The sequence below is a fragment of the Pempheris klunzingeri genome, chromosome 20, assembly GCF_042242105.1.
Source record: "Pempheris klunzingeri isolate RE-2024b chromosome 20, fPemKlu1.hap1, whole genome shotgun sequence".
Classification (NCBI taxonomy): Eukaryota; Metazoa; Chordata; class Actinopteri; order Acropomatiformes; family Pempheridae; genus Pempheris; species Pempheris klunzingeri.
In genome coordinates, this window is record NC_092031.1 from 20,614,418 (window position 1) to 20,686,506 (window position 72,089).

General features: G+C 42.8%; 3 protein-coding genes across 4 annotated transcripts in view; all 3 read right to left on the minus strand.

Annotated features, from left to right (window-relative positions):
- ryr2a (ryanodine receptor 2a (cardiac)) overlaps positions 1–4,721 on the minus strand; it is a 154,758-nt gene extending 150,037 nt beyond the window's left edge. Inside the window, exon 1 of the mRNA XM_070852298.1 lies at positions 4,674–4,721. Within this exon, the coding sequence (XP_070708399.1) occupies positions 4,674–4,721 (48 nt within the window). The remainder of the gene's footprint in view (positions 1–4,673) is intronic.
- Positions 4,722–10,857: 6,136 nt separating this feature from the next.
- mtr (5-methyltetrahydrofolate-homocysteine methyltransferase) lies at positions 10,858–41,359 on the minus strand. 2 transcript variants are annotated; one of them, XM_070851622.1, is made up of 32 exons: positions 41,156–41,359; positions 39,581–39,670; positions 37,458–37,527; positions 37,070–37,162; positions 35,910–36,016; positions 35,369–35,428; positions 35,004–35,098; positions 34,795–34,895; positions 33,563–33,624; positions 32,604–32,671; positions 32,434–32,513; positions 31,939–32,051; positions 31,654–31,794; positions 31,200–31,385; positions 30,907–31,086; positions 30,515–30,631; positions 30,190–30,330; positions 29,889–29,978; positions 28,275–28,427; positions 27,559–27,666; positions 24,784–24,884; positions 24,008–24,075; positions 22,169–22,289; positions 21,797–21,878; positions 19,501–19,599; positions 18,937–19,012; positions 18,588–18,743; positions 18,078–18,277; positions 17,025–17,225; positions 16,330–16,522; positions 11,794–11,906; positions 10,858–10,974 (listed from the first exon to the last, which is right to left on the minus strand). In XM_070851622.1, exons 1-32 carry the CDS (start codon positions 41,312–41,314, stop codon positions 10,885–10,887), a joined length of 3,714 nt encoding a protein of 1,237 aa, XP_070707723.1. In that variant the 5' UTR covers positions 41,315–41,359; the 3' UTR covers positions 10,858–10,884. The 2 variants fall into 2 exon arrangements, with proteins under 2 accessions (XP_070707723.1, XP_070707724.1); XM_070851623.1 differs by lacking the exons at positions 35,910–36,016; positions 41,156–41,359 and having other exon boundaries at positions 39,581–39,658.
- A 3,366-nt stretch (positions 41,360–44,725) lies between these two features.
- On the minus strand, positions 44,726–56,364 carry bms1 (BMS1 ribosome biogenesis factor). The gene is made up of 23 exons (XM_070852506.1): positions 56,286–56,364; positions 55,666–55,846; positions 55,340–55,530; positions 54,919–54,998; positions 54,427–54,615; positions 54,162–54,304; positions 53,861–53,982; positions 53,570–53,763; positions 53,320–53,462; positions 52,220–52,800; positions 50,585–50,686; positions 50,139–50,290; positions 49,919–50,000; positions 49,547–49,626; positions 48,826–49,017; positions 47,961–48,149; positions 47,547–47,727; positions 47,088–47,146; positions 46,721–46,843; positions 45,892–46,039; positions 45,554–45,729; positions 45,302–45,463; positions 44,726–45,139 (listed from the first exon to the last, which is right to left on the minus strand). The coding sequence occupies exons 2-23, from the start codon at positions 55,836–55,838 to the stop codon at positions 44,912–44,914; spliced, it is 3,690 nt and encodes a 1,229-aa protein (XP_070708607.1). The 5' UTR covers positions 55,839–55,846; positions 56,286–56,364; the 3' UTR covers positions 44,726–44,911.
- Positions 56,365–72,089: the final 15,725 nt, after the last annotated feature.

The window sequence follows — 72,089 nt, forward strand, 5'->3', positions numbered from 1 at the left end:
TTTTGGAAGAAGAAAGAAGTTGTCCTTTTTTCTGGCTGCTCCCTTCCAGGGTCGCCACAGTGGATGATCCGCTTGTAGATTTTGGCGTTTTTACACCGGATGCCCTTCCTGACGCAACCCTCACCCATTTTTGGTAGCCGGGACTCACAGGGAGTCGAACCCGGGTTCCCCAAGCCGATGGCATGCGCAATTATCCACTGCGCTACCGGTGGAAGAACAAAGAAGTTCCCACTGTTAAACGATGGTTCTATACTATACACTATAAACTATCCGGTAGCGCTCTTGGGGAGGGCTGAGGGTTGGGTTGAGGTTACGCTCGTTCATTGTGTCCTCTGTGGTATGAGGACTAGTTCTTATGTTAAGTAGTGTATTTCACAGCCACTGTAAACTGTGTTGTCTAGTTCCTAACTGTACGTTTGCCTGCATCAAACAAGGACCTGTGTGGCATACAAAGACGGCAAAACTCTTAAATACTCGAAACAAAAACTCAAACCAACAAACTTAACCAAACTGCTATTGGGGGAAAAAGATAATATTAAAGAGGAGGTTTGAGAACAAACTGGCTTCATTTCTCTACAGCCACTGCCCTGACTTTGTGGTTAAACATAGCACTCATCAGCTGTGTTATTAGAGAGTTAGATCCGAGATCACTTCATTTGGGACTTATTGATCGTGTTGCCTTGTTGAAGCCATAACATGTTAAAGTGCAATACAGAGGCACACGTATTTAGCTCACATTCATGCACTACTACAATTTCTGCTTTAACCTGCAGATTATTGTCCAGATTAGGACTTGATTATGATGGTATAGATTGCGTAACGCTAGAAAAACGTGTTCACCGGCAAATACCGTTTACACCACAGGAGCTGTTCTTGCACGATCTTACTTCATCTCAAATCCCACGCGCATCGTCTCAGAAATCCAGCTGCCTGGCCAGGTAACACGGCTGGAGGAGGAGTCAAAAGTGCGGTGTGGTTATTTAAAACCATCCCGATCGGCAGTTTCGAGGAAAGCTCCCTCGAGCTCAACACTGAATTAAGTAAAGACCTGTGCTGTGGGAGCAGAGGAACAGTGGACTCAAAACAGTCTCCACTCTTTCAGCCCCTCAACATCAATGGCCAGCCGGTGGAACGGGTCGTGTCATTCGAATACCTGGGGACTGAGATTGATACAGCCTTATCTTTCAACACACATACGGACTCCATCTACAGAAAAAGCTCAGCAGCGCTTCCACCTGCTGAGAAAGCTCCGGTCCTTCAACGTCAGTACAAACATTGTGATCGTGGTTTACAAATCACTGATGAAATAAAACAAAACTGTCCCGCATTACAAAACAGGCTGGGAAAATAATTGGACCCCCCCCCCCACACACCCCCCTCACAGAACTTTACACCCAGGCAGTTACCAGGAAAGCCACCACTATCACACAGGACCCCACCCACCCTCTGCACCAATCTTTCCAACTGTTACCATCAGGTCGCCGCTATAAGGTCCCACTTTCAGCACGTACAAAAAAAATCTTTTATTCCCACTGCCATCGCCACCCTCAACAGTCTGAAATAACAAGTCCCGCCCAGATACACTGCACTGTCATATCTCACATAATGTTTGTCTTTGTACTGTGTGTTGTGTGTTTTTATCTTTTTTTGGAGCCTGTCAAAGATGAATTTGTGTCACCTGAACAAAGTAAAGGTTTATCTTATCTTCTCAACTGAACGTATGGAGCAAATATTGTATCATGATACTGTTACTGTGATATAAAATCACATATGGATTGAATTTGGCCATATTGCCCAGCCGTAGTCTAGACTGATCATTTAATTCATTAAGTGTCAGAAAATGGCAAGAAATGCAAGTTATTACTGTTTTCCAGAGCCCGAGATGACATACTTATATATGCTGGTTAGTACTGACTACCTGTTGCTGCAAAAAAAAAAAGACTGATTATCAAAATTGTTGCCAGTTCTGGGAATCAACAAATAAATGAATCAGTTACTTGTTTCAGCAAGTTACTTTATTTTATTCAGTTATTCTGTTGTAATTGTTTTAGACAACAAAATAAAAGCATTAAACTTTGTATGAAGCCTGATTTTTAACTGTTTTACCCTCATACAACATGCCTCCATCGTAACAACTGGACTATACTACAAATTTGTGTTTTTTTTTAATCAAATATTAAGGTGGTAAAATCAAAACACCAAACTCTATAGATTATAAATTCACCTGCCTGCCAGTGAGCAGGGTTAGGGGAAGCTTTAGGGCAACACTGAGTGATTTGCATATTTCTGGCATAAAGCAAGTTCTTCTTGTTATTCCAATATGACTGACCGTGTAGACGAGGACCGCGTGTCAACTGTAGTTTAGCTTGTGCTTTAGAAAGGGCTGGGTGTTAAGACGTTAACGGGACCCTTCAGTCAGGGTGTACAGGAGTTAGGCTCCGTGACAGGCTCTGCCAACAGTGCAGCACATCACACTGCAGGCCGTGGCTCAGAGGCTACAGCACGCTGGGATGACGACTGGTGACCTGTTGGGAGCCAGTCTGGATAGTAACAATGAACCCCCCCCCCTCCCCCTGCAGTAGTTCTGTCCTCACCTCAAAGTCATGTATATAAAACTGGATATTAATTTAAAGGGTGAGTTTTTGAAAACTCTGCTTTCCAAATATCTCCCATCCACATCCTATGTTTATCGAGGTCTGGGTCCCTGAAGGCAGCACACTAAGCAAAGAAGCCCAGACACCCTTTCCCACAGCCACATCAACAGCTCCTCCTGGCAGAATACAGAGAAGCTCCCAAGTCCTACCTAGCTATTCAAGCCCCCCCCCAGTGTGTTCTGAGTGTGCCCCTCAGGGTCGGACATACCCACAAGCAGGCATCTGAGATGCATCCTGATGAAACCAAACTACGCCAACGAATAAGAGAAGAGCAGAAGTAGTTCTCTGAAATCCCTCTGAATGTGAGCACAGTCACCCCGTGAAGGAGAGGGATCTGGCTAATCCGTCACTTCCCAGAGCTCCTGAACGCAACACGGGTTAGGATTGGAATGAAGAGCTTTGAGAGCTCTTGTTGCTGGTAGAGCTGTTCTATGGCAGTCAGGTGAAAAGTTTTTAGAGCCATCATACATGTAAACGTGAAACCATTTCTATTTACAAAGTTATATTCCACATGTCTTTCGGTGTTCCCGTGTGAACAGGTGAAAATGTTACATCAAACAAAGAAATTGTGGACTGCCCACGAAAAAAATATTTCAATCTAGCTTCTAAAGCATCTTGAGAAATACCAAACTGATCAAGAAAACCCAGAATTTTCTTTTACAGAATTATTTTCATCATTGATTCATTCGTCTCACTCACGTAAGCGATGTGTTCACAGCTATCAAGCACACACAGAGCACATTATCAGTTAGGGGCTGTCTTTGTGCACACCCGATGAAGGAAGTGACTCTCCATTTAGCTCGAGTTTTGGTCTCCACCTACCCCTGACAAAGGTGTTTGACTCCTTTGTTGCCAAACGGCCCGCTATGTTCTCTGGGTGGTCTCTAACTTAGGGGATAGGCAACAGGTCGATTACAGCTGTGGACATGAAACCAAAACGATGAGCTGAAAGATACTAAAGTAGACAGTAAAGATAGTAAAGTTAGTGATGATTCTCACTACGAGTGACTCCTTCGTTTCTGACCCATTTAGAACAGACAGAATATTGACCGGTGCAGCTTTAAAATGCAGCGTGTCTGAACACATGCTCCAAAACGTGTTTGTGGTGGAACACTTTCATCTCTGGAGCATTTTCTAAAAAATCAAGTCTCGACCTCGTAGCAGCACTGCAGCAACATTCCATCTGCTGTCAAGAACCCAGGGAAGCTGCACAGGCAACAACGGGATCATCTGAGCCCCGCTGGGGGGGGGGGGGAGGCTTTCACTCGAAATGTCACATCAACTTCCACACAGAACGCTTGCATGTGAAGAGATTTTTTTTTTGTGCAGACTCGTGATCTGGAGCATCTCCTCTCTTAGAGAGCAAACAAAGAGGAGATGCTCAGGTGCGATTATTCATGTGTGACTTTTACAAAGCAACAGCTCCTCTTAAGTCCAGCACAAGCTGATTATGTGACAAACATTCAACAGCCACACACACACAGACACACAGACAGGCAGGCAGACACACAGACAGGCAGGCAGACAGACAGGGCTACCGTGGCATTGCTTCAGTGTAGGAGTTAATTGAAGTGAAGTGAAGCAGATGCGGCAGGCTTCATGCTGCCAGTCTGCACCGCACTGCGCCCCGTTTCCTTCCACCCAGCACCCTGCACCCTGCACCCAGCACCCTGCCTGCCTGCCGCTCCACTCCTCTGTGCGACACAATGACAGCTACACCGGCTGCAGCAACACCTTCCTCCATCTGTCCTCTCCTCCTTCTGTCTGTCAGACTGTTTTCACACGTCTCCTCTATCAGTATGATGCGGACTCACTGACCACTGACTAGTATCTGGAGGAGCTATCACCCTTAATGCGGTAAACTCCCTGCCCACACACCACACACACACGCACGCACGCACACACACACACGCACACACACACACACACACACACGCAGGCAGCCGAGCAGAACGCCGCAGTAACACCCCGCTCAGCATCGCTGCCGCTCGATGTCGGAGCACCGCAACATCCACTTACAGTTCGCAGGAACTGGATTTCGTCCTCGCCTTCCCCTCCTTCAGCCATGGTTAGCTTTCACGCGGAGATGCTCGTGCCGTGACTGTGTGCCGAGCGCAAGCTGGGTGCGCGCGTGAGGGAGATGGAAAGCGTGCGCGTTGGAGACGGAGCGAGCCAACGCGCCGCGGAGCAGGGCTGTGATTGGCCGGAGCGCGCTCACCGAGGGAGGAGCCGCACAGGTGTGAGCAGTGTGTGTGTGTGTGTGTGTGTGTGTGTGTGTGTGTGTGTGTGTGTGTACGGTTTGATGGGCGATGTGCCCCCCCTCTCGGCCGGGTTGCTCAATTGAAGCATTAATACACGTCGTGACTCCCTGAATGTCCCCCCCCCCCCCTCACACACACACACACACACACACACACACACACACACACTCCCAGGCACCAAACGTGTCTCTTAAACTTTCAGCCCATACATTTTATTTATTCTGGTCACTTTTATTTCCCAGCATGAAGGTCTACATCAGGGGTGTCCAAACTTTTTCCCCTGAGGGCCACATACAGAAAAACACCCAAAGGGCTGGGCCCCTCACTAGAAGTGAGCTATACTGCTAACTTTAATCCACTAGAGGTGATGTATATCTCCTCACCTCTAGTGGATTAAAGTTGGCAAAATCAATCAAATGGAGGTAAATTCTGCTTGATAACTGAATATGATTCAAGAAAAAAAACAGCCTTTCCAGTAGTGGCCTTTCATTTATTAGCTGTGGAACAAGCTGCTCTTTGCCTTGTAGGCTCTTGTTCAGTGTGTTCAGGTGATCAGTGAGATCCACTAAACATGCCAACCAGAGAGGATCACTGAGCTCATGAAGAGGTCCTTCTCTCTTCAAAACTGGTCCATTTCTGATCTCAGGGAATAAAACCGCTGCAGCACAGAGCCACGACTTAGCCAGCACCAGCACCAGCACCAGCACCAGCACCAGCACCAGCACCAGCACCAGCACCAGCACCAGCGAGGGAAGCTTGAAATAGTCTGTGCTAGAGCCCTGGTGCTCGAATCAACAGTCTTACCTCCACTTTCTTGCCCCTCGGCGGACACCGTAGATTCCTTTGCGCTCCTGTCCCACCTGGAGCTCCATCCCATCCTACCTCCACACAGCTCGTCCCATTTAAGTCCGATCATGCCAACTGCATCTGGCACAGCTTCAGAAACATCCTCACCCGTCGTGGTGCTCTTTAGACTGCTAACATCCAGCAGCTCCTCCGTAATGCAGAAGTGATCGTCATTAGTTATTAGCTGTGCTCTCATCTCACACCGTGTCTCAAACGTTCTACACTCACTTGCTCTATTACGTTTTCTTAATTCTGCCATGTTGGGTCACCTGTAGCACATTTCTTCTTCTATTACTCATTTTCTAGAGAAGCTGCCTCGTTCAAAGACAGTTACTCCACCTAGCGGTGAGACTAAGAAGTACAACACAGTCCAGAGCAGGTTCCATGTGTGGGCCGCCTTCCAATACATTTTTAGAATTTCCTGCGTAGTTTGGACACCCCTGGTCTAAATGCTGCATTACAATGTTAACTTCCCCTAAAATGAGGGGATGAAGACAAAATGATCTGAAGACAACCTAGAACTTTCAATCTTCTTGGCCAAGTTTTTTTTTATTTCTGAGGAGTTCTTGATGGCTCGCGTTCTTGGTGGTAATAAATCAACATGCAGCTCTTTTGCTGTAGGACAGTTAAGATGCTTTGGTTGTACAATCTGAGGGGGCGACAGTGAAAGCTTGTTTAATAAGGCAGCTTTGGCCCTGGGAAGAAAAGTGCATCCTCAGTATACACAATATGTAGACATACCATGATAATATCATCCCATAGAACACAACACACACCAAGCATGTTATTAGGAAGGAGCGTGATGGTGTGTGTCGCTGATGAAATGTCTCCAATGTATATTGAAGATGTAGTTTTCTAAATGAAGATATCTTCTCTTTGAGGCAGTGTGCAGGCGTTCCCTCCTTTGTCCACTGATGCCGTCTACCGAGAGCCTTGCACCTACGTGATGTGTGCTACTACTCTGCTTCAACATTTTGTATGTCTGTGGACAGTATCTTCTGATTTATGGACGGGTGAAAACATGTCTGTGTCAAAACCTTTGGCTCTTATATGTCAAATAAAATGAAACAAGATTTTTGAACCTGGCTTCATCCTGTTTAGATCTAGATTAGATTAGATTAGCCTTTATTTATCCCACGGTGGGGAAATTCACATTTGGCAGCAGTTCACACATATACACATACTGGTAAAAGTATAAATATATAAAAAAAATATAAAAAATAAGATAGAAAAAAAGGAAAATATATATATACACACACTATATTGCCAAAAGTATTGGCTCACCTGCCTTGACTCGCATATGAATTTAAGTGACATCCCATTCTTAAACCATAGGGTTTAATATGACGTCGGTCCACCCTTTGCAGCTATAACAGCTTCAACTCTTCTGGGAAGGCTTTCCACAAGGTTTAGGAGTGTGTTTATGGGAATTTTTGACCATTCCTCCAGAAGGGCATTTGTGAGGTCACACACTGATGCTGGACGAGAAGGTCTGGCTCTCAGTCTCTGCTCTAATTCATCCCAAAGGTGTTCCATCGGGTTGAGGTCAGGACTCTGTGCAGGCCAGTCAAGTTCATCCACACCAAACTCTCTCATCCATGTCTTTATGGACCTTGCTTTGTGCACTGGTGCACAGTCATGTTGGAACAGGAAGGGGTCATCCCCAAACTGTTCCCACAAAGTTGGGAGCATGAAATTGTCCAAAATCTCTTGGTATGCTGAAGCATTCAGAGTTCCTTTCACTGGAACTAAGGGGCCAAGCCCAGCTCCTGAAACACAACCCCACATCATAATCCCCCCTCCACCAAACTTTACACATGGCACAATGCAGTCAGACAAGTACCGTTCTCCTGGCAACCGCCAAACCCAGACTCGTCCATCAGATCGCCAGATGGTGAAGAGCGATTCGTCACTCCAGAGAACACGTCTCCACTGCTCTAGAGTCCAGTGGCGGCGGCTTTACACCACTGCATCCGATACTTTGCATTGCACTTGGTGATGTAAGGCTTGGATGCAGCTGCTCGGCCATGGAAACCCATTCCATGAAGCTCTCTACGCACTGTTCTTGAGCTAATCTGAAGGCCACATGAAGTTTGGAGGTCTGTAGCGATTGACTCTGCAGAAAGTTGCCGACCTCTGCGCACTATGCGCCTCAGCATCCGTTGACCCCGCTCCGTCATTTTACATGGCCTACCACTTCGTGGCTGAGTTGCTGTTGTTCCCAATCGCTTCCACTTTGTTATAATACCACTGACAGTTGACTGTGGAATATTTAGGAGCGAGGAAATTTCACGACTGGCATCCTATCACAGTACCACGCTGGAATTCATTGAGCTTCTTTCACAGATGTTTGTAGAAACAGTATGCATGCCTTGGTGCTTGATTTTATACACCTGTGGCCATGAAAGTGATTGGACACCTGATTTCAATCATTTGGATGGGTGAGTGAATACTTTTGGCAATAAAGTGTACATATACAGTATATACAAAAACAGTGTAGTTGTATGGTGAATATGAGAAAAAAAGGCTATTGCATGTGAATAGGTTATAACAATATAAAACATATATATGAAATATTGCACTTTTTATTATTATTATTTTTATCTGTTCTGGAAATGAATGCAAACGAGTGTATATTTCATTAGATAATGCACAATTGGTATGTTAGTTACAGTTGGTGGAGCGGAGATGTGAAATCAGATAAAGACAAACAGAAAATATGTTGAAATCATTTATTTTTCAACAAAGTAACACCGTTGCTCCTCTTTTACAGTGTTTGCAACGCCACCATAATCTGTCCACAAATTATTTTTTCAATGTAAGAAAATAAAATGGATTAAGAAACTATTTTCCTAGAGACTGAGGTCAGCCAGAGCAGCACATCAGGGCTTTTAATACACATGTGAAATGCACAAACCTGATTTCAGTTTGAACCTGGTTGATTGTGGACATTTAGTCCCATGTGGAGATTTTTCAGGATCATGGAATAAAGTACAAATGTTGCATAACACACACACACACACACACACACGCGCAGCAATGAACACTGATTTTACACATTTTCACTGGGAGTGAATTGAAATGCAGATTACAGCAGATGTTGCAAAGGTAAGGGGAGGTAAGATTTGAAGATGAGACCTTAGAACTCGTCTCTTTCTAACCAAGCTTGAAGCACATCACTTCATTATAACGGTTCTGCAATTACATGTAGTGAAAGAATCTGTAAAGGATTACTATTTGAGTTCTTATCATATCCACGAAGCTTGGTCTCTTGTTGGATCTCCGGATAAGCAGAAGATAACGGATGGATGGATGGATGTTCTCCAAGGTTTGATTTTGTTTAGTTGTCATTGCTAACACTTTGTTCTTCACTATACAAAAACAGCCCGTTGTAGCACACATATGATTGAAATCTTTTGAATACTGTTTGCAATTTAAGAAATAATACAATTATCATATTTATGTATAAACTGTCTCAATCTATAGATCCTCAGAATTCTTAAGTCACTACAGTGATATCTGATATCTACAGTGTCTTTCCCAAACACACCTTGACACGTGGACAGGAGGAGGCGGGGATCAAACGAGGGACCCTGTGCTCAGTGGACGAGCTGTGTTGAGTTACTTTTTCACTGGCTGAAAGACCAAAAACTGACCAATGAGAGCTTTTGTTGCTGCTGTGTGGATTTAACTACTTTTTTTATTAGGTATTATAAATAGTTTTTTAATAGCATCGTTTAATCAAAATGTTATCACTCTCTAAAGTACCTCTAGGTGTGGCTTTTAATCAGCATTAATGAACTACTGAACATGTGCTATCAAGCTAGTGCACTCCAGCCACAACTTTCATACAGGAACAATAAAATGGTCATTTAAGAAATTATTAAAAAATAAATATCTGTATGTAAACTTCCACTTACAAATCTAAAATGTATGTGAAGAGCATCTATAAATGACTGTGGTTATTATGACTGGTTATTATGACTGTGGTTATTATGACCGGTTATTATGACTGGTTATTATGACCGTGGTTATTATGACCGTGGTTATTATGACTGTGGTTATTATGACTGGTTATTATGACCGTGGTTATTATGACTGGTTATTATGACTGGTTATTATGACCGTGGTTATTATGACTGTGGTTATTATGACTGGTTATTATGACTGGTTATTATCACCGTGGTTATTATGAACGTGGTTATTATGACTGGTTATTATGACCGTGGTTATTATGAACGTGGTTATTATGACTGGTTATTATGACTGGTTATTATGACTGTGGTTATTATGACTGGTTATTATGACCGTGGTTATTATGACCGTGGTTATTATGACCGTGGTTATTATGACTGGTTATTATGACTGGTTATTATGACTGTGGTTATTATGACTGTGGTTATTATGACTGGTTATTATGACCGTGGTTATTATGACTGGTTATTATGACCGTGGTTATTATGACCGTGGTTATTATGACTGGTTATTATGACCGTGGTTATTATGACTGGTTATTATGACCGTGGTTATTATGACCGTGGTTATTATGACCGTGGTTATTATGACTGGTTATTATGACCGTGGTTATTATGACTGTGGTTATTGGTTTGAATGACAGATTCTAACATTTGAACTGTTATTCATGCTTTGGGCTGTTTGAGTGAATATATTGGTCTGTACCATCACATATAAAACTGTTACACATTCAAAGTCTGCACTGAATGCGTCTAAAGATTGATTGATTATTTTTTTTTTTTTATTACAATCATTTGTTTTTTTTTTCCTGGAGCAATTTTCAGCAGTTTGCATTAATAGAGTAGTTGAACATTTTGAGAAATACTTTTATCATTTAAGCACAATGTGTGTATGTAATAATAAAAATATATTTGTGCATAGTAACAGTAGGAAGGTGGTGATAACCTGTTAGCACAAAGGACTGCTAAAAAAAAATTCTGAAATACACAGTATAATAAAAATCTAAAAGACATGATGAAGTAAACAACTATGGGATGTGTATGAAACCCTGGGTGAGAGCCTGTGTGCGCTACAGTGAGTGGTTGGACTGTAAACCTGATTCTGGGTTAGGGTTGTGTCCTTCAGGTTACTGCTGGAGACGTCACACACTACGCCTCACTGTCATAGCCCAGTATGGGAGCCAGCCATCGCTCCCCTTCCTCCACGCTCATCTGTTTCCTCCGAGAATAGTCCTCTACCTGAGGACGAGAAAATACAAGCTCAGTCCTGAGATTTTTTTGCTTTAAAGGGTTATTCCAGTATTTTTCAATCAGGGTCCTACTTTTACATATTTTGGTATCTAAATGACTAATGGCTCCAAATAGTTTCAGGACCTGGTCCAATAGATCGCCTGAGCTGACAATATTGTTTTCTTCAAAGCCACTAGACTCCACTGGCAAAACCATTATTTTACACTGCAGAACATGGGAGCTGCTCGTCTACCACTGCTTCAGTTATTTTTTAGTTTGATATTGTGAACGAACCCTTTAAAACACCAAAGTTACACAAAGACCAATGTTCTGCGAGCTAACATTTCTGTTTTTGTCGGTGAAGTCTGGTGGCTTTGAAGACGGCGACACAACGACCATTTGTGGTTAAACTGAAAGGATCTTAGACGTCTCTCTCATCCTTTCCATAATGTTGTCAGACACTTAAAATAGCAATCTGTGCCCGTCACTGGCAAAAAAAAGGATTATGTTGCAGCCATTGCAGCACATTTCGTTCAAAAAAAAGTTTGTAATTTCGACAACAAAATATGTAAAAAATAGGGCCCATATCATTTACATACTGTTTTTACAGTGCACTTAAAAATAACCTGCGTTGCTTTGTCAGTACAGAATTTATACTCTGTCTCATTATTATAATTTATCCGTAGATAGACCGCTTCTGTGTCATAATTTGTTTACATATACAACATATATATACTACATTTCATAAAACACCAACATCTAGAACATCCAAAGTGATGGTACAGTGATAGATCCATGGCAGTTTGAGATGTAGACAGTTAGCAGAACCTGCTCCTTGGTGATCTTTCCGACGGCAAAGTATGAGGCCTGAGGGTTGGAGAAGTAAAGTCCGGACACTGAGGCAGCAGGTGTCATGGCCAAGGACTCTGTCAGACAAATACCTACACACACACACACACACACACACACACAAATGTACCCATTACCGCCAGGATTACACACACACGCACAGAAAATGTACATGTGCAGCAAAATGAGATAAAAGCAGATGGTCAGCGTTTCATGTTAACACTTGACATTGATTAGTTTTAACAGACACAAACACTTACAAACTGTCTAACTTTAGTTTCGCAACTTTGATGAGCCTTATTTAATTTAACTGGACTAGATGTGCTCTAAATTAATTTGCTCTCCTGCTGCTGAATACTTCCACAGAAGTATTGTTAGCACTCACTGATACAGCGTAACTTGCTTAGTGTAAAACATGAATTCATTGTTCACATGGGTTCGGGATTAAGCCGCCAACGTCCCTGTTCGAGGCTGGGTCTGGAGTCTAACCTCTCCACTACTGTTAATAAAAGGAAAACACCTTTAGCCTCTAAGCAGTGGGCCTAATGTTAACGTGTATGGCTCATAAGCTAAGGGCAGGCAGTGTTTTGTTGGCAGTTGTGTTGGAGAATCAAGGCCACAGCATTCATCATTTAAGCTGAGTGATGGTGGCCTTTCCACAGGAGTGTACTACAAAGCAAGTTGGACATAGTCAGGCTTTCTTTGTATTAGCTAGCTTGACAACCTCCACGGCTCTGTGCGCCTTCCCATAAAAGGGGGCATGTGACTCATCGCTTGGCTCTTCTTCCACACAAAATAGAGTGACTGCGTGCTGCCTACTTCAGGTCATTATAATGGAGCACTATGAAGAATATAGAGAAACTGTGATTGCAAATGAGGCAAGCACGGAATGCTGGCAGAATAAGTTTATATTCATTTTAACAGTGCACTCTCAATGACTACTGTTTATTTCGAATGTGGCAGCTGCACATTTTATAGCTCTTAAACTTGATACAGCGTAATTAAACTGTCCCATAATGAAGGACAGCCCCAAATAGTTTGTTTTGGGTCAAATCAAAGTGAAATGAATTTTATGACTTAATATTACCTATTTTTATTTAAGATCATAGATGGTGTGTGATTAACCAGTTATACCAAACAGGTGCTCATAATCATTAATTTCATATGTAGGTTTAAACACAGTCACTAACTGAAACAGAAACAGCTGTAGGTGAGGAACAGCCAAACTCTGCTACCAAGGTGAGGCTGTGAAGACAGTTTGATGTCTCAGGTCATCATGATCAGACTGAGCACAGCAACAAGACACAAGGTGGTTCTACTGCATCAGCAAGGTCTCCCCCAGGCAAACATTTCAGAGCAGACTGGGGTTTCAAGATGTTCAAGCTCTTCTGAAGAAGCACAAAGAAACGGACAACGTTGAGGAGCGTAGACGCAGCGATCGGTCGAGGAAACTTAGTGCAGCAGATGAAAATCAGAGAATGTCCATCAGTGCCATCAGCTCAGAACCAGCAGAAACCAGTGGGACCCTGGTCCACCATCTACTGTCCAGAGAAGTCTGGCCACAAGTGGTCTTCATGGGAGAATTGTGACCAAAAAGCCTCCGATGTGGAAACATGACCAAGAGACTCAACCCTACATGAAAACATCAGAACTAGGGTGCAGAACAATGGCAGCAGGAGCTCTGGACTGATGAGTCAATATCTGAAATATTTGTAGCAGAAGGCAGTTTGTTCTCTGAAGGGCTGGAGAGCAGAACAACACTGAGGGTCTGCAGGTGGAGGTTCCTTGTAAGTTTGGGGCTGCATTTCTGCAAATGGAGTTGTGGATTTGTTCAGGATCAATGGTGTCCTCAGTGCTGAGAAATACAGGCAGATAATCATCCATCATCAGCACCATCAGGGAGGCTGATCGTCTGATTGGCCCCACATTTATTCTGCAGCAGGACAACGACCCCAAACACACAGCCAATGTCATTAGGAGCTATCTTCAGAGGAAAGAACAACAAGGAGTCCTGCCGAGTTCCTTCAAAAACTGCGTGCAAGTGTACCTGGAAGCACTGATGCTGTTTTGAAGGCAAATTTTTCTTCTGTTTGCTCACTTTGTGTTTTGTAAATCAATAAACAATAAAATTTTATATTTTTGAAAGCATTCTTACTTTCTGCATTTTTTCACGCCTAAAACTTTTGCACAGTACTGTATAGATCATTAAGCAGTAGTTTCCATATCTTTTACGTCTTTCAGATCAACACACCTCGCGAACCTATTAATCTCACTTCACATTACACCCCTCAGGTAGGTTTTGAAGCTGCGCTACAGCTGCAATGACTAGAAAATTAAAGAAGTGGATGTAGCGTCCAAGTATGAAAAGTGAAAATGAAACAGATTATGTGGAAGTCCCGCCCGAAAAGTATGCTTTAGGGTGGGACTACCTCGTGACTAACAAATCAGAGCAGTCTTTGTGGGATGAACATCACTTCTGGCATCCAGAAAAACCAAGATGGCAACACCCGTAAAGCCAAACTGGCAGTCCGTAATCCAATGGGCAGCATCATGGCAGCCACGACCACTTCTTACATACAGTGTATGTACAGCTGACCAGCCAATTAGCCAGCTAGCCTGCAAATGGTTACTAGCAGTGTACTTTCACCAAGAGGATCTGTGTCTGGTCGCTCATTCAACACCACAAGGTGTGGGTCTCTACCGAGTAGCTAGAAACCCAGTGCAGGTTGTCGTTTTGTTGTCTGTTGTCATTTTCAGCATTGGTCTTATAATGCAGTAATAATTATGCATAAACATTTACAGTGAAATTATTTCTGCACTGGGAAGTGGTCCAACACATCCTGACGCGCCCCCCCCCCCCTGGAATTCGTCAGTGCTGCGATGACAACGCTACATCTAATGTTCACTTGAAACAGTATGAAGAATTGTCAGTGTCAGCTTGACTGACAAGGTGTGACGATCAGAGGACAGCTGAACAGACAGAAATAATGAGGAGCCCATATGCCTATAGTATACTGTAAACCCCCCCCACCGCCATCAAAACAATGTATGTGTCAACCATAATACATCCCTTCTTGTTAATGCCGAGCCAAGCAGACAGACAAACGTTCTATCAGAAACTAAAGAATTCCGGTTTGTGCACTCACATCAGCTGTAAATGTACTGTGATATTTTTTTGGTCACATAACAATAGGTGACCACACAAGCTATTTTAACTACGTCAACATTTCCAAAGCAGTTGGAGGACCACATCCCCATTGTTTTTGTGTTTGTACTCCAAGACCTGGGAACGATCAATTTTGAGGGAAGCTCCAACTTCACCGTCGGTAACACTTCCAGCACAAGAGGAACCTGTGGTGGTGGAAGTGTGCTGTGATTGGTTGAGCACGTGAGCCAATGCAGTACCAGCAACTGCCATTTAAAAAACCATGTAAAATGTTAGCCGTGTAAACAGCAGACAACACAAACAACAGCTTGTAAGGAAACAGACACATGGACTGGCAGAGAAGTCCAGGCTTGACTCAGTGTGTATGTGATGGAGCTACAGAGTTGAGTACAGCTTATGTCACTTCAGTGTCATAAGCCAATGCAAACAGAAAAAAAAAGCCTGTTTGTTTGTTTCAAAAGTCGCTTTCCAGTTTGTATCAGTGAATTTTTACACCGGAATACCAACAATTAACACAAGAAAGAATCACTTTCCTTCTTCGGTCTTAAAATTGTGAATTAATGGTTTTTGTCATTTATTTATACATTCCATCTCACCATGTGTTTTTCTCCACCTTTAACATTTATAGTTCTCAGTTTATGATGACATGATGACATGTGGCCAGTGTACCACTGAAACCCACCGAGCAGCAGCAGTTTAAGATAAGCAAGCCATGGTTCCAAACTGAGGTTGAGGGAGGGGGGAAAACATATGATCACTGAGCTGCTGCATGTATACGTGAATTTACAGTAACCTGGTCACTATAGTGCATATAAACGTGTTCCCAATTACATGTGAAACCTTATTTCTGAGTAATGTGGTTACTTAAGTGTAAAGTGTACAAACACACTGATTGTAAAGATAGAGAAAACCAATTCATCCATCCATCATCTATACCGCTTATCCGTCAGGGTCGTGGGGGAGCTGGAGCCAATCCCAGCTGACTTTGGGCGAAGTGTCCTGTCCAAAAAGTGAACCCCAACTTGCTCCTGAAGCAGCTTCAGTGTGTGAATGCGTGTGACAGAACAGAACAACTTAGATTCCTCCTGAATGAATGATGTGTGAATGAGGGTGTGATGTGAAAGCGCTTTGGAGTAATCGAAATGACTAGAAGGTGCTGTACAAATACAGAGCATTTACCATAGAGACAGACGACCACTACGGGCAATCTACCCACCTACGAGTCGTAAATTGTCGAAGCCAGAGTACCCGGAGAAAACCCACACAAGCACGGGGAGAACATGCAAACCACCGCTGCCTGAAAATCACTTCAGTAACTCAAAATAGCTATTCAGTTTTGTTGCTCTCACCAGTCTTCTCCTGGATTCCAGCCAGGCTCCACATGGTGGTCTTCTCTGTGTGGTCAGGCTGGCTAGGGTAGCCAGCTGCAGGTCTGATGCCCTGGTATCGAACTCTGTGTAGGTCTGAGGCCTGCAGAGCCTCATCAGAACTGTAGCCCCACAGCTCCCTGCGCACACGAGCGTGGAGCTCCTCGGCAAAGGCCTGGAGGTCAGACAGAGAGGTTGAAGCAGAAACCATTCCACTGACTAAAACAGACATTTTATCTCACAGAACACAGGGCTTTGTGACCTTGTTGCTTTAAAGGGAAAGAGTGTGAGAGTTGCTGTTTTTTGTTAGTTTTGTTTAGTGTGGTGGTTTTAAAGAGACATAACAGCTGATCCAAGGGGATCTTTCCCTTGAGCAAAAGGCTCTCTCTCTGTAGGGATCCTTTGTGACACTTCATCAACACTTAAAGTGATTAGTGCAGTTGCCCCAAATAATTACTTTGCAGCCATTGCATTTTATGGCGGCTGCCTGAGGCAATCTGCTCGACCAGCTCCAAAACATTTGATGCCTACAAGTCATTTCCAACCCAAAGTATGTAAAACAAGGGCCCACATATAAAAAACCCTTTAACATGTCACTCGAACACAGTGACTCACTAGCCCATGCCACACCAGCAGTAAAGGAGCCCTGGTGTCCTAGGAGGTTGTCCATACTGTACCTCAGCCAGTCGGTCGGCCAGAGCTTTGATCATGATGCTACTGTAGTCATCTCCGTCAGCCTGGAACTGCTGACTCAGCTCCTCAGCCCCAAACACGCCCACAGCAAACACACCGACGTAGTCTGCCACACCGCTGTCTACAGGGGCAACGAAGTCAGACACACACAGGTAGGGCTCTGAACTGGAGCCGTCCTTCTCCACCTGCAGCACACACAGACGTTTGCCACTGTTACTTTTAGGTCACATTCAGAATGTGTGCATCAGAACCTGCCCCCCCCCCCGGTAGCAGGATGGAGCCAACGCTGGTGGTTTAAGTTTACTTCAACTATATATTTTATTTAATCTACTGTACATGTACATTTTATTTGCCACGTTTGTAGGCTGTATAGCATGAATGTTTTGAATGAATGTGTTAAAAAAGTTAACAAAAATCACAATTAATCATAGTATCGAATCGAAATACATGCAGAACTGCAAGAATTTAAAATTGCAATACGCATTGAATCAGCGCCCAAGTATCATGACAGCTGAATCGGGACGAAAGCGTACTGTCCCAGTAATGATGGTTAGTATAACCTACAAAAACTACAGTTCTTTTAATAGTTTCAGTTTTTAATCGTCATGAAATCGTAATGTTTTGAGAGCTCACAGTAAATGCTGTGCAGTGTCAACCAAAGGTAGCAATAGTTTGCTAGATGCTGGCACAGCCTGCTTCAATGACAATGTGGCGGAGGGCACAGAGTGTTGGCACATCACATGTGCTCCTGGCTACACCTGCAGCATACGGTGTAGGGTTGTGTCAGCCAGGTGTTCTAACAAGACGTAAGCTTTCATTTTGGGATTGTGCTCTTGGACCCAGCTCAAGGTTAAGGCAAGTTAACATCTACAGACTAAAGTACACAATGGCAAAATGAATGCATGGTGCTGCTACTTTTATTTGTGGTTTTCAATATAAAACCAGAATTGATTTCACTGTGTGTATCAGAGCCTTTTACAACACTGACAACTGTGGTCATTCTGGTCACTGTTCCTGACCATTTCATCACTACTCACCTGTTGCCGTAAGCCATGGAACGTGGCAGTGGGCGTGGCGTTTCGGGGCACTGTGACATCATCTTTGTATACATTGATGTCATCGCCATCACTCTGAGCACGCCAGAAGCCCACCAAGCCCTGCCCGGTCAGACTGCGGCTGTCAATCACCTGGTTGAGCAGTCGCTGGGCTTCATCGAAGACTCGCCGAGCCTCCACACCTGAAGGAAGCAAAATGTTACTAAGATGAGACACTGATATTTAACAAGGCTGGAGGTCATTGCACTGACTCACTAATACTGACTCACTTACTTTGTTACAATAAATTGGATGGATTGTCAATTGAGTATAGCACTGAATTGAAATGATTGAAGTTTTATTCTTCTAATTTAGATTTTATAGAACTGAATATTGAATTGTTTTTCCCCCCAAAATATAATGCAGCAGCAACATTTGAGTGGAATATCATGTAGCGTGAAGAATGTTTGTCTTAAGGATTCTGATGAACCCTGACAGATGTCCAGCCCGTACCAATAGTCTTGTCCTTGAAGATCTTGGGGTAACCTCTGTTGGGGTATTTTCCTCTCAGCTGCCACACATCAAAGAAAGGCTTCCAGTCTATGAAGTCCACCAGACTGTTTAGGTCATACCACTGAAACACGCGTGTGCCCAGGAACTGAGGATGCACTGACACACAAAAACAAAGAAAGAGGCTTTTAAGGTCCACACAGTTCCACGTGTTCCACATTATTGTGTTACATACAATACATCCTCTGTACCTGTGTGATGTATGAAGTACTGTGTTACTGTGTGTACTGAAGCTAGATGATGTTTAGATTGTAGCGGTAGAACATTAGTGGATTCCTTCATGCTAACTTACCAGGCTTGGGCAGAGAGAGCCAGTCTATACGTAAAGCCTTCTCTCTGGCCTGAGAAAGAGACAGATACTGACGGTCCTGAGGCAGCGGAGTCACAAGGGATGAAAAGGAAGGCAAAACTATTTTAATTATGTCGCACAAAATGTAGATTTGTAGATTATAAATAAACCCAATATGCTTAACATTAAAATGCATGTGCAAACAAGTATCCATCCAACTGTAAAAATTTGGACATTCAAGTAAATGATGTTAATACCAGCTGCTACTAGGACAGGGAAATTAGTAGAGGAGAGGCGAAATGTACGGCTATGTGGGATTCACTAAGAATGATGAAAGATAGATTTATACTCAAAATGTACACTCTTGACAGGGACACATACACAGTTGAACTCAAAATTATTCAACCCCCCTGCAAATTAGGTGTACTGGCAAAATGTACAAATTTTCAGCTGTGTTCAATGAACAGCTCCTGTGTTTAAATGGGATAACAATTCAAGAGACCAGGATGTAATGCTGGTCACAGAGTGCTGTCTGCCTTATTGGGTGTCAGAACCAGCCATTCTTACCTTCAGGGAGTCGTAATGCTCCTGCCTGATCTCCTCATATTCCTCCTTCAGGTCCTCAAAGTACTCCTCCCTCACCGTCTCATCCAGGAGCTGGGAGCACTGACAGACAGGAGAACAGGATTCAAACATCTGTCAAACCTGTGGCCACATCAACTCTGATCATCAAATGCAAGCCAGAATGTTTTTGCTGGAGTTGACTGGATGAAGGAAATCTGCCCCATCATTGTCTTTTTAAAAATGATTAAAGCAAATATAAGGGGCCTTCGCTCATCTCTGTTTTCTACCAAGCAGAGTTAAAGGGTCAAATAACAGAGGGAGAATAGTATCAGATGTGAGACATAATGTACATCCATAAACTCATTGGTAGAGAGGAAAAGTATTCCTTCTACCCTTTGAGAGTCAAAAATAACACATTTAAGAAGAACTGGAAAAATTTAACATTTATATGAGACATAACAGGGACTAAATCAATGCCTAACTGAATTAAAGCTGCAAACAGCACTGAAGGGCCCTCGCACATCCGCGTGCGTCGGGAAGCGTTTACAGCTGTGAGTTTACTGCTGACATGACCTGAATTTTTGGGACCGCTGCAGCGAGCCTTAACGGAACGGAGATGTACATCACATGTATGTTTCATATAAATCAGATGATCTTTGTCACAAGAGACTTGTAAAATTGGGCATCAGCAGAGAAAGGGGATAAGAGTGCTTCAATGGGCATTTATGAGGCTGAGAGCTCTTCCACAGAGGTTTACATCCATTAGAGAGCCAGTACTGCCCTCTGGTGGCCGATGAAGTAAGTGCAGAATAAATGTAGGGCTTTTATAAGCAATATGATTTATAATCTCACCTCCCACAACCACACCGTTACACTGAAACAAAAAAGATTCAAAAGGCAGCATTGTGAAGGATTTAAAGGTTAAAATAACCATTATTGAGGTCGGTGTAGTTGATCTGCTTGGAGGATTTCAGACACGGATACTCTTTTTAGACAATTCAAAATTGGGTGTAGGACATGGCTCCAAGAGCTCCAAGAGCTCCAAGAGCCATGTCCTACACCCAATTTTGAATTTTAGGTCTCACCATGGGCCATATACATAGTGAACTTCATACATGTGGGCCAAACGTAGCACTGGGCTGCTTCATTGAAATCTTACTAAAAGTTTTAATGGGGCACTGTTGAGCATAAACCACATCAGATTACACATTGTAGGCCTCTGGATGTGTTTGCCAAGTTTGGTGAACTTTAAACCATGCCTGGCCATTCTACTTCCTGTTTGGGAAATTTGACGCAGTGCCACGGCCATTGAGTTTTGCACAGATCTCAGATCATTAAGGTTTAATCATTAAGGTGTCGGCCGCACTCCGACCAAGTTTGAGGTGGATCTGATTAACACCCTTGGAGGAGTTTGACAATACGACCCCTTCAAATGGCCAAAAAGCCATCAAATTCTCTAAGGTCTGAAGGCTAATTTGATGGCATTTTTAAGTGGATCTGGTCATTTGTCTTGTCTGTGGATGTCACAGAGTAAAACATGATATTTCCTATTGCCACTAGGAGGCGCTACGAGTATCAGTGAATATTATCATATAGATCTGTTCAGGGCAGGACTCCCATCAAAGTTTGGGGCAGATTTTATCATCTACAGCAGATTTACAGCATACTTCCTGTTTCCCGGCGAGACATCGACATACGAGGCCCCGCCACGTCCTCACCATTTGAGTTTTGCACAGACATTTACTAACTTTTCATCATTAGGTCCTCGACCACAGGCTGGCCAAGTTTGAGGTGGATTGGATGATCGCCCTTGGACTAGTCTGACTGTTTATGACCCAGACAAAAGGCCCAAAATCCATACAAATCCAAAATGGCCAACTTCCTGTCAGGTTTACATCTTCGCACCCACAGACTTCTTTGTAGGTCTTGGAGAGATGTATAAACCTACCAAATTTGTTTCAGGTCAGTCATACACGGTGATCCCAAAATAGGTGGTGCTATAGTTTCGCCATGCCCATGTCCATAACCCATAAAAGCTGAGTGCCTTTAATGATTCAGAGACGCTTGCAAAGTTTTCGAGCACCGTAGGCCCCTCAAAAACACGAAAACATTGCAGAATAATTCTTTGATTTACAATTGGGTCCTCACACTCTGTGCTCGGGCCCTAATTATATATGTATGAACATGGGAGACTGACAATTCATTGTTATTTTCATTTTCAATATGTGTATTGCATTTATTTTTTCTTGTGTGTTATGCAGATATGCTGCTCTGTAAATTAAAAAAAGAAGGTTCTTACCACCACCACACTCCTGGAGGCATCCAGAACATGGACAGCAGGAAAAGTGTAGCGAGGGGCAATCTTCACTGCTGTATGTGTCCTATCAAACACAAAACACACACATTACCAAAGAGGACACTGCCTCTACACACAGGTGCTCTAACCAAGCAGTGGGATAATCAACGGCCCATCTGTATACTCCGTCACTGGTGACTGGTGCAATGTTGGGAATCCCTGAAGTCAGACTGTGACCAGCAGCGGTGAGCAAGTTCTCTGTTCATCCTGAATGCAAGGTTGGAAATTTTTTGCTGCAGCATGTATAGCATTTCTTCGCATCCATGGTGGTCAAGTACAATGTGCAACGTACGTATGTGTGTGTGTGTGAGTTACTTTGATGTGGTGGCTCCTCCAATCAGCAGTGGTATTGTCATACCCAGTCTCTCCATCTCTTTGGCCACATGGATCATTTCATCCAGAGAGGGGGTGATGAGACCAGACAACCCAATGATATCTGCAGGAGCAAAGCAGACAAACACTCACATTACTGCTGCTGCTAATATAAAAGAATATTAATAAGAATAATTTGATCTGGCCATAATCCAAAGTTAATTGTCAGATAACTGGCTGGATAGGAAAAACAAAAAGGTGTATGCAAGATGGCAGGTTTAGTTTAGTGACAGACAACTTAACTACAACCAAAGTTACCACATTGACAGCTGAAGGACTTCAGAGCTCTTCACAGAGTAGAGGTTGGCACTATTCACTCTCGTACAATATTAAAGAAGACAGCATGTGGATTAAAACATTTATTAAAACATAGTCATACATACAAACAATCTAAGTGTGACTGGCTATCAAACAACATGTGTGTGTGTGTGTGCGTACATGTGAATAGGCAAAGGAATGTAACATGAAGGACTACAAAAGGTGGGAGAACCAAATGGTGACTCCCTACAAATGGCAGACAGGCAGACAAAGGACAGCTAAGTGCTGTAGCTGTTAGCTTAGCTTTGTCTCTCAGTCGAGGTCTATTGTAACACTGTGTGTGTGAGTGTGTAGGATAAAGGTACCAGGTTAGGAGAGGATGGTTAGTTCCATGCAGGACTCTGTGTCTGTGTGAGCAAACTAACATCAACTAAACTTTAATGCTGCACAGTAAACTACAACACATCACAATAATCAAACTCTGTGAACATTAAAGTAAATCAAAACCAACACATTAACAAGGTTAACCATTGCTTAGCCATGTATACAGTAATGCTATGCTACATATGCCCAGTCAGAGTTTGTTCCCAGTCCTCAAAGGGAAGAAGAAGGTCCTTCAGTGTGCTGCTTTCTCAGCCTGTTGATGAACCAGGCTGGAAGAAGGTTGTGGTTCTGTGTCCTTGCTGTCCTGGTTGCAGGCTGGAGGAATCTGGTCGCTCCCTTGTTCCTTGATAGTTAGCAGCTTGGTGTTAACTTGCTGGTGCTCCTGTTGCTCTGGAGATCAGCTGGCAGACTTCAGGTCATACCTGCTGGTGCTGATAAGCTTGGTTCAGACAGGGCTTCGTGTCGCTGCCATGAAACAGGTGGTCTGCTCTGGTACAGACCACACTGAGGCTGGGACTGGAGGAGAAAGCTGCAGGCCTGTAAATGGACTCTCAGGGGTCCATGGGAGATGAGGTGCAGCGCTGAACTGGTCTCCAGCAGAGCCCAAGGTGAAACAGAGCTGGACCCTCAGAGGTCCAGAGGAGAGGTGAGAGAGAGCCAAGCTGGACTCTCAGGGGTGAGAGAGAGCTCTGGGAGGAGAGCTGGACTCTCCACAGTCACTAGTCAATTGCTCAGTAATGTTTGAACTATAAAGCCTAAATGGGCATTTTAAAGAAGTAATGCACACCTAAGCATGTTGTTTGAGCTGCAAACTATTCGACATGACTGCACTGAGGAAACACTACGATACTGACATATCTTGAATATCTGCATTTCATGGGTTGTAAATGGCTCAATATCAAAATCAGTCCTGAACCTTGCAAAGATAGAGTCGACCATTTGGGACATTTCTAGGACATGATATGTAGATATAAAAAGGATGTTAACGTCCTTTAATCAGATTGAATGTCACTGAGCAAACTCCTGGCTCACACATCCACAAGGTGACATGGAGTGTCTTTCATTATGGGTAGGATCAGTGCACTTATTAGAAAACCCAGCACCGTGCATCACAGATGTAGTCTAAACTGAACACTGTACCTGCTTTTTGTTTGACGGCCTCCCTGAGGATCTTATCACAGGGAATCATCACACCCAGGTCGATCACTCTGAAAGACAATGAGCATCCTAAATCCAGTCAGAGAAATGCTCCGCTTTTCTTTTGGTGACCTACATTTCTTCCAAGTAATATCATGTCTTTGTACTTTCTGTATAATGTCACTTTCCATATGAAGAAATACTGAATAAGACAATAAGAGCGTCATGTATCAATATTGTAACTCACCATGCACAGACACACGACGTTACAGAATGTCAGGATGAATCTACACATGTAGGTAGCTAACAAACAAACGCAATCACAGGCAGGAAAGTAGGTGGCATTAAACAGCAGGAAGAGTGTTGGGATGGTGCCCAGAGCCAGGCAACACTGTCACTTCTCTCCCATAATGCAACACTGTGCCTTGCGGGGATCAAAAAGCAATATGAGGTGAGGTGGTTAATTCTCTGAACTGTTCAGTGAGCTGCCGTCAGTGCCACTGAGCTTAACATTTCACCTCAAACAGAGGTCGGCAGCAGAGGATATGCTGCTAGTGCCTGACAGTAGAAGGCTGGGCAGCTACACGGAGGATCCTGCTGTTCAATCACACACTGTAATAATGACAAAGTGTGCTTTCCGGCTGCTCGCTTTTAAATGTCTATTCCAGTCAATGAAAAACATATTCACTGCTATTTGAGACACACTGGCAAAAATAACCTAATGCTCAGTGCAGAATTGAAAATGGTACTAGAAGCCTTCAGCAGCAAACCAGTCTTACCTGAAGTTGTTGCAGCCAAGCACTACACCTACAATGTTCTTGCCAATGTCATGGACATCTCCCTTCACTGTAGCCAGAACTATGGTGCCTTTGTAGGGATCCTGCAGACCAGGGAGAAAACAGGATGAAATCCATCTTCATTCATAGCATTCCTTTTGATACCTCGCTATAGGATGTACCTCCCTGTGTATTTCTCTCAAGCATTTATGTCGTTATGCCAATCTTTGCTCCAATGCTGGTGATTGCAACGTTTGCATCACAAGCAGGTGGTACAGGGGACGAATGTGGCTGCATTAGTACCCTGTACTTGCTCCAGCTGGGGCTAATGGTTGTAGCTAATCAGGCCGTCTCTGCTGATGGGTCTGGATTATGAGGAGGAGGGTGACAACGAGGGTGCTTTAGAGATCCTCATATCAGAGGAGGATGAAGGCAAAATGTCCATCCTTTTCTGCCTAGGCTGCCAAGCCTTGTGCTATCACTGCCTCAGTGAGGATGACAGCATGTCTGCTTCCCCCGCTCCCAGCATGGATTTGCAGGACATGTGTGAACACGGGGCATCCAGGCTGAATATTCCCAGGCTTGCAGCAGTAATGCAGAGCGCCAGATCACATTTTGAGGGGAAGAAATTGCCTGAGGCTAAGTGGACTGCAAAACAGCTATTCTCAATTTTTCCTGAGCTGTTGACGGTGTTGTTCTCGTGGAAGAACCATCCGTTCAGCACCCAAAGTCCAAAGGAACTTCCTCCTTGGACTGTGCGGACATGGAGAAACATGACGTACTCCACTGACCCCCAATGGAACCATTGGTTGCAGCCGACCTCCACCCACGGCTGACAATGGTGTCTTCCAGTAACCTCACAAGAGGAAGAGACTTTTCTGCAGAGACAGCAGATTCTGACACCCCTTTAAGTCACAGAAGCACACACATGTATTCTCCACTGGGCTGCTGAGAATAAAAAAAAAAAAAAAAAAAAAACTCCTAGCCTGTCAGGAAATGGGCTGTTATCGATTTTGTCAGTGGTGGATTTTTTAGCATTATAAGTCAGCGGGCGGTGGTCCCAGATCCATCAGAGGCACCGTAAATCTGTTTTTCTAACTTCCAAATTTGTGGAACACAAATACACAGTGATTTCAGTAATGAGAAGTAATGTGTGACATGTAGTGATATAGTGAGGCAGCCATCTCTGTCCACCATAAAATGTAACGCTGGTGTGGAGTTGTATCACGCACTGTGAGACACGATACAAGCTGATAGGATCTTCTCACTTTCTGTTATGGTTGTGTCAAGTATCAATACTCCTGACCAATATTAGACAGGCAAACTCTCCAACCTGCAAGTTGCTCTTCAATGGATTTCTACATATTTGATGTATTACTTAAAATACTGCTGGATAGCTTGAGAATAAAGCCTTATGGACACATCAAGATCATTTATTTATGAATTATATTTTGTAGTGTTAATCAGATTCTGTAAAGTAACTAAAGCTGTCAGATAAACATAGTGGAGTACAAAGTACACTATTTGCCCTTGGGCCGGCTGTGGCTCAGGGGTAGAATGGGTCGTCCATCAATTGTATGAATGATGTGTGAATGGGGGAATGAGGATGTGATGTGAAAGTGCTTTGAGTAGTTGAAATAACTAAAAAGTAACGGGCATTACCTCTGAGATGTAGTTGAGTAGAAGTACAATGTAATGGATCAGAAAATAGAACCTCAAATTTGTACTTAAGAGCACTACTTGAGTAAATGTATTGCCAATGCAGTATCTGTGATTGCACTTTTCTCCTATAATAAATAGAGGATAAGCGTTTATATCAGCCTCTGTTCTTGACAGGAAACTTTATATTCAATCTTTACATCATCAGCATGCAAGGTCATTGATTAATACCACGCTGTACCAAAGTAAGCGTGCGACCAAATCATGTGCTGGTGTGACCAACTGAAAGAGCAACACCAGTGGAGAAGTGAGTGTGGAGCGCTGCATCACAACACTTATCTGTATCAAACAGACCAGGGACATCAACACAACATAACATATCAAACCAGACGTGTCTGCCCTGAGCGTGGCTCGTGCGGTACTGCGCTTAGTGCCCTTGCAGGGACTGACTGCTGCTTGTTGAGTGCTGGTGGTGGCAGAGGACAAGCATACCTGGCAAATACGGCAGTCGCACACCGAGACTGTGAAACTGATGCTATGAATGAATTAGAAGGTTACTTGCATAACCCCCGGTTCTCAGAGTAGCATGAGTGAGAGGTCGCATCAGACATTAGGTTACAACCATTTGGTTACGGCCTGTTTACGTCTGCTGGCTGAAGAGATCTACTGGACCAGTTCCAAAATGTAATTCCATTATTCATATCCTTTATCCTAGTTTCTGTCAACACAACATTTATAGGTATTTACAACCATGGACCTTTAAATATTATGTAAGCTCAGTCATCTGGGATACTGTGCTTACACTTCAAATATTTGATTCTAGCAACAGGATGTCTAATAGTTGACCTCTGAGCATGTAATGTTCAAAAAAAATCTGCACTCCTGCTTGCTAAAACAGGTCGATATCATTTTCCCCCATTTTCTCTACTAAAATGATTCTGGACTTAGTTGTAATAAAAGCTAGACAAATAAGTGGACTAGGGATTACCAGAGGTCCTACGTTAAATCTCATACTGGTCTCTAGTGAAAGTAATTCTTGATCTTTGTCGGGCTACCTTGGTCAAAATAAGAGTTGCATGAAAAGGCGACTAAATGCATCCACATTTAGTTCAAACTGACCACGTCCTCGATTGACCCTGCTGATGCCTTCATCTCCTCCCTCTCCTTCTCCATGAAAGGAATCAGGTAGCCCACTGCCTTCTTCATCACACGAGCTGACTTGATCACCTGCAGACACACAGAGACTTAGAGTTGTTTTTACTGTAGTTTACTGCTGTGACATCAACAGTGGTATGTGACATACCGTGTCTGACAGAGATGCACAGTAAGAAGTGTAGCTATATAATGTTATTATACAGCGCCAGTCAAACGTCTGTCTGTCAAGGTGTCATCAAAGCAAAAGTTAGCTACTCTGAAGAATATTCTGGTTTGTTTAACACTTTCTTGTTTACTACTATTATTCCACATGTGTTCCTTAATAGTTTTTATGTCTTTAATCTACACAAAACCAATAGGGAGTCATCACTTACTAATTCACTCCTGTTCTCCAGCATTGACAACAGATACCAAATATGACACGAGCACTGAGGCTCTTTCAGTCGTGTGTTTTAATAAAGCTGATAGGGAACATTTACTAAGTGAACACCCTGTCTGAATAGTAAAAAGCCATTAGTGCAACAGACAGATGAATTATAATCCTGGTTTAGTGTGAGTGGTGACAGCCAGGGTGGCTGAGCAGAAAGATAAGAAGAAGTTCTATTTCATTAAGAACAACCTCACTGTCCAGACCACACTAAACTACAGCTAACAAAATCCAAACTGAGCTGCCATCCTACCTGTGGCAGGAACATCTTCCCAGCTCCAAACAGATCTCCCACTACCTTCATGCCGTTCATCAGGGGGCCCTCGATGATGTGAAGGGGTCGAGTGTAGCGGTCGACTTGAGCGCGACACTCCTCCACATCCTCCACCACGTACTTGTCTATTCCCTGAGGGCCACAGCACAGGATGGAGTATTACAGAAGAAAGGAGTAGAAACAAAACGTGGAATAGACAACAGGCCAAATCGTTAATAGCGCAACTTCTGTTTGTTTTTTATAAATAAAAACTTTTTTTTAAACTTTCATCCATCCATCCATCTATCAGCATTTACCTTAAAGCAACAGGGTGAGGTGGAATGGGATGTAAATTATGTAATGTAATTATGTATTATTATGTAATAATAAAGTGGTGGTGGTTGTGGTTGGTGCAGCAGACTATAATGCAGCATTATAAAGTCTGACTGCAGTCGGGATGAAGGAGGAAAAGTGGAAATTGGATTAAAAAGTTAATATTATAACAATCTCTCATTTTTTTTGTGCCCATCATAAAACATTCACTTTTGGCTGCATGGGGACACAAAACCTGGCTGAAAAAAACAAGTTTAAACTGATTTGCTCCTATAAAAATAACAAACAAATCATTCATGGGTCGGAAACATTCTTCCAAGCTCCAAAATCACAGATGAAGTATCAGCATTTTACGCGTTATCAAGAATGTTAACGCGTTATTGTCATCTCTGTCTAATTTTGTTACAATAAATAAGTGAACAGTGTAGAAAGAGGCTGCAAGTAGCTTCTGTTTCTATGACAACATATCACCACTCTGACCACAGCCATCGTATGATAGTCTAGCATTGCCCCTTTGCTTTTTATTAACTAATTGTATCTTTGTTCGACATCGTTTTTGTCCCTATGCACACCAACCATGCACAGCCCAGTCTCCGTTGAGCAGTGCGGATGCATGACAGGATTGGTCGGGACAGTCGGAGACAGCAGTGCAGGGAAACTCCTCATCTTGTGAATCAAGTGTCTGTTTAGTGATCTGCTCAGTGCTGCCACAGAGGAGCTTCTCTGTCTCTGTTGTGATAGTTTCTGTCTTGACATGTCACAATCAAAGCTCCAGAAAGACAACCAGAACAATCTTCTCCCCCATCTATTAGTTGCCTGAAAAGGTGCTGTTGATCACACACCTCAAAGTTCTCTGAAAAGAGCTGCTGGGTGCAGCCTTTATCTATTCTCATTGGGAGCAACTGAAAAAAAGATGCTTGGGAAAAAAAAAGAAACACACTATGTGGAGAAGTCTGTTCAGTCTCCTCCTGCTTGCTGTAGTCACATAAACTGTGTTTAAATGCAGCCAAACTTACAATGTTGTTTCCAATCATACACACATTTTTCAATTTCTGGTGTCAAACAACTGAAAGACTGGAAACTTGCTGAAAAATGCTACCTCATGACAGGTGAAGAGATAAACCTGTACTGCTACTAAGCAAATCACTACTTTATGTCCACACTAAGTCAGCCACGTCTGATTCTAAAGTCAAGTTGAAAGCATTTTGATATCAAACCAGTGTGAAAATCCTCCCACAAACAGAACCTAATCTAATTTGATCTGCTCTTCAGACATCTTACCTTAATGAGAGCATACTCCAACCTGTCCTCCACGCTTCCTTCTCTCCACTTGTCTGTCTGAACCACCTTCTTCCCCCCGCTCAGTGTTTTCTGTGAACAAATCATCACCTGTTAACCACACTAAAGCAGCAATAACCTGCTGCATTATTTCAATCAATCAGTCTTTGTCTATATAGCACCGATTCATATCAGTGTTAACTCAAGACGCTTTCCATAACAGCAACTATAGTACTGACAATAGGAATATGACTAATAATGAGCAATATGATAACAGTGTGTATTTGTTTGCATGTGTTTGTACCTGTGCATAGGCCAGGAGTTTCTCAGTAGCATCAGCATCCCTGTTCCAGATGAGGTTTTCACACAGTAACAGCAGCTCTTTATCAATGTCATCATAGACTGGCAGGTTCCCAGCATTTACTATCCCCATATCCATACCATCCTGAGACAGGACAGAGCACACAGGACAGTTCTCACTGGACTGACGTGAATTTGCCCACGTCTGTCTTTTGTATGACGCATTTTCATGGGACAAACAAGCATGATTCACTCAAATTACTGCTTAAATGTGGCCAAAAGTATGTGGACATTCCTCCTAATTAGCTGATTAGATTTTCAGTGTTTACCTTGATAGCGTGGTAGAGAAATGCTCCATGCATAGCTTCTCTGATGGCCTCCATCCCTCTGAAGGAGAAGGACAGGTTGGACAGACCTCCACTCACCCTGGCTCTTGGTAATGTCTCCTACAAACAAAAAAAAAGGGGGGGGGGGGGGGGTGGCAATTGTTTAATACAGTTGTTTCACTCACTAATAATCACTCCTGTCCTTTGGGCATTACCACGTTTGCAAGGATGCTTGAGAACAGTAACAGTGGTTCTACATGTGACTATGTAATTCAGAAAAGGGCTGTGGATAGTATTGCCGGCTCCTGATCCATTAATGGGTAACCTCAGCACGTTCAAACCTGGACCATGATTTTACATTTACACACAGCATCCAATTCTGACAGGTGCATTACCTTGATAAGTTTTGTGGCTCTGACAAAGTTGACACCGTAGTTGTTGTGTTCCTCCATGCCTGTACCGATGGTGAGGATGTTAGGGTCAAAGATGATGTCATTGGGATCAAATCCCACTTTGCTGACCAGCAACTTGTAGGCTCGAGTGCAGATCTCCACTTTGCGGTCCGTGTCGGTGGCCTTGAGAGGACAGCAGACTTGTCAGCACATAACGAGGGCGTTTTCATGCAAGCTTGTGTGTGTGTGTGTGTGTGTGTGTGTTTGTGTGTGTGTGTGTGTGTGTCCTTCCTCACCTGTCCCTCCTCATCGAAGGCCATGACCACCACAGCAGCTCCGTAGCGCTTCACAGTGGCAGCTCTGAGCAGGAACTCCTCCTCTCCTTCCTTCAGACTGATGCTGTTCACTATGCACTTCCCCTGACAGCATTTCAATCCAGCCTCAATCACTGAGAAGTTAGAGGAGTCAATACACAGAGGAACCTGGGGAGAGGAGGGTGAGGCTCAATGCCTTTTTTTCTGATTTACTGAGCAGGTTCATGCAGCGGTTAGTTATTAACAGGTTAATACGCTCAGTTAGGCATGTTTAGCTGCTTTGTGGGGCTGTGCCGTAGACTGTAAGTAGTGGATGTGTCTGTAATGTTGTCTCCTACAATCATATTCTTTTAAATATTACAAAAAATACACAATATTAATTAGTAACATGGCCAAAAAAATCTAAATAGCATTTCTATGTCATTAACTCTCTCACCCGTGCAATGTCTGGCTCTGAAGACATGAAGTTACAAAATCGGGTCATAGCAGTTGGCCCATCCAGCATCCCTTCATCCATGTTTATATCAAGGACTTGGGCCCCCATCTCCACCTGGGCCTTAGCAATGCTCATAGCCTCCTGCACAACAGACAGAGAAGAGACGTACATATCAAATACACATTAGACGCAACCTAGATATTCACCTGTGCTCATTATCATCAGAGTTGGATTTCTGACAGCACTGACAGTAACAGTGATGTTGATAAGAACACTAACACTAACCTCGTAGTTTCCTGCCATGATCAACTTGGCAAACTTGCGTGACCCAGCCACGTTACAGCGCTCGCCAATGTTAACAAAGTTTGTGTAAGGGCCGATCCTGAAGGGCTCTAAACCTAGAGATGAGGAAGACATTGTATTACATTATAGATATAATAGCAAATAAAGCTCCACGTGTGGACATAGAGTTTAATTGGTTTATGTGTCTGAAACATGTTCACCCCAGTTTAGAAGGCAGTATTCAAATAATGGCTAAGTACTCAGATACCAGAGTCATGCACTAATAAAAGAAGGTTAATGAAAAAAATACTGAGGAAGGTAGAATCAAAGCAGAAAATCAAAAATAGATTAAAAAAATCAGCTATAAATTAAAGAAATGAAGGCCTGTCTTTAATATAAGCCTGTTTCTGTTACTGAAGTCTCACTAAAGATGAGATTCACTGTGTGAGAATGTTTTCTACAGCAGTCTTCACAGATGGTAAGAGGAGGCTTCAACACCTGACAACAGCAAGTAGTCTTGATAAATATCAGCAGCGGGAACTCTTGGCTGGCAGGGTTTGACGGCTTCAGATATGGCTCTGTGTGAGGAGGAAGCATATTTTAACCTGTTCAAAACTGCAATTATATCATATTACTTGTGGTATGTTTGCCAGAAACATGACAGTGACCTAATGTGCTCTGGAGTGGTCCCACAACAGCCTCCCACAATATTCACTAGTCCATCCATAGCAAACTCCTGCAGATAAAGGTTCAAAGAAAAGCTTAACCACAGCAGTGATGCAACCAGGAGCAGCTTCACTTAGCACACATTTCTTATTTTTAACTTTTATTAACCTGGATGCTCTCTTGACACCAGTGTCTCTTTTTCAAGAAAGTTTCAGTAAAAAAAAAAAGAATACCATGATATCTCCTTTAATATCAACATGGTCAACTTGGTCATTATTATGATGCACTGCATTTTTACACATTTCAGGTTTGAAATGACTAGTAGGCACAAACAGTTTTGGACTTGGTTCAATAGATTGCCTCAGGATGCAACATAATCCTTTGGGGCAACAGCACCTGATCACAGTACATCCACTAGAAGTGCTTGTTTTTGTGTTATTGTGCATTACATGAAAAAAACGAACTAACAAGTCGAGGCAGTGGTATCAGAATCAGAATCAGAATGCCTTTAATAATCCCCAGGGGAAATTCCTTTTTGTTACACACAGCTCCAAAAGAATAAGAATAAACTTCAAACATAAAAGTAAATCAGGTGAGTCCAGAGAGTAGACCAGCAACTTAATGTTTTTGTCAATGGAGTCTGGTGGCTGTGAAGAGAGCAATATAAAATCTGTTTCTTGTTTGACAAGAGGGTTCTTATAGGTTTATCTCTTTAGGGATCCTTTCTGTAATGTCAGAAACCTCGAACAACAGTCGGAGCCAGAAACAAGCACTTTTAGATGACGTATTTTGATAGGATACATTTCTCCAAGGGACTATATCATATAAAGCCACAGCGGCCTGTTTCACGGTGCTGCCATGATTCCAAAGCCAAAATATGTAAAAAAAACAAAATAGGGCCCTGGTTTTAAAGTTACCATTTCACATCTAAACATCATAAAGTAATAGAATAGAAGAGAACCTTTAAATTGGAGGCTGTTATTTGTGGAGTTTCGTCATAGCCTCCGAACGTGTTGGGAAGACCTTCACAGAAAAAAGACGAGACAGATTATGACATCATTACATCATCCTGGGGGAGTCACATCTTGCAACATAAATTAGGCCACAGGTCAAAGTGTATTATAAGACAAGCAAGACAATGATGGATTATGTTATGTTAATTGGTACTATTCTGTCCCTGCTATATGTAAATGTTTAAAAGGGTGTCCACATGTTAGCGTTGCATCATGTCGCAAATGCTTCTTTGCAGTGATGTGCCAGCCAATGGTATCATTCAGCAAATGATGAAGATCACAATGCATGAATAAACTGATGATAATTATGATAACCTCAGTCAGGATTTTTTTTTTTTTCAACCCAAATTTTATAGATATATATTTACATGTCCAGTAGTTGAAATATAGATAGTGACGCATGATGTACAATTCAGTGGACATGTGATTAATCATAATTTCCAATCAAATCAATACTTGGAAAATTTAGCAATTGCATGACTCCTTAGATGTTACTCGCTGTCCCCATATTTTTCTTACCTGCAAGGCTTTCTTTTGACAGAAGGAACAGAAAAAAATGAGCAACTTGGTGTTTCTGGCTGTCTATCGACCATCTTGGTTTCACTCTTTTTTTCACTTGCAATGGCTTCCCACTGTGCAGCAGTGTATGAGATGATGCAGTAGCATCCACTGTAGGGGCTGATGTGCCACTATGCCATCAAAACTCATGCATATACAAGAAAACAGCTTTTGAATAGCTGTACACTGTAGTGACCCCTATGCATGAAAGGGTTAAATGATACAACTGATGTGTCAAGTGTGCAAAACCTACGATTCTACAGCAAACCATCAAGTGATGTTCAGCCCACAGCAACAGGAGCTCTGATTGGTCGGCTGTCTCAGTCTCAGTAGCAAATACAATTCTCATTTCATCAGTTAAAAATCAGCATCATTTAAAACCAAAGGTAATGGATCTCCAATTTCTAATGGCTTTAAAAACAATGATTTGTTAGCTAAAAAGGTTTCTGCTCACCTGCTGTTATTATTCATTCTAATAAAGACTTCGAGCAGAAGAGCCAAAATGTTTGTATACAACTGTGTGTTTGTAAGGTTAGAAAATGTGGATTGAGGTGCTTTACAATAACATTTCAGACCTGTATTGTGTAGAACATATGTCGCTGCTGAGACCGAGCCGAGTTACCTGCATTGGGATAACAGATAATGAAAGCTGTGGTGCTTTTTCCTATGGCCTCGATGAATGGCCTCATCTCTGTGGCCCCCAAGGCACAGTTCAGCCCAATACTGCAACACAGAGAGGGAGCAGTAGAGGTAAGAGAACCCAGGCACCGTCACGCCTCTAGTATCACATCATACAGTAAATGTAGTTCTGTGTGGTGTGCGGTAACTCACCACAGAGGCTTAGCGTGGGACACACTCACTACAAAGGCTTCTCCCGTCTGACCAGACAGAGTTCGGCCACTCCTGTCAACAATGGTCCCTGAGATCTGCAGGGTTCATGAGACAAAATGGCACTCAGATATATGGCAAAAACACGACGGCCCAACCTCAACACAGGGGGCAAGCTGTCCGTCTCTTTTAATCTACTATCAGTTTGAACAGAATCAAACACATGCTTCGTTTACATACAGACAGGCGTTTTCACATCAGCTGCATATGCTCATGTGCAAAACAAAAAACTATAACCACTCCACTGCATGTTTAAACTGTTACCGGGAAATATCACAGAGAGTGTGAATTAAATACCGTAGACATACAAATATAGGTTTTCTTTCATGGCTCTTTTCAAACAGCAGCTCGATGGCGAACAAGGCAGCCTGTCGATGGGAAACATACATAGACAGACATCAGTCCCTGCACAGAGAACATGAGGTTACTTAATCTGACAGACTGCTTAAAGATTAAAGACATCTGAGGGTTTGAGGATGGAGGGAACTATGCTGTAGAACTGTAAAGCCCCTTTAGGCAAAGAAGTCCTTTAATATTGACTAAACAAAACCAACATGGTGCTTTGGCATTTCTTTTTTCATTTACATTTTTACGCCATAGAAATGTGGAGGTTGACAGGAAGAATGTGTGTGAAAATATTCGTGAAAGTTAATAATGTGCAGTTAAAAACCAGAAGAACCAATCCTGCTAAAAGGGTACCTGGCTTAGCAGAGCACCAGTAATTTGGTGAGCTCACTGTACTTTGAAATCACATGTCTTAATGTATTTTGACATCAAACCCTTATTGATCTCATACAAAATCAACCTAACTGATAAGCAACACGTTTAAACCAGTCATGTGAGAGCTACCTTAGCGTTGGCAGTGTCAAAGATGGTTTCAATCAGAAGGATGTCTGCTCCCCCATCTAATAAACCTCTGACCTGCTCTGAGTAGGCTTCTACAAGTCCATCAAATGCTAGGGAAAACACACACACACACACACACACACACACACACACACACACACACACACACACACACACACACACACACACACACACACACACACACACACACACACACACACACACACACACACACACACACACACAATTACATACTGTACAATACATTGCAGGGCACTATGGTGCAGTGATAAGCACTGTTGCCTCACAGCCAGAAGGTTCCAGGGTCTAATCCCCTGGCCGTGCCCCCCCCCCCCCCCCCCCCCCCCCAGCAACCCTTAAGGATAAACGGAATAGGCGATGGATAGATGGATAGACATTACATTGCTTCAACATGCATTTGCAAATCATTCAATAGGCTAGCTTTCCACAGTAGACATTTTCAATTGTCTTCCTAATAGTCGACCAAACGTCAGTCACATGAGAGGAGATGTTTTCATTGGTCGCTTGGTTGCAGGAGGAGAGGAAAAACTCAAACTGCACTCAGGAGCTGGGCCTTTTTAAAATTAGGTTCAAACCAGAATTAACTGAGTTAAGTTTTCATTCAATGTTGCGGCTGCTTGTCAACTAATGTCTTTAACTAACAACCAACTGACTTATTGATGCTGTCAGAGGGTTAACTCAGCTGATTAGCAGGCTGTAGCTGTGGTCTTGTACTTGAGTTTCTAATATTCTGCCCTCTCAAGTAAGTAAATGGGCTGGATGAAACATTAAACACCTCTGTACGTCTTTTTGTCAAGTTTTAAGCCAAGATGCTCAGGAAGTTCACATATTTGCTGATCCACATGGTGAAACGTTGAAACTGAAGACAATATAATCTGTTGCACTGCAAGGTATGAAAATACATCATCAGAAATGGCAAAACTGCTCAAAGGACACTGTCCACATTTACTCTGATTTTTACACACGGCCATACTAAACTGCTGTGGTCACTTGAGGGTCAAAGTTAAATGTTATGCCATGTATTAAATCTTACCTATCATGTTAGATCATGCTGAAGGCATCTGTCCAACTCTTGGACCATCATTCCATCACTCTACTAAGACAAAAAAAAGTGATCTTACTGATGTTCCTGAAGTCAGGTCTCTCCACAGACGGGGAAACAGACAGGGTTTTATTGGTTGGTCCCACTGCCCCGGCCACATAGCGTTTACAACCTGATAGGAGACACACACACACACACACACACATAAAGCATAAACCCATGCCACACACTACAGCATTTCCAGCCAGAGTGAATCTGCAGCGCCCGTCCCTAGATGGGTCTTTAAAATGCATAAAACTCAACGACAAATACACGACACAGTACAAAACCCAAACGCACATTAAAAAATGCAAACCTCAGCAAGAGAACAGATATTTATCATCGTACAATGAGACACCATTAAACATTAAACAATACATTAGTGCCTGATATCAATATGCTCCCGTACAACTGAAACTGTAGCTCACCGGTTTGTTTGGCGACATCATTGGCTGCCCTCCTTGCCAGCTCTGCAGATGCCCTGTTGAGGCGATAGGTCTGCAACACATTTACATTTTAATGAGGACAAATAAGTGACAGATCTTATCCTTTTTGATCAAAAAAGAGCTGGATATACTGTCATCCTGTCATTGGGGAATTGTGCACAAAAATTGGAAATCACATTAAAGCTATGCACACAAAGTATAGCTGTGGTAATACTATGAGGACAACTTGGAAACAAGGCTGACAGTGTTACTCCTTACAAAAAAGTGTGAGAATAAGTAACAAATCATCATGAACTAGATAAATAAGCAGCTTTTTTATGTCTAATAAACTGAACCAGTAGCATCAAAACACACTACTTTTTCTTAGCAACAATACACCTAGCTATATCTAGCAAGCCTGACGCAATCTAATACAAAAACCCTGCATGCAGCCCAACCTCTATAATGGTTAGAATGTTCACTTTTTGTTGAAACTGTTTCAGAGAGGCGTAGACTCAACTGGATGGTCATTTTGGAGGCTGTAGTTTGTGGTGCTGTTGAATCGTACTGTGTTATAATGGCAGGTGTTGGCTAGATAACACCTACTTTCTCTGGATAACGCACTCCGCTTCAATAAAATGACTTTAAAAACCTCAAACTTCTGAAACAGTTTCAACAAAAACCAACATTGTAACCTTCATGAAGGCACGATCTAGTGCACATCTGATGTGTCAGACGCAGTAAGTAAACTGAAAACTAAGTGCCACCACTGCCATACATTTCAATAAGTACGGCAGAGACCACCATCACCGGCTGTTTTAATAAGAATCAGCTTCTGTTTGACACTTATTTAATAGACCATTTTACTTATTTAATATAGATGTTTGGACTTTGTGTAATAGGACTTTCTTAGATCAAAGTTAGGATGGTCAGGGTGCTGTTGTGTTTAAAAGGTTTTGCAGATTGATGATATTTTGTGAAAACTGAGCCAAATCAATTGTAATTTAAAGCTGAGCAGGCCCTCGCATATCTGCGCATGTCGGGGCGTGCGGTGGCCGCGTCCCGTTGCCGGGCGCCAACCGTTCAACGTGGTTCTGAATTCTCGTTTCGGACACTGCATGAAAGAGTTACGTGTCACTTCCTGTGTCCTCTATGTGTCCCTAGAGAACACCTACCAATCACGTTTCATATTCCAACACACTGTTGGGGCCCACCAAATGGTGAGGACCAAGGGCTCTCTCTCTGAACTCAGTTTCCCAGAGTCCTTTAGGAAATACTAGGAACTAGGTGAAGAGTGCACAGCTGTAAGTAGAAATGGAGGCAAGTCTAGTTTGGAGAAGTGTGTTCATTAGTTAACACTAGTCAGTCTGTACTCGGCCTTTGTTTCTACTACCACACAAGAGCTGAGCTCCACAGTGGTCTAGTGCCGGTAGAGCAGGGGGGTCAAACTCAATCAAAGAAAGGGCCAAAATTTAAAAGACGGTCTAAGTCGCGGGCCAAACGGGCTCAACATTTAGTGAAGACTCTAAAAGTGACTCTTTTATTATAGTATATAATATAATATATATTTTATCCAGAAATATGAATGTAAACAGCCAAACTTCAACAACTTTTCCTCAATAAAATAAATAGAATTTTAAATAATTTTTTTCTTTTTTGTACTATCCTCATGTTTTGTCTCATAGTGTCGTCTTATATTTAGATTCTTTAATTATGGCCACATCAGCTCCACTAACAAGACACACAGGTTCACCTCCGATATCGACAAACAGGTAAAATTCTGTCCCCCACCTGCTTTGAAAGTCTCTGTTTTCAAAGTCCACTTTTCATTTAGCCATTTATTTTGGGGGGGCTAGCTGAAGTGTCACTATAACAGCGCTGATCGAGGCATTGATCTGCTGATCGGTGTGTCATTATACCTGCTGCACGGGTCCTGACTAGCACGGCAGCTGTTCAGTGCATTGTGGGATTTGTAGTATTAGAGGTGGGAGTGCTGTTTACCGACGGGCCATTCTTAACAGTCACATGAAATTATCCCGCGGGCCGTATATAATTGTATCGCGGGCCGGATGTGGCCCGCGGGCCTTGAGTTTGACATATGTGCGGTAGAGGATCGGAGATCGTACCATATGTTCCAGTCCATAGTCTGCCTGGGCGGTGGAGGTGCTGCTGAACGTGTTGGTCTCTATGATGTCAGCACCCGCCAGCAGGTAGTCCTTTGAACACAGAGAGCAAAGGTTAGACACTGAGGACAGTGTCCATGGGGAATGTCCTCTCAGTAGTGAGGCCCCATGTTGTTCATGGAAAGACATGTTCACTTTACATTTGTCAACACAAAGAAAACTCCATTTACTTCATTGTTATTGGGTTGATTCTCAAAATCACAACAAACAGAACTGAAATTAAAGGATAACTCCAGCATTTTTAAACTGGGGTTCTATTTTTACATATTGTGGGTTTTAAATGACAAGCAGGTACAAAAAAAAAGTGTTGGAGCTGTTCCAGTTGATCACCTCAGCTGACAGCCACAAAATGGGGGCAATGGCTACAACTTAATCCACTGGGTCAACTGCACCTGATCAAAACACATTCACTAAAAGTGCTTTTTTTTTTGCCAATGTGAGGCTGAGATTGTTATTGTGACAGAGACAGACCTGTAAGATCCTTTTTTGGTAACCCCAAAACAGCCATCATATTGCCCCCAGACTCCACTGAAAAATAACAGTAATTTAACTTGAGAAACACAGGAGCAGAATACTTACTCTGTGCTACTTTAGTGTTTTCAAGCAACAACACAAAGTCCTGTGTTCTGCAAGGTAAAATGACAAAGATCCATCTCTGTAGAGATCTTTTCTGGAATGATTTTAGACACTTCAAATAATAATCTGAGCCCGTCAGTGGCATTTTTAGTAGGCGCACCTTTAGTGGACGGACTTTAAACAGGCGCAGTTGTCCCAAAGTATTACGTTGCAGTCTATTCGTGACTACTAGGCTGCAGCGATCGAGTAGACCAATCAAAACCTACTTGTCACTTCGGACCCAAAATACAGGGTTCACAAAAAGTTAGGGAAATTCGACTTTCAGGTGAAATTTATGGAAAATGTAAAAAGTTAATGCTACAGTGATATTATATCATGAAAGTAGGACATTTAAGTATCAGCATGCAATGGTAGTTTCTTCATCTTAAACAATTTATTGAAAGAAAATCTAACAAGAGTAAACGAGGGTAAACGTAAAATTGGGATGTGGCCAAAGGACGTCCACTCCTCTCCTTTCTGTGACTCTTCCAGTCTCTGTATCTCTGTTCCAACCTCCTGATGACACTCTGTGACCCTCTAAGCTCAGTGAACACCTCCGTCTGAGGACTTCCTGTTTGAAGCCTCCAGTGTTGAGGTGCTGCTGATCAACTGTTAGGTGTCGTCTTGGTCTCATGATGTCAGAATGTGAACAGCAGGATGAGGAGGACTGTTTAAATACCAATTCTAACTGAAGCAGGAAATGTATTGGTGGTGGTTCATCCTGAAATTTCACCTGAAAGCCGAATATCCCTAACTTTTTGTGAGTAGTGTATGTCAAATGTGGCCCAAGTTTAAAAATAACAGAGTTATCTTTTAACTGCATGGCTGACATCACTCAGGATAAGTGAGCAAAAGAAGCCTGGCTGCAGAGAGGCCCTACTTTTCCCTCCTGGGATGAAGTACCTTGTGTATTTTGTAAATGATATGGGGCTGTGTGATACTGAGAAGGTCATTGTTGCCCTTGAGTGGTAGATGGTGCTCTTTGAACTCCTCTCCCCTGAAATCTTCCTCTTCAAGCTTATGCTGCTGGATCATGGTTCCCATACCACCGTCCAAGACCATGATCCTTTGCTGCAGCACTGCTCGCAGCTCTGACTCTAACGGACATCTGCATCCTGGAAAGAATATAAGTAACTTACAAATGGATTAACGGTAAGACAAATTTAAGACAAAAAAAGAAACCAAGAAGCTGGCAAACAAACAGTACTGTGCAGAAGAAGAAAGACATTTAATTGTTTTTTAGCGATTATTTTAGCGATGGGCAGCGCGGTGGTACGGTGGGTAGCACTGTTCCAGGTTCGAATCCAGGCTTGAACCTGAAGGATAAGCGGCATAGATAATGGATGGATAGATGGATGGATCTTTAGCAATTTACAAACTGCAAAGTGAGGGAACAGAAGAAAAATTCTAAATCAAATCAATATTTGGTGTGATCACCCACTTCACCTAAAGATGCATATCTTCTTCAGAAACAAAGAGAACAGTGTCTTCCCCTGATTATCAGAAAGCCAACAATTAAGGTTATCCACAATTGTTTTGGTGCAAATTAAGTAAAACGTGCAAAATAGGTGAATTTGTCTGTAAATCTTAATTAGCAAAACATAGCTTTCATTTTTAATGGGGCAGACACTTCTTACATCTGCCAGTCTGGTGAGTGACAGCAGGCCTCTAAGTATGTGGAGGGAAGGTCAGTCTAACACATGAATCTTTAATGTTGCCTGGGATTTTCTGTTTCACCTCAAATATGACTTAACCCCCCCCCCCCCCACACACACACACACACACACCTTCTCCAGCGACCCTGAAGCTGCATAGATAATGGAATGGAATTTTTCAGTGTCAAGCAATGTATTCTGCCCTTTTTATTTTATTTTATTCAGCTAATGTGTTCAAATTAGATTGGAGACGTGGAGGGGTTGTTAAGAGAACAAAAAGCTATGAGCGATGTAGATTCTGAGCTGAGGGAAGAGCTTCCACAGGCAAACTTGTGCGCTGAACAGTAGTACAGTAACTACTGTACAGTAGTAATGCCACTGAAAGAAGCTGTGTAGTTACAGTAGTGCAAACTGTGTCCACAGGAGCCCAAAGGCTCCACTCTGCTGGTGATGCATTAACACACACTAGCAAATGTAACACAGCAGATGATCCATACACTTGTCTCAGTATATCATTTATTATTCTAACTTGGTGTGTTGTGCACTATTGGATTTTATTGAAATTGTTTTTTCACAGGAACGTTATATTTATGAAGCTCTAAGCAGCTCCCAGCGCCCACGTAGGCTGCTGTGGTTTAAAAGAGTGAAATATGTTGCTGCCAATTAACAGGCTAAACAGCTGTCAGATCATCTCAACTCTTCATTTTACTCCGTATAAAATGTTGTTCAAAACAGTTAAATGAGTATGAAGCTATACAATAAATAGAAGTCTCCAAGTAGCCTGTGATGTCTAGAAGTCTATTGATCAGCCATACTAATCCAACACTGACCATGATTATTGACCTGGCTTTCCAGCTACAAATTAGAAGAATTAAAACAATGTGGCTGCATTTTGATGGTTTCCTGTTTCACAGGCAGCGATCATCTCCTAGCAGACTGAACGGCCACCCTACAGATCTTATTGGTTCGTGTTTGTACATTAGTGCACATGATCTATGATGGCCCTCTAAGATGATGTCTAACTAGACATATGACATTAGAGATTATTATTAGAGAGAGAGACAGTGGAATGAATCGGAAACGGGTGAGAGAGAGAGAGAGAGGGGAAGACATGCAGCAAAGGGCCACAGGCCGGAATCAAACCAGGGGGTCAGCCACCCCAGCTGATGTCTAACTTTAATGTCCTTGATGGGTCTGGAACTCAACTGGCACTTTCAGCGTGGGTTTTGTAACCATTTCTGTTAAGTGCACATAAGAAGTCTGTCTGTCCAGCGGACAGTCACTTCTGAGGCCTTGATGGTTTTATTGGAGATCTGTAGTTCGCTGGAGCAAATCTGTGTTTAAAGTTTGAGTGTTTAGGGGAGACTTGCTGACCCCTGAGAGTCCCCGAGGGCCTCCTGCTGCTCTACCTCTCACCACACCACACTGACGTCCTGGCAGCTCTGATTACATCACAGCCCCGATGCGATCTACTGGATCATTTCCTAAAGTGTTTGTACCTTCAGGTCATTTCAGACCCTAAAACGGTGCCCAGGTGTATAAACTGAGAGACGCAGCACGTTTAGGGTGTAGAGCAGGTGGGTGACAGGACAGCACGAGCCCTCGTCACTTTAACCTAAACCCCCCCCACCCCGTCATGGATGAATGGTGACTGACACACTGGTCAGAATCAGCTCTCTGTCACTCTGTCACACACACACACGTGATGTAAGTGCAGTGAGAGCACACACACACACACACACACACACACATGTAGCAGCGCAGGCTAACAGCTAGCAGGGGACGCTGGGAAAGCAGAGGACATTTACCCGCTTGAGCAGCCTGCCGATGGCTGACGTTAGTCGGAGCCATACTGTGAAGACTGGGCCTGGAGAGCAGCCCTGCGCTCCGTCTGAAGACCAGCAGCTTGGTCTTGGTTCCCAAACTTTTCCAACCAGCCGCCTCTATGGGGCAGTTTGTGATCCGGCTGTGGCAGCATCCCCTCTTCCGGTCTAAGCCCTTCGCAATAAAAGCCCTACCACAACGACATGCAGCATTTAGTCGCTTATCCCTGGCAGCTACACAGAAAGTCATCCTCCATGACATTTGAACCATTTCCTTTAAAAGTGTGCGCATATTATGCTGACATAGCTGAGCTCTCTAATTTATTCTTTGAATATTCATTTCAAGTTTAAGAAAAGTCAAACTTTTAACCTACTAACCCAAAGTTTTATCATGAATCAACCTTGTGACTTTTGAAGTCAAAATTAGAATCTATGTCCATCTCATACATTTAAAATGTTGACTTTACAATCATTATATATATATATATATTTTTCATTCCTACCTTTTCCTTTTTCTGACAGAGATGGTCCATGATGGTCCAAACAGGAGACGGTTTTGCTTTCAACTCACCAAAGGAAATTGCCATGGTGACAATATCAGTTCATTCATTCATAATTCAGTCATTCGGTATGAGACCCTCTTAACACAGTGGATTGCAGCCTTTGAACAGAGAATGGGAACTCTGACTTCGTACCTGTACTGAGGTTTTAGCAAACAAGCCGAGATCTCAGTTACATCTGGCACTTTTTGTTCAGTATAACTACAGAACACGTTACTTCCTGTCAGTCTATAACATGTTTTTATTATTGTAACATCCTGAGCGTTTAATAACTGCTCAAACACATGGTTTCAATCATCAGTCATTAAACAGGCAGCCATGGATGAATACCAGCCCTTGGGATCATTTTAGACTAACCTTTAGGGGTTATGAGTCACCTGTAAAGTTAATGATCATTTGACTAAGTGGAAATCCAGCACAACCACCAACACTGTGTCATGTGACACGTTTTATTAAAAAGTCTGAACTTTTTTTCTTTACAGTAGCTTTTCATTATCAACACATCTAGAAACATACAATAAGAATTGCCTGCCAAAGTTATGAAACACCGGCGGTCCAAAGAACCGAACCAGTCTCAGTCAGTCTGCAGAGGTTTTGCCTCATGAGTCCAGATGGGGTGCGTTAGTCATCCTGGGCCGCCCCCTTCAGACTGGACCTCTGCTTCTTCTGCTCTTTCTGGCCAATGATGCGGTACATTTTCTTATTTGCCTCCTTCTGTCTCTTCAGCCTGGCTTCCTCATCTTTCTTCTTCTGCTGCAGGAACTCCTTGTGTTTGGCGTGCTGTGCCACGTGGCTCTTCTTCCTCTTGTAGTTGTGGACTGTGCTCAGAGCTTGGAGCAGGGCTGCCACCTTAAGGAGCCAGTCAAGAGAAAAAAGTTTTGACCATCGCTTTTATCAGTCATGACAACATTTTAATGGTGAGATTTGAACGCACAATGCTGTTTCAGTGATTTGCTGTTTGGTCACTAATGCTCACTCCTAACTGCCACTGTGGGGTCAGGTTTTACTCACCTTCCTCTCGTGGGGCTCTCTGATGACGCTGGGCCTCTGGAGATCTCTGGGCGTCTTTCCTTTGGGCTGTTGCTGTTTGGGTTTGCTCTTGAAGGGCAGGGCCTTCTGGAGCTCCTTGGGGATATGGAGGGGGTTGAAGCGCCTTTGGGTTCGGGCCACGGGCTGTAAGGGAAAGACATGTATATTTACACACACACTGCTCTTAACCCTTCATTTACCCATCACCCATCTGTCCGGCTGAGCCCTCCCTACCTTGTACAGAGAGTCCACATTGGGTTTGTTGTGGATGCCGAGGTCATGTTTGAGCTGCCCCAGGGTCCGCATGCCCGCCCAGTCGTCCTTCTGACCGACAGGCAGCAGCAGAGACGTGACGGGGTTGTAGAGCTGAGGAACGGCCACCGGATACCAGGAGCGCAGGAACACAATGTCTGCACAGCAACAAGTCACACAGAACAAAAGGCATCAATACAAAGACACAAATACAGAGGAACCCTTCAGAAGCGATAAATCGTTGTCAAATGTGTTGTGACACCTTCGTGTAATAACTACAAGATGACAATGTACATATGTGATGGTAAAGAGATGCTCACCGCTCATAAGCAGGCGGTCCTCAAACGTGGCTCTGTAAGCTCCTGGTGGTGTCGACAGCGCCTTCTTGATCTGACCTCTGACCCCCGACACCGTTCGTATAGAAGCACCTTCAAATTTAGCTACCTCCAGCACTGTGTTGAACATGCCCTGTGGACGCAGACGGAGAGTTCACAAAACACAATTAGTATTTGTATTATTCTACTGCTACTGCTGGAGAAGAAAAAGCAACAAAACAGGTGCTGCAGCAGCCTGGAGGGGATCGTGTGTTTGATCCTGTTCTATTGTGCAAATGAAGTTTTGCAAAATGCTGAAGGGAGCAGCACAGTGTCAGGCTAACCTACAGCAACTAGGAATATGATGGAAAAGCCAAAGAAGTTTCTGATGGTCCAGATAAAAAATGTGTAAAAGAAAGTGTTTAGAGGAAGGACTGCACTCTAATAAAACAAAAGAAAGCAGTTAATGACCAGGGCCTGCAGCCGTATGTCATAAGACTGCATCAACAGTGTTTGTGTAAGTGCTCTCACTGCCAGAGGAGGGAGACAAAAGCTCTGCACTGCAGGTGTCACTGAACACAAGTTTTTTCTTGTGGGAGAAATCAAAAGAAACCCTGCTGTTGATTCTCCTGCAGATCAGCCCTCAGGTTCCTCCAAGTTATCGAAGAAGAAACACTAACAACCAACACTAAAGAATGTTTCTAGAGCAAATGATATCTATACAACGTTGACTTTCTGCATCATTGATTGATCAGATCCAGCTTCACCTGTTTTAGTGATTAAAAATGAGATTTAAAGTTCAAACATAAGGAGAAATAAATGTAAGTCTTGCTACCTTGATGAAAGACGTGTTCTTAAAGATCTTGTAGGGGTAACCAATTAGTTTGAGTTTCTTCACAATAGTCACAGACTTGTCCAGGTCCAGGACGACTCCTGTGGCTGCAATCCGGAAATTAGCCTGTGGAGAGAAAACAGCCCTAAAGCGTCTGCAACGAGATTCCATGAATTACTGAGTCAAGACTTTTCAGACTTGGAGTCATATATGCAACGACAAACAATACCGACACTTTACCACTCACTGCTGTCAACTGGGTGTTGTTAGCACTTCTATCACTCCGGGGATTTTATTCATTTTACATCATTAAATTTGAACTGAACGCGCTAACATTAACTGCTGTAGCAATGGTGAATACATTTCTTACTTTAGCTCCTGCTACTGACTGCACAGCCAGGAAGCCAGTGCCCTGTGGCGTGATGGGACCTTCAGTGAGACAAAGGGGTAGAGAATATCGGTTACTGTCATGAGATAGAGCTGATAGAGCTGATAGAGCTGATAGAGCTCTTGTCCACTTACAAGCAGCAAGTTAGGTCACTAAAACAAGGTAATTTAAAACATCTTTAAAACTGCACTCCAAAAACAAGCAAAAGGGAGTAAACCACAGCATCATGACACACTGATCTGGTGCGAGGCTGAATTCTGACAAAGTAACATAGAGGTACGTTTTTTAGGCCTAATTCTAGTTTGTAGTCATCAGAATAATGTCTCACTCTGATTCCAAGACTGAATCTAATTATTATGTGCATGCACACAGCTGTTCAGTAAACATAATGAAACTACTAATCTAATTCATCGCCACCAGCAGTGAACAGTGTGGTCGTACCCCAGATGGAGGCCCCACAGTGCATGTGCTGCGGTGTGTATTTGAGCAGGCGATGGCGTCCATTGTGATCCTCGATGTGAAAGAGCGGCATGGTCTGAAAGCGCCTCCAGCCGAGAGACAGGATGAGGGGGTCCCGTGTCTTCAGGATGCGGCCGTACCACCGATGTTTCTTCAGTCGCATCTGACAGACACACATTTAGAATGTTACTGAAATTTGAGGAGGACATTTAGGGATATTTCTCATGTCAGCTGGAATCACAACTCCCTTTGGCCCAAAGTGAACGGGCTATGTGATTGGATAAATGAATGAGAGTTCATTTAAAGTTTAGCCAATAGCTTTAGAGCTAAGAACTCGTAGTCGTCATGGGCAAACAAAGTGCTCATGTCAGAATACAATGAAAGCATTGCACATACCTGCAGGTATCCCACGTTGCCCTCACTGGAGCCCAGGCCTCCGAGGATGATGGGATAATGGGGATCAAAGTTGGTGACAAACTCGCAGGGTAGTGAGGGGATTTCTAATCTGACGTACATGCCGGGCCGGAAGCCTTCGTACTGCACTCTGGTCTCATCGTCCACATCCTCAAACTCGGCCCTGTTCAGCTAAGGGCAGGATGCACAAAAATATTCTCAGAACTATGTTCTTAGAAATAAACCAGGAATATACAAACGGAAGTTTTTTTAGATAGCTGATATTAGAATGGAAGCTGAGGGAACCATAGCCAGTCCCAACGCATGAGATATCAGAATCAGAATTCCTTTAATAATCCCCAGGGGGGAATTGCTTTTTGTTACACACAGCTCCAAAAGAATAAGAATAAGAATACACTTCAAACACAAAGTAAAATATAAATATAAATATATAAAAGTATGAATAAAAAAATTTAAAAAAAAGATATATTAAAAATTTAAAATTATTATTACAGATACTAGATAGATAGTATTACCAGATAGATAGATAATAATCTAGATAGTAATCTAGATAGATAGAGAATAGATATTAGATAACAGAAATAACCCCAAAAAAGAAAATTACTAACATTACAAACAATATTGTTTTGATGAATACACAAATTTGTAAGTTTTTAAAAAAAGGTTTTTAAATTTATATAAAAATTCCCTGATTTCCCACGACTTGCTCCATTCATTTATGAAATCACTTTACTTTACCTGTCTGGAGCAAACTTTCTTTAAACTCACGACTTTCCAGAAGGTCTATGACCCACAGGGACCCTGTAGAAATCTAAAGAACGTAGGCCAACAGAACCAGTTGTGGTACCTCGGCCTGCTTCTGCATCTCCTCCTTCAGATCATCGAAGTAAGTGGCATCTCCATCGTCGTACTCTGAGTCGAATCGCTCCTTCAGCCTGCGTTTCTTCTCCAGGCGCTTGTTCTTTTGGACCTCGTCATCGTCCACCTTCACCAGACTGTCCGCAGCTTCATCGTCACCATCTTCATCATCGTCACTATCCTGTTGGTCATAATGTGCAGACAAAGACACCTTTAGAAACCTAAAGGTATGAAGGAGTCGTCAGGAGCTGTGAAGCCTTACCCAGTTCTAGATTTAAACACATTTTTTTCCAATCAGGTAAACTGTTTTTCGTATTTACAAGCTTCATTCACACTGTCGAGGCCGTTTTAGGTCGAAATTTGACTTGTGTCATCGTATAACAGTACTAAAAGAAAAGATTCTATATATTTTACGAAGGACGTGCACTCAGAACTTGATCCAGTAAACATTTACAAACAGAATAAGAAAAAGTGAACACTTGAAATGGGAAGAGAGGAAACTACAGTTCGGGGCCATGATTACACTCCAGTGGGGCAGATACTACTTTATAGGACCACTAACACAACTGAGCAACCAACCTTAGATTGTACATTTTAAACACAGCGTCCACAACAACGCTGAAGTCCAAACTATTTACCAATCAGGCAGAAATGTTGCGATAATGTTTCGAGCTATCTTGATTCCACCTCTTCCATGTAAAAGGACCTACCTCAGCCTGATCCTGCTGCCCACTTTGGCCTTTGTGGACTTCTCCTGTTTCCAAGTCTTCAAAGTCACCATACAGCTCCTCTACACACAGAACAAGAGACCATATATGTTAGGGTACTACCACGTGGATCATTTGCTTCAACGGTCAAAAAAGAATCTCACTTCAGATTATTAAAAAAAAAAAAAAAGTTAAAGTCATATAAAACATGATGGAGATGCGTTAAATGGGAAACCCTGATGAGATATCTGCAGCCTGAACTACGTAAAGTAACTCCCCCACATGGGTCTGATCACAATAATCAGTAATTATAATAGTTTGTAATTTAAATCTGAAAGCTGTGTTTGTGTGTTGCTGGGTGCCATCTTCCTTTACCGTCCTCCTTCAGCAGTGTGGCAGCGTCTTGGCCCTCCTCCCACTTCCCTGTGACAAAGCAGTCCCTGATGGAGTTCAGCATCTAGAATGAAACAGGCATTGCAACCTTTAAGTATTAAATCATCACGTGAACACCTTTTTTTTTGGATTCGTTCTCACATCTTCAGCACATTAAGAGACAACTGGCTCTCTATCCCCAGTATGCTAATGGCCACCGCACCTCCTCCGAGTCCCAGTTGTGGGAGGTGTCCGGGTTGAAGCGGGAGCAGTCGGGAGCATTCGCTTGGACCCTTTTGCTCTTCTGAGGGCGACTGACTCGAAACAGCCCACCCAGCTCGTCATCCTCCTCCTCAGAATCATCTGCCTCTGCAACTGCAGAAAGAAGATTGTCGAGAGATGCTGAAAATCAGAGATGTATTATCATGCGGTTCTGAAATCTACGTTCACAGCACCTCTAACGTTCTCTACAAAAAGCCAAAATACAGCTTAATACACACCTTCCATTAGTCACCTCACTATTTTGTAGCCTACACTTCACTATGCCAACACCAATTAGAGCTGGACCGACACATCAGCTGACAGTAACTTATCACATATTTAATGGTACATCCTTAAAAGTGCATGATTTTCATACAATGTGCACAAGCGGCCAGAGAATCAGGCTACCTGAACCATAGACCAGCTTTCTCAGATTGGGGGCAGCCTCTTGTTGCCGTAGAAATGCTTCTGATGCTTTCTGCTGCAGACCCTCCTTCCACTGCAGGGCACCTGTCGATGGAAACGGGAGGTTAAACTCAACCAAGGGACAAAAAAAAATAAAAATCACTGAACCTCCGGCATAGCTTAGGCATCAAAATACATCAGCAGCTTCTTTCATGTTACATTTGACCAGCTTTACATTCCCTGTCCTGAACCAAATCTAACTCGGCTCGACTCTTGAAAGAACTCCAACAGCTCCAACAGACACATGAAACAACAAACTGTACAGTAACATCTTGCATGTACAGTTGCACTCACAGACAATTTAAATAGCTCAACAGAACAAATCACAGGTGGTTTCTCCAACTTCAACTCAAAATGCCACTTTTAATGATGACTACAGTCTCAAAATGATTCATCCCGATTAATACTCCTCATAAGAGCACATCTAATCAAGGGCCTCAGTAGCTGCATCACTACTGACCCAAAAGTACAAGACAAGTCGGCTCCAATAAGCTCAAAACCATTTCAATAAGCCACAGATGTTTTGGGATTCTGTTGTGTGGAGTGACTTCTTCTGGTACTTGGAAGCCTGCAGCGTTTGGAGGGTAAGATGGATTCAATCAAGTGTCAGGAAATCCAGGAGAAAACATCAGGCCGCCTGTGAAGCTGATGCTCGGGCATCACTGGATCTTCCAACAGGACAACAATCCCAAACACACCTCACAGTCCACCAAGGCTTGGCTTCAGAAAAAGTCCTGGAAGATACTAGAGTGGCCGTTATTGTCGCATGGCTTGAATCCCACAGAAAATCTCTGGTGGGATTAGAAGAAGGTGTTTGCAGCACACAAACCCAAGAATATTAGAGAGCTGGAGGCTGTTGTCTATGAGGAATGGGCTCAGATTCCTCAGGAACGCTGTCAGAACCTGGTGTCTGGTTAAGTGTTACGTTTGCAAAAGGATGTTCTATCAAGTTCTAAAGATGCTTGTCAAGAAGGGGTTGAATAATTCTGAGATCGCAGTGGCCATTAAAAGTGGCAGATTGTGTTGAATTTGGAGAAACTACCTGTGATATCATCTGTTGAGCTATTTCCGATTGTTCTTGTTTGAGTTGTTCATTTCAACACAGCTGAAAGTTTGTAAATGTTGCCAGTACATTTAATCTGCAGGGAGGCTGAATAACTGAGTGATAAAGCTGAACTTCTTTAGCACATGACAAAGCATTCTCATTCTGGAGCTTTCAATGATATCACATGATCTTCACCAGTTTACCCAACCGTGCTCGAGAAACTTTGAACATCACGTGTTAAACTAACGTGGACGAGAAGCCCATAAAGTAAAAAAAATGACATTTTGAGAGCCACAATTTCATGACAACTGGGCAAACTCCGGAGGTCAAAAGCTCCAGAGTGGCTACTAAAGGGATTTTGTGGTGTGAGGTCGAGGATCAAAAGGCAAAGTCCACAGAAAACACAACTACATACAACTACATACAACAGAACATACAACTACTGACGCACTTAAAGGGGAAAATAAAAAGGATTAAAGCAGCTTTTCTACACACTCACACTAAAATGAAACAAAGTAAATAAACAGATTTACCCTGCTCTTCCTCCTCCTCCTCCTCCTCACTCGATAATGGCTTCCTCGGAGTGTCAGCTGCTTCATCCTCCTCTTCCATTGATTCATTTTCTGACTCTTCGTCATCCTCCTCCTCCTCCTCCTCCTCCTCCTCCTCTTCATCATCATCATCACTCTCTCCCTCGTCCTCTTCAGAACAGTGTCCAGAGTCGCCTGCTCTCCCAGCCTCCCTCTCTTCTTCGCCCCTCTCCAGGTCATCTTCGCTGTCAGCAAACACCGGCACCTCCCCCCCCTCCTCCTCCTCCTCTTCCTTCCGTTTCTTCACTGGGGGAGCGCTGGCTGCCGACCTCTTCTCCGCCTCGTCGGATTTGGCTCTCGCCTCTCTGAGAAACGTGGATAGGTTAGCCTCGTCTTCATCTTCATCCTCTTCCTGCCCATCCCCGTCACTGTCTTCGCTGTCGGCGTCCTCATCATCATCATCATCATCATCATCACTGGAGCCACTAACGTCATCGTCCTCCTCTTCAGTGAAGACCACCTTCCTCCTCTGTCTCTGGGTGTCAGGGTCCCACACTTGCTCCTCCTGAGGACCTTCCATCTGTCTAACACACAAAACAAGAAAAGTTTACATTCTCTGTCAAATCGATTTTCTGCAGTAGGCAAAAAGGGTTGTTTCGTACTATTACACTTTATTTGGTACACCTGCCTAACACTAGGCACAACCCCCAGGACAGAGCTGACTTCTTGGTGTCACTGATTCAGTACGGTGCTGGAAACATCCATGAGAATTTCTCTTCCATATTGACATGTAGCATCACAGGGTCACATTTGTCGGATGTTTCTCCCGTTCACCACATCCCAAAGGTGCTCTGCTGACTGTGGAGGCTGCAGGAGGGCAAGAAACTTATTGTCTCGTTGGTGCTACACAGCACTGCTGGAACGTCTCATTATTTACCATCACCTTGAAGCAGTCTGGTGACTCTCCTGACCTCATTAACAAGGTATTAACTCATTTCTTTGACCACTTGAGGGCAACACAACGAGCTGCCAACACAACATCACCATATTATTGATATGTTCAACGCATTACTAAACAAGATAATGAAACCGAGGTGTCTCACCTGCTCTGCTCATTGATGTCTGTGGAGTCCAGGGTGGCGGAGCCGCTGAAGAGAGACACCTTACTGGCGGCCATCTTGGCATCCAGAGTGGCATGTGTGTCAATAAGAGACTGGACCAGCTCTGTCGTGGGCCGAAGCTCCTCCTGTACCAGGGAAGGGTGAACACACTTTACGTCATATACAAACAATACTTGTATGATACACAAAAGACACACTTCCCCACCGAGCACACACCCACACCCGCACCCACCTGCTGTAGATTGACGTGGTTAGCAGGAAGGTCAATGTACACAGCATCTTTATCGTACACGACTCCCCCGACCCCTGCCATGGGTGCATAGAGCAGACGCTCCTTCTCATTCAGCGCTCTCTTCTTCTGAGCATCTGGCAGTGGACATGGGTCTGGCAGGAAGTTCACATCTGCCACCTGAAAGTCTCCTACACCTGCACAGTGCAACAACGTACAGGAGCATTTTTGCTTTAGACAACAGGACGCGCGGGGCAAAAGGTTTCGTAGATAACTAGCACTATGCTTATGTACCTGGGATATGGACCTGGCCTTTGTTTTTTAAATATGTCCCTCGCAGGTAGCCATAGAGTGACACCGTGCGGTCACATTTGGGGTCTGTCCTCACCTTCTCAGGGTCAGTCAAGTCCTCCATGCTGTTTGGATGCAGACAGGAGAAAATGTTTGATTGAGTAGAAAGTAACAGCAAAATACAGTCAGATAACAAAACATATTGATAACACACTCACTGCTCCATCGAAACAAAACATCTGAACATCACGGTGAAATTAAAGTCACGTGAATCAGGAGTTTGCAGAGTCGGGTTATGACTCACCGGTCAGCCAGCACATAAGGGTGGGAGGTCTGCCACGCCAGCGGACGGAACTTCATGACCGAGATGAAGCGGCCGAGGTTCTTAACTTCCTGGGTCTGATATTCACCGTACACCATACCAGACAGATAGAACAGCTTGGCCCCCTGACAGGTTCAAACAACACACATGTACAGGTCTTTTATCGCGTGGTCATACTGTCACAGTGCTCGTGATTGTTTCTGAGGGAGCACTTTCAGCAGCGAAGATGTGATCATTTCGTGGTTACCTGGTAGACCTCAGTCCAGAAGCGATGTTTGAGGTTTTTCTTGGTCTTCCTCAGCGTCTTGTTGTTCTTGAATGAATCCAGGTGAGTCAGCACGCCCATGACACGAGGGAAGCCGTGTACCTGACAGATGTTGAGAAACTCAAAAGTCTCCATCTCAAAGCCGAAGCTGGCATCGATCAACATCAAAACCTGGAGGAGAGAGAGCAATGCATTACATTTAGTTGGTAATACTTCATTCATACGCATTTACGATTCAAGGTATAGCTTAATATCACAATGTGCCAATGTGTTTTTAAAAGTTTAAAGGTTATTGTATCACCTGAGTGACTAACTTAACAAGCCTTTCAATACTGGCCACAAAATATGGAAAGCTGACTGTATTACAACGTACACAACTTGTTTTATTATGTGATTCTGCTTCACATCTCACTGAAATCAACTCCTTCGTACTTTCATCAAATATACTTGTTCACTGTTGATTGAAGAACTCACCAGGTCAGCCACTTTTGCGAGGTCGATCATTGTGTTAATGTCATTGTTACACTCCATGAAAGTGAGGCGGCGCTTCTTGCCTAAAGAGCACAGACGGTCATCACTTATTGGACACAGAACCATAATGAAACACGAAGGTTAAAATGCCCCACAGTGCACAGGGCTGGTAATCTGTAAAGATCACAGGAATTCTGCTGCTTTAACTCTGCTGATGTTGGAGCCGATCATGAATCACAACATGCACAGTTAGAATCCAGCCAGCAGTCCTTCGCTGCATGTTGTTCCCCATCACCTGTCTGCCCTCTACCGCCATGTCTGCGGAGACACTTTTACTGCAATACACTCTACAAGATCTGGTGAGATATTTCAGCCTTGACTGAAGTGGCACACCGACCAACAGGAAGACGGTAGTCAAACTTACCTGAAACGATGGTTACAGGTCCACATATGTGCCCGAGCTTCTGTCGGGTGAAGTTTTTTATTAGGCAGCGGATGAGGGTGCTTTTGCCCACCTTTGGGGGCCCGACCACTACGATCACAATTGGTGGAGGTTCCAGGGGAGTCCGGTCCACAAGAGGGATGTGATGCTTTTTGGCCTTTATGTCCTGGGCCCTGAGAAAAAACAAAATATAGGAGGAGTTGTTGGAAAAGAGCTTAATTATTGGTTTTCCCCACTTTAAATTCACGAACTAACATGGTTGCCAAAGGGGACGGATGTGCAGCAGTACAGATCAGAAGATGACTGACCTGTGGAAGGTCTTGGCCATGCGCACAGCGGACTGAACCGCAAACGCTTTGGGATTGCGTCGCCTCTCATCCTGCTCTGTGGAGCCTCCCTGCTTCCTCAGCTTCTTCCTCTCTGCCTTCGGGCCGCTGTGCTTCTGCTGATGTCTCTTCTGCTCCTTCACTTTCCTGTCCATCCTGTCAACTGACGCAGAAAAAAACACTTTCACTTGAGCGCATCTTCACAGAGAGACCGGGCAGCAGGCCACAGACCCCAGAGTCAATGACCTCATTCATCGTTCCTACAAGCACCTGAATGCACCAGAGAGTTAGAGTTTACAAAACAGTGAACACAACATTGTCCTATGAGCATTACCATGGAAGACAAGAAGGAATACATGACATGATATTCACTGGGAGTGAAGTCTCTAATGTAGATTTTTATACCTTATATCCCCCTCCATCCAAAAGCAGCGTTACTTACGTCACTCTGGTGTCTATTTAAGAGCCTCTGGGTTCATTCCTCTTTAACATTCAGTGTGTTCTGTTCAGCTGTACAGAAGGAACATGTCCCCGGACAGAGACAACGTCTTTCTGGACACGTTAGTAGCTTTTAAAGAAGAAGAAAACGTTAGTCGCCGTACCTGGAGGTAAACCTGCTGCTGTCTGCTCCCACTAACACCCAGCTTTCTTTACATCTCACATGTGTATCCTGACCTCCGGCCCGGAAATGAACGGAAGCGTCACTTCCTTGTGCAGCGGGTGGAAACAAGCGTGTTGTAGAAGGTTCCGCGCGGTGAGGAACAGGCCGCAGGCCGCCACAGCGGCGCCCCCTGCAGGCGGGCGTGACGTGAACGCGGCCTCTCTCCGCTGAAGGATGAAAAGGTGATAAATGTTTCATGCTTAAGCATCCACTTTGGAGGTGGGGAACAATCTAACAAAAAGACCATCACTATCTCACATATCCACAGCGAACAAGGCAGAAAATACCCTCCACGTGAAAGAGAAATGAGACTTAGAAATAAGTACAATTATTGAGGACAGGACAGAATATCTGTCATCTATGGAAAGAAATGTAGGAGGACATAGAAATGATTTTTTTCATAGTTTCATTGTTTAATAAAGGTTCATTATTCATTTTATGCTTAAGGAAATGTGGGAATCATCATCATCATCATCATCATCAAAAAAAAACCTTGTTGAATGTACACCCAAACCCCAACTTGTAAAGCAGACTTTCCAAACAACAGACTAAGATGCTTTTTCATTACACAGCTGCAAAAGTATATGAACATTTTTAGTCAGTAGCTTGTGGCACCTCCTGCTTCAGCCAGACATCTTCTGTAACCACTGACCAGCCTCTCCACTGCCTTTGGGGCCCAGCTTCAATTCCCTGACTGATGGCAGGAGATTCTGATCAAGAATTTGTTGATAGGCCTGAGTATAATAATCTGGAGGCCCCATACCAGGTTGTGTTCTTGGTATGCAGTGTCAGCTTTTCTCCAAACATAGTAGTTTATATTGTAACCAAATAATTCTACTTTGGAATCATCTGTCCAGCGAACGGACTTCCACGAGGCCTCTGGTTTGTCCAAGTGCTCTATAGCAAAGCTGAAACGGGCAACTTTGTTCTTTTTTTTGAGATCAGAGGCGTCCTTCTAACAACCCTCCCATGAATGTCACGTCTATCTCATTTTCTTCAGATCGATAGACACATGTACACTCACCCCAGATGCTGCCGGAGAGCTCTGCAACTCTCCAGAGCTGATGTGTAGGTTGGCCCTTACCTGATTTATTATTTCTCTGCTGTTTCTCCACCTCTAGGCAGAGCTGCAGTCATGTTGAAGGACCTCCATCTGTAAATGACTTACTGGATGGATGGAGCTGGAATCTTTTGGAGATGGTCTCATAGCTTTCCCCCAGACTGATGGGTTGTCACCGCTTTCTTCCTGATTCCTCAGACATCTCCTTGATCAATGTGGGGTACACCATGGCACTACAGTGGTTTATTCTCTCTTTTAATCAGTGCTGTCCAACCCCTTTCCTATGGATATCTCATTTGATTGGTATGCTTAAGTGATTCATTAAGCACCCAAATGTGTTTCACCTGAATCTGTTACCCGTTACCTTTACTAGTGAAGCCGGGGGCTCACTTTTTGGCACATACACTGATTCCATGTAGTGTTTTTGGCTACTCACACAATTCCCTCTAAACAAGTACATGCATTTATATTGATTCATAGAAAATATACACTACTCACAAAAAGTTAGGGATATTCGACTTTCAGGTGAAATATATGGAAAATGTAAAAAGTGAATGCTACAGTGATATTATATCATGGAAGTAGGGCATTTAAGTAGAAGCATGCAATGGTAGTTTCTTCATCTTAAACAATTTATTTGAAGAAAATCTACCAACAGTGGTAGGTATACCACAACAAAACATTTTCAGTGTCTCAATAAATTGGGATGTGGCCAAAGGACGTCCACTCCTCTCCTTTCTGTGACTCTTCCAGTCTCTGTATCACTGTTCCAACCTCCTGATGACACTCTGTGACCCTCTAAGCTCAGTGAACACCTCCGTCTGAGGACTTCCTGTTTGAAGCCTCCAGTGTTGAGGTGCTGCTGATCAACTGTTAGGTGTCGTCTTGGTCTCATGATGTCAGAATGTGAACAGCAGGATGAGGAGGACTGTTTAAATACCAATTCTACCTGAAGCAGGAAATGTATTGGTGGATTCATGGATCAAACCTGTTGTGAATGTTGCTGTTAAGCTTCTTGTTAGAGAACAGCAGCTGGTGCAGAAAGTACTGAGACACTGAACAGTTGGACATGTGCATTCAAAGGTTTAGAGAAGGTCACATTAAGTTCACCTGGAGAGGTTAGAATGCATTTTAGGTTCATCCTGAAATTTCACCTGAAAGCTGAATATCCCTAACTTTTTGTGAGTAGTGTAAGTAAATCTTGGTAAAACAACAGAAAACTCTAAACTGCTCAAGGGGTTCACATACTCTGAAGCAGCACTGTATACACTAGGTGTAACTGTACTGATTACTGTACAGCTGAATTGGAGGAAAGCACTTTTGCTGAAGTAAACTCTGTGTACTGTAAACTGTACATTTATGTGTTCTGTTACTGACGCTTACATTCAAATAAAAGTAAAGACAGACAGATGGCAGACATTAAATATAATTAAATGTGTTTTATTTAATTATATAATTAAACACGATGGTGTACTTCGATGACAGGGAACGCTCTTAAATAAATAATATACTAATAATTGGTCTTGTACAAAAAGATGAGATGATTAGAAGAAAATGTGAACAAAGTTAAGATGAAGAGAGGAATAAAGAAGGACAACAGAAAATGAGAAAAAGAGATGACTCCCAGGAGGAATAAAGAGGAAATGGGGAAGAGATGAACAGCACAAAGACACTAAGAAGATTGGGAAGTTGGACAGAAATATGTGAAACCACCTAGCGTGAATGTTTGATGTGTAACTGTCTGCTGGTTAGCCGGCCGTCACAGGTTGACAGAGGTGATGCAGAAGGTGATGCATCTGACAAACCCTGCTGCTACCTCGAAGCTGCACAGCCACAAATCCACTGTCTCTTTCAACTTCTAACTTCCTCTTTTTACCTTGGCCTTCAACTTTCAACTTTATTTCTCCCAGCTGGCCGCAGGTAAACTCATCAATACAGTGTAAACACTTATTTCACATTCATTAGTAACACAGAAGCGGTTTTCTGTTAACAAAGATGCAGTAAAAAGGTTGTACCACTTGATGGTGCCAGCAGACAAACTCCCGAGCAGCTCTATGGCCAGGATTCAGCACCATAATTAGATAGGCACACATTTTACAAAGGACATAGCAGTGAATAAAATCACAAATCTAGTGCCAATAAAGACGGCACTGGAAAAATACTTTCTGTCCACAAGCCCTGACCTGAACCTGCGTCCTTCATCTCAAATCTTCCCAACCTAATTAAAGTCAATGTCGTCATCATCATCCTCGTCTCCTTTATTGTAATCATTGACATCATTAGCATCATGTTATGAAGAGTCCAATAAAACCTGCGGAGCTCTTCTGGTTTTCAAAGCCTTTGAACTTCCTCTCTTTAAGATCAAGTGCCCGTTGCTCTTCCGATGAGCCATTTTCACCATCCTCCTAATATCATTAGTGCTGTTATAATTGTCTGGTTTGTTACATCTGGCATTCAGCCCCCACCCTACCTGAAAAAGAAATGTTAATGACAAGACCAAAGCCAAAGTACTGATAGAGTATAAGGGGCTGTTGATGTTGTTTATTGCATGTCAGTGATCTCTCTTGGATGGAACAGTCACAATCAGCACGTTTCTTTTCTTAAATGTCTTTTTTGGCCATGAGTTGTTTTTTTTTTCTAACTTCAGCAAATTAATACAAAAATTCACACAGGCACCTTACAATATGTCCTTAGTTCATTACAGTGCTTTAGAATATGACTGCCAGAATCAAACAGGAAATCTAACTAAAAAAAACTATTTCTGCAGAAAACGTTCACAGCTCAGGTTTTTTGAGCTTCTGGAGTTATCTTTGTATTAATAGCTGGGGATTGTGTTCCTTTCAATGAAACATCGAAAGAAGCAGAAGTGAAAGTTTGAACAGAATTACTGAAAGGAGTCAAATAGCAGTAAACACTTAAGTATTGAAAGGACTTGTGTTTTCCCAAACCTGCTCCTGGGGGCCCACTGCCCTGCGTGTTTTACATGTTCTCTGCTCCATAATCAGCTCTTCATCAAATGCTGCCGAAGCCTGATAACAACCCATTCATTTAAATCGTGGGTGTTGGAGCAGGAAGCATCTAAAACATGCGGGCAGTGGGCCCCCAGGAGCAGCACTGGGAAACACTGCGCTAGTGCACTTTGACAAATTAAACGGTGCATAATCTGGGAGCAAAGCAAGTAGCGAAGGGTTGTATTGAGTCTCCTGCCTCATCATAGGTGTAGTTTTGACGTAATATGAGTTACATCATTAAGACTTCCATTTCCCATTCCCTCGTTACACTCACACACACAAATGTCTTTCCATTTGTCAGAAAACCAAAGTGAACTTGTGGAGATGGCCTCTCGAAGGACAGAGGCAGCGGGTAATGGTCCCCCCATCGGTGGATATTACCACAGTGAAATGCAGGCACGCACATTTTTGCGTTGTTATTGGATAGTTTGGTCAGAAGGTGTCCAAAAGCCTTCTAGCTCAGGTAAACGAACAGTTCATTCACTGATCATAACAAGTGTGCACAATGTTATCTGAGCGTAAAGGTCGAGATTGTATTGCAAAAGAACCCTGACTACTTTTACAATGATCTAACGGCTTTTTGGAATTTTTCTTTGTTTCTTTTGGAAAGGTCGTGGTTAGAAATGGGAGATGTTACAGCGCGACATGTCACATTCTTCTGTAAATTTGACCTCTGTGGTGTTCACACTTGGACGAGTGTAGTTTAAGCGGCAAAGTGGCAATGTCAGTTCAATTAGCTTTTTGATGGTGTGTTTCAATTGTGATAACTTAAATGTTATGTTCTGTTTGGTCCTCCTGTGTTCATCATTTTCTGTCTCGGGGTTTTACGTTATCAAATTTCTTATGTGCTCATTGAAGCGCTTTTTGCTTACTTCAGTCTTTCACATAACAAATTGTAGTGTTAAAAATATAAGAAATTGTACCTTTAATTTAGCTTAAATAAACATGTTTCATTATAACAGATGTTCAGCTCAGCGAATACAATTAAAGGCCTTTTCATGTATTTAAATATTCCGGTGTCATAGGTAGAACCACTAATAAAACGCAGCGTTGTGAACCCACGTGAACCCTGTGTTTTTTTTTAAATATCAGGAAAATACTGCACCGTTATCTGAAGGCCAGGGTTCTACTGGTCAGTGGCGCATCTGCTTTCTGCTGCCTGAGGTGTGACAGCGTGTTAGTTATAAAACAGGTAATAAAAGTCAGAGGTGAAAAGCTGAAAGGAATAAAGGGCCGTCCCCGTCAAGAGAGATAACTGTGAGCATCCATACTGGTGAACGACAATGTTGTGTAACCACCGGCACCAAGGACACACTGAGCGCTCCAGTTGTGTGGGCAGGGAGAGACACAGTCAGTAAGGTTCTTCACCTAAAAAATACATGAGCTAAACAAGGACCTGCAACTAATGTGTACTTTTATCATCAAAAACGCTCCATGGAAGTGATAAAAGGTGAGAAGACAGAGACACAAGAGAGACAGAGGTGGCAGGACATGTCAAGCGTCAGATTTGGATAAGTTTTGATCAGCTGTCAGTGTTCTTCTCGTTTGTGTAATCTTAACTGTCAGAGAGTAAAACTGCGTTGATATGAGGCGCTAAAAGCACAGCTGTCTGTTGAAAAGTGAGACATGATATTGTGTTATATTTGTGGATGTAGTTTAGTCTTTACTGCTTAAAGATGTTAGACAATAAATTTACTCTCAAAAGCTTCAAACAAAGAAGGTTATTCATAAAAGTCCACATCTGGGTGGATAAATAATATTGCTAGCAAGAACCCTTTTTATTCTGCTCAAAAATTCCAATAATTCAGAAAGTTGAAAAAGTTGTACTTTGAATTTTTTTTTTTCTAACCCTCATGGAAAAATCTGAAAATCTAAGATAAGATAAGATAAGATGGACTTTATACACACACACAACACACACAATCACTCAGACCCTCTCTCTGTCTCAGACACAAGTTTTGAATATTTGAATGGATGAAGATAACCCAAAGGCCTGACCCTTTCCAAGCAGCATCATAAAATGTGCAGCAGCTCCGTGAAGCAGCTGCTGCAAAAAGGAAAATACAAGGAAAAAGTCCTGCAGTTCCACTGCACTGATCCAAATGACACATGATACGAAAGATAAGAAAAGTGAAGGTGTCAGATTTTAGAGCTGCTTTCTTTACTGATAATGACACGGTGCAGAAAACTGGGACTAGATAGATAGATAGATAGATAGATAGATAGATAGATAGATAGATAGATAGATAGAAATACTTTATTGATCCCAGAGGGGAAATTCTGGTGCTAAAGCAGCAAAAGAGCAAAAGCGAGTTAAAGTGACCACCATCATGAATACAACAATAAATAAGCAGATAAATTGACAAAAAGATTAAATCCAACAGATATACATATTTGTTAGGTGATTAAATATGATTTAAGCAACTGGACACAAACTGTATTCTTTGTCAGAAGCTAATCCAAAGCAAAATGTTTCAAATACGGCGTACCTCAGGGAACATAGCACACTTTTTTCTGTGAATGACTGTTCCAATATGTGTCTTTTTGACATCTGATGCATCTTGTGTGACATTCATCCGTAGTACTGGTCTGTCCAGACGGACTCTCTGGCTGTGTCTGTGGGTGTATTTTCTTTAGCCATAACAAAACAGGCCCAGCTCTTCCCACATGTACCCTGTGGACTGACTGACTTGAAGTGGATCCTCGGCCTTTGATGGAACTACTGACCAAATAGAGAAAAGGGAGATTAGAAAAGAAATATCAGTATTGCAGTTCATGGACACTTTTGCGTCTGTGGCCTGGATGCGGTAATTCTTTACCCTAAGGTTCATTTGCTCACCTTAGATTCTGACTGGAAACACTGACTTCTATAGCAGACAGCAGTGATCCACGGCCATGAACACTGTCTGAACCTGTACGTTTACATGTAGACACCTATCCCAGTGTTGAGCCTTTTCCTGGTTTGGGGCTCATCAGCCCCTCCTCGTGACAATAGTGGTGGTATTTTTGAGGTGGTAGACAACCTGTAGAGGCTGTAGCAATTAAAATGGGGGCAAAGAGGAAGTCAGGTGACAGCAAGAAAGTCGCATGGTGAGGATGCTTTGTTTCGGTGGAGCCCTCTGCTTTGACACCCCCCACTGGATACACCCAACACTGGAGAGCAGCTCAGAGGCATCGGTCTCCCATGCTCTTCTCGCCGCATTCAGTTAACGATATATCATCTTGATAGCACCACTTTTTCCCACAACTGAACTACTTTGGCTTACCAAACAGTGCAAAGTGTCACCTTTTCTAAAACAGTGGAAAACAAGGCCGAACCCGGAGCCTAAACGTTGCAGGTCCAGGTCACAGGAGGCTCCAGGTTTAAGAGTCTTGTTGAATGCCTACTCTTATGTGCATTGTACCAAATTATTTTTATGACGAGCCAATAAGAGGTGCATTGTTACACCTATGAAATGTTGAGTTAATGAGTCTATTATGCATTTAGTCTTAATGATATTCTGTTAACAGCTCATGTGTCTGTGAGGGAAACTTATGAATATACTTTGTGTATGGTGGTAACAGCTGGCAAGGAGTCGCACTGAGAGGGAAAGAGAGAAGGAAAGAGATGAAGTAAGAGAAATGTTAAACTGTTTTTCATTGTTTCACCTTCCGCCAGCAGTACACACACACACACACACACAGCAATAAAGAGCACTGATGAATTGGTCCACTTTCAGCGCTGTGGTGTTTGAGGTGGAATGATCCGTCATTTAGTGGAGATGACCCGATGTTATCAGAGAGTGAGAGAAAAGCAGAGGAGAGAGACACGAGGAGATGAATGAGACCATAACAAATCTATAGCCAATATTTCCAGCTCACTGAGTCTGGCTGCTGCCATTATAACAATAAACACACATACACTACATGGCAGCACCCTCTCTGGGCGAGAGAGAGAGAGACAGAGAGAGAGAGAGAGAGAGAAAAGCGAGTGTTGCATTAAGGACATTCCCTGCAAATGCCTAAGACATCAACAGTGAATCATAACCAGTAGATTTCTTTGTTGTACTTTAAATGTGAAGAGCGGAAAACCCCAAAGAGGGGAGGAGGACCCTGGGTACATCACGGATGCTTGTTGCTCAAACTCGGTCAAAGCTGATGGACCATATTATCATCACTGTCCTGTTGCTGCTGTTTACATTCAACCACATGCAAATTCAAAGAATGCACCACAGAATGATTTGCTCTGTGTATATGGGTGTGTGTATATATATATATATATATATATATATATATATATATATGTGTGTGTGTGTGTGTATATATATATATAAATAACTGTATATATTGTTCTTATTTTATCTCAGATTTGATCCTGTTCTACTTTAGATTGATTTATCTGTATATACAGAGAGTGTGTGTACGTGCACATAGCACGAAGGGACTGCAGCTCACATTTCGTTGTGCAACTCTGTGCTGTAAAATGAGAAATAAATGAACCTTGAACCTTGGATGTGATGAGGCAATGACTACATGTTTTGGACAGTTTTGGGCAAACGTCCCAAAAACTTTGCACACAATCAAAATATACTGGACAGATCACTAAGGTGATGAACCTTTGTGATTTTAATGACCCCTCCTAGTCTGTACCCAGGCTCCCCCACAAATTTGACCAATATACACATGTCAGTGGAATTTGACTATATTTAGCAGCATGACTTACACAATCAGTATTGACACACATGAATCCACATACACACAAACTGAGAGTGAGGCCTTGCCAATCATCCATGACCTATGAGCTGGTCTTCATCACTTGTTTTCACTTCCTTGTTTTGGATCTGTGGACTCCCCTCATGACACACACACTGCCTCTGTTTTTGGCGGAGACAACGTTTGAGACGTAAACACATGATACTTGCTAATATAACTCCATTTCAGGCAAAGTCATCGTTGGATGCATCTCGTGTTTTATAGCTCCACAGCCATCGTTGATGCGTTCCATAACCATTAAGATCTGAATGCAGACAGGGGGGCTCAGCACAGCCTAGCATCACAGCACTACGTAAAATGTCTGTTTCTTTCGTATGACTTTAGCATGACTTTAGCATGACTTTCAAATGTATGTACTTCAATTGGACGTATGCTATCTTTCATGATATGTTATGTACACCAAACACCAAAACTACATGGTTAGGTTTAAGAAAAGCTAATGCTTTGGATTTCAATAAGCACATTACTTGCGTAAGTTATGTTACATACGTAATGTAAGTATATTACATAAGTTAACTTACATAACAAAAGTTAATATACAGTACTGTGCAAGTGTGTGAAGAAATGTTGTAAAGTAAGAATGCTTTAAAAATCTAAAATTGAATTGTTTGTTTTTATCAATTTACAAAATGCAAAGTGAGCGAAAAGAGGAAAAGTCTAAATCAGATCAATATACCTCCCTTTGCCTTCAAAACAGCATCAATCCTGATACAACATAGTGACTCTTGAACAAATTAGATCTTTTAAATTGAATTTAGAGTTAGAATGATTGACATGACATGAACATTGTTGTTATAAGAGTTTTCATGAATGAAGACATCCATTTTGGTCGGTTACTACATAATGCAGCGTATTATTACATTTTAATCAAAGTCTGTCTCCTGTATTTCGTAATAACCGTTGCAGCATATATTAAAAATTGTTTTCAGAATGTTCATTACAATATATGGAAAATGATTACAAAATGCGATGTGTTGTTACAGCCCCTTACCTGCTAATTCACATGCCCTCTCTGTCGCTCTTTGGATTCAGTATGCATTCTTACAGTGCATAACATAATCATATCTCAAGTGAAAGTGTTCGTGCCTGTTCCAAAAGGCTCCATTAGAAGGCAGGCTGAAAAGCCTGCCATCATAGCATCCTCTGGCTGCATTACACAACTTCCCTGATCTCTCTCCACAACTTCGTTGTGCTTGGAATATTTTTGTATTCTAGGTTGTAACAATGAACAGAATGCAGATTGAGGGCACACAGTGTAAAACAGTCTCTCCTTGAGGGTGTTCACTGGGTGCATGTAGGGGTTTTGGGCAGTTTTGGAATTTCAATCAATATTCTGACAAGCACTTCATTTGAAACATACTGACCCCTTTAGACAGACAGACAGAAAGACACCCCACAAACTAAAACTGGTCCACTAAAACATACTCCAGCTGCTTTGATTATTTCACACCAAGTTGGTTCAGTTCGCTTGAAACAAAGTAGTTTGTACAGTGTTTTATCAGACATCATACCGTGGTCAAATACTCGTTTCTGACTGGCTGCTGGGTGTCCGTTAAAAAGTGATAATAGACACCTACTAGGAAGTTCTAATGAGACTGTCTTGCTAAATGAATGTGATGTCTGGAGTAACCATAGCAACAGGGACACAGAGTTTAGAATTTGTCACAACACCTTACCGAGCTAGCTTATTTTCAACTGTGAGAGTAACGCTGGTCCCTCAGTGTCTCATCCTCCGAACACCACAGGATGGAGACACAGCAGTCAGGTAATACACGGCCCCCCTGAACCCTGAACACAAAGACTGTATCACAGGAGGCTGCAGTGACAGTAACGTTACACATGGCCATTCATTTGTGGAAATCTTCAGATTGATTTGGGGACAGGGGAATAGCTGGTTAGCTGAGCATTGTTCATGCTGTGAAACTATATTTACTGTTTGTCAACCGTACACAGTGTTATTTGCTTACTTACTAGCATAACGTTAGCTTTCTGGCTAAAAGCGAAGCCAAAGGGATCTATGAGCTGAGGGACTTGACACGTTGTATCCATGATACCAATGAGTAGTGAGCATCGTCTCCATTTAACAAGAACCTAATGGGATGGTAATGATTGTTCCTTGTGTTATTACTAATAATAAACTTTATTTATATGCACTTTTCTTAACAATGTTAATGTTACAAAACAAAGTAAATACCAGACAAGACCGTGGATGAAGCAGCTCAAAGATGTTGACCGATGCCTGGCCATGCAGGGCCCTATATATAAAAACAAGAACCTTAAAATGAATCCCGAATTTAATGGGAAGCCAGTGCAAGGAGTTGATCTGTTGGACCTGGTTAACAGCCTTGCAGCTGCCTTCTGGACCAGTTGTAGGCGGCCCAGAGACGACTTGCTGAGGCAGTTGAAAAGGGAGTTACAATAGTCCAACCAGGATGATATAAAAAAATGATATAATCATCTGAAGCTCAGATTGTGACGTCAATGGTCTGATGTGTTCATCAAAAAACATGGCACGAATATAACACTCTTAAGCACATTTCTAAGCTTGGATTGAACAGCTGAAGAGAAGGGGCCAATACACTGGGCAACCTTGGAGGCTTCTCATCAGAGGTGATGATAAGGACCTCAGTCTTGTCTGCCTTTAACAGTAAAAAATTATTTGCCATCCAGTCCTTAATTGCAGACAGACAATTGTTTAAGACAGCCAGTTTGTCAGTGTCATCAGGTTTAAAAGAGATATACAACGGGATGTCATCAGCGTAGGAGTGATAAGAAATTCCATTAAAACTGGAGATAATATCTCCTGAGGGAAGCATGTACAAGGCAAATAACTTAGGGCCCAGGACAGAACCCTGAGGCACACCGCAGGAAAGAACAGCTGATCTGGATGTGTAGGGATCAAGTTACACAGAAAAACTCCTGTCCTCTAGGAGGAGAACCAGTCCAGGGCTCTCCCAGAGACACCCTCCCACTGCTTGAGCCATTCAACCAGGACGCTGTGACCTACAGTATCAAATGCTGCGCTGAGGTCCAGCAGCACCTGAACAGAGCATTCACCCACATCAGATGACTCTGAGAAGAGCCGTTTCCGTGGAATGCTTCTGACGGAAACCAGATTGAAATTTATCAGAAGTGTTGTTGTTAAAAAGGCACTGAGAGAAGATGTGGATCAAGGTTGGCTTTTTTCAGAAGAGGCTGTATGGCTGCATGCAATGACTTAGAAGTCAGTGATAAAGTTTTAAAATCAAGCTCTGCTCATAAAAATGAGCATAGCTCAAAACAATGTATGTTTATGTTTCGACACACATTGTTTTGGATCAATGTGTTTTGTGTCTTTATTTAACTTGTCTTTATTTGTAATTATTTAACTTTACTAACCTTTTAGCTGAGGTTGTACAGATTTTAGGGATATGAAGCATTTGAAGATACTTCAAGAAATTACGTCCCAATAAGCAAAACACAAAAGCCGGCGCAGGCAGACCATTTAACTTACACGGTTTGAATTGTTAAAGGGACAGGAGCTGTTCAGAAAGAAGCTGAAAAGAGCAGCATGCAATATGCACAATATGAGAAAAAAAGTAATAGTAATATGAACTTGAAAATGAGCATAATATGGCTCCTTTAAAGTTAAATTAGTCATTAACCTATTCATTTCCTCTGTCTTCTTCTTCTTAGTTTTATTATTTTCATTATTATTGCCCATAATACTTATGATAATATGCTATGTATGGACTTTTGCTTTAATGTGCTAATGTGATAACAGGAAATGATTCATCGCAGACATTCGTGTGCATGTGTTTCAGGTCTTTGTGCAGCAGGGACATTATTCAGATATCATTCTGATTATCCATTCAATAATTGGGCCTCCATCTCTGAAAGATCATATTATGTATTTCCTGTCTGAGTCATGATCTAGCCACATACAGTACGCACGCACACACACACACACACACACACACACACACACACAGAGCTTAGAAGATGAGTTCAGAAAAGCATCCAAACAACCTCTCTTAGAATCACATACTGTGCTTTCCTCCGTCTGTATCACTCTCGTTTTACAGTCATTGCTCACCTCTGTAGCGTCCTCTCTCTTCCTCGCCGTCTGTCCATCATTCGCCTATGCTCATTATCTACCCTCTAGAACCTGATCATTACAGTAATTTTGATGTGGTTTATGATCTTCAGGATCAAGTGTTTGGCTTGCTGGAGTGTTATGATCTTCCAGGAAATTCAAATAATTACTACAAATGATTTTTCTGTATGTCTTTTTGTCTTTGGTTCCTAATTAAGAGCAACTCCAGTCAGAATGCATTGGAACAACAAAGTCTAAAGCGCTGCTAGTCCCCTGTAAAGCCAGACATGTTCATTGCATGCTATAATATGAAAAAACTTTGAAAGGATAACCAACATTCTGAGTATACTCTCTCCAGAACAGAACCAGGCTCAGATGCCCCCCCGAACCCAAACTGGAAGGCGATTCCACAGGAGAGGAGCCTGATAGCTGAAAGCTCTGGCTCCATCACTACTTTAGAGGACTTCAGGAACCACCAGTAGGCCAGCATTCTGGGAGCACAGTGCTCTAGTGGGGTAGTACGGTACTATGAGCTGTTTAAGATATGATGGGGCCTGAACATTAAGAGCCTTGTAGGTGAGGAGAAGGATTTTAAACTCTATTCTAGATTTTACTGGAAGCCAATGAAGAGAAGCCAGTACAGGAGAAATGTGGTCTCTTCTCTTAGTTCTCGTCAGAACACGAGCAGCAGCGTTCTGGACCAGCTGGAGAGTCTTTAACGACTTATTGGGGCAGTCTGATAGTCCAATAGTCCAACCTAGAAGTGACAAATGCATGGACTAGTGTTTCTGCATCATCTATGGATATGATGGACCTGATTTTAGCAATATTATGTAGATGGAAAAAGGCAGTCCTGGAAATCTGTTTTATGTGGGAGTTAAAAGACAAATCCTGATCAAAGATAACTCCCAGATTCCTCACAGTGGAGCTGGAGGCCAGAGTGATGCCATCCAGAGCAGCTATGTTGTTAGAAAAGGTGTCTCTAATCACCAATCACCAAAATTAAATTAATCAATTTCATTTCATTTTGTGAGTTACTCTGCAAAATCTGCAAAAATAAATCCTATCGAAATAACATTTCTGATTCATCGCTGTGACTTTTACTGTATGGATGCACAATCCATGCAACAAAGAAGTGACCTTAGTTTTGTCGTGGTGTGTACAGTGTTGTCATAACTGACTGTCACGGGGAAACACTATGGAAATTAGACTGGCAGAAACACGAATGCCTGAACCACATTTTACTGTAATCCATTACGTTGTCGCAACATTTCAGTAAGATCAAAAATGTCAGCATGGTGACATGGTGGCTGGATGGAAAGTCATAGGATCAGCAGTCTGTAGGATGCATTGGTCAGGAACAATGCATGTTCATACCAATAATTGAGGTATGTCAGTGTGGACCAAAGTCACAAATCAAGAATGCTACATCACCATCACTAGAGCAGTGCAGCTAATGTGTGTCTAATGTAGAATGTACTGTGGATGCTGTTGTTTACAATGTATACTCTCTGAGTAGCTTTATTCAAATATATTACTGAATGTTTGCATACCTCTTTTCTAATGCTACTCGTTCATTTTGTGATATACTTATGTAAAAGCTGAACTTTGTTGATGTAATGAAGATTTTTAGCAGTGTCACGTCTTCATACAGAAGTCAAACCACCGTCAGCTGATGGCATTCAGTCAGCGTGAATGCTCTGAGGAAAGATGGCTTTGCTGTCTTTGCGAGCTCAGTCATTTCAGGAATGTCTTCCTGGAATCAGAGGACCAGGGATCCTCTCTCCTCTTTTCCACTGTCACCGAGCCCACAAAGACCTGTGCAAGTCCCCGTCCGTCCATCCAATCTCCATTTGCTCATACGTCATCCATCCATCCATCCACCTGTCAGGCGGTGGCAGGACCCAGCACAGCCAACGATGTGAGCCGCCGTCAGGTTGAGTCTTCTCTTACGAGGGCCCCTCTTGGAGTTGTCCAAGGGCCCCGTCAGAGCCTGGAGTGCCGCGCCAACTCAATCTTAGTAGTGGACAAAGTGAAGAGAGCGGGTGCCGTCCCATCAGTCTCCATTATGGGAGAGCGTTGTTACTCCGCTGTCGTGTTCCTGTGGTACTCCAAGGGAGATGCTGTCTCATACATCATCTGGGAACAAAGGGCCCGGCTGTGGGGGTGTGGGGGGTAGAGGAGGTGGGTCCTTCCTGCCCCTGAGACACACACACACACACACACACACACACACAGATGCACTCACACACACTCCAACCCCCTCTACAAGTTCCCCAATCATCAATCCTCCTCTTGGGGTGAGTCCTGCTCAAGTTAAGGTTTGTAGGTTTGTTTCAAGATTATCTTCCCACAATGTGACCTTTTCTAAGATGATGGACTGCTGTGCAAAAATAAACTTTAAAACATATCAGTGTGTGTTAAAGGATTATTCTTGGCTTGCAAAATCATTTAAAAGTACAAAAAAAAGCACTATTAGCTGGTTGTCAGTGTCACTGAGCTGGGAAATGGGACTGTGCTGTAATCTGTGCATGTGTCCAAATGCACCTGGCGCACATCTCTCTGTATTTTCAGTATTAACTCAGTAACCAGTAGCCACATTTTGGATGTTCAGTAAGACACAGAATACACACAGGAGACAGAGTAGATAGGGCCGTGTGCCACAGACAGAGTTAGCTCCAGTGCACAGAACTGCTACCTGCAAGTGTGTTTGTTTTGACCAACAACACAACGCTTATCTGTTTGATATTTGACCGCAACACAGTTCACTGACAAATTAACTACTAGGCGGGGGGTTCCATGTGTTTTGGGGTGATGTGACCCTACATTCCCTTGTCCCCTACTGCA

Coding starts and splice junctions, on each gene's coding strand:
- bms1 (XM_070852506.1), bottom strand. CDS start 55,838: ATGGACAGGAAAGTGAAGGAGCAGAAGAGACATCAGCAGAAGCACAGC. Junction 54,999..55,339: donor ACCTGTAACCATCGTTTCAG/GTAAGTTTGACT, acceptor TGTGCTCTTTAG/GCAAGAAGCGCCGCCTCACT. Junction 49,018..49,546: donor GGCAGCAGGATCAGGCTGAG/GTAGGTCCTTTT, acceptor TATGACCAACAG/GATAGTGACGATGATGAAGA.
- mtr (XM_070851622.1), bottom strand. CDS start 41,314: ATGGTCTTGGACGGTGGTATGGGAACCATGATCCAGCAGCATAAGCTT. Junction 37,528..39,580: donor ACTATGGACTGGAACATATG/GTACGATCTCCG, acceptor AATGTGTTGCAG/ACCTATCGCCTCAACAGGGC. Junction 16,523..17,024: donor TGGCCGACCGACTGGCTGAG/GTACAGTATGGA, acceptor TCTGACCTCCAG/GCCTTTGCCGAGGAGCTCCA.